Source organism: Melanostigma gelatinosum (genome assembly GCF_949748355.1).
Source record: "Melanostigma gelatinosum genome assembly, chromosome: 1".
Taxonomy (NCBI): domain Eukaryota; kingdom Metazoa; phylum Chordata; class Actinopteri; order Perciformes; family Zoarcidae; genus Melanostigma; species Melanostigma gelatinosum.
Genome location: NC_136634.1, coordinates 30,842,942 through 30,903,889, shown reverse-complemented (window position 1 = coordinate 30,903,889; position 60,948 = coordinate 30,842,942). Strand labels below are relative to the sequence as shown.

The window sequence follows — 60,948 nt, the reverse complement described above, 5'->3', positions numbered from 1 at the left end:
ATATATATATATATATATATATATATATATATATATATATATATATGTATTTATTTTTTTTCACTCACAAGGCCCACGACAATACCAGTATGAGTTTCGAGAGGTTTATTGCATAGTGGAATGATTGTTAGATTCAAGAAGCGGAAGGGGCCGAGGGATGAATAGATATAGGGTAGGGGTAGAGGGATGAAGGGATGTGGGGTAGGGATGAAGAGATGAAGGGATGTAAGGAAGAAGAAACGAGGAGGGTTTGTAGAAAGCAGGTTAGGCGATCGATGGGGGACCGTTGATGTCCGGCGGCTGGCGGGAACGGGGGAATGGAGACTGTAGGGTGGGGGCCGTCTCTTCGGAAGCTCGGCGGTGCAGAGTCCCCTGTTGTTCCTGTAATCCTGCGAGAGAGAGAGAGAGAGAGAGAGAGAGAGAGAGAGAGAGAGGAGAGAGAGAGAGAGAGAGAGAGAGAGAGAGAGAGAGAGAGAGAGAGAAGGACAAAAACGGGGTTGGGGGGGAGGGATGTGAAGACAGAGTCGAAGAGGAAGTGAACGGGTTCGTTGTGCTTAAATACTTTATGGCCCTGTTCCTGAACTAAGTTTATAAAACTACATATAAGTATATATGCTCATACTCATCTTTTAGTCCAGCGTGAAAGGTAGCAGCTCAGGAGGTGGAGTGAGAGAGAGAAAAATAAAAATAACGGTAAGACAAACTAGAACAAGCATTTCCTGCTGAAAATGCATTGGAATGCTGAAAACTGAAATTAATCGCAAAAACATTGCTGAAAATAGATATCCAATTCAAAAACAAATTGCAAAAAGCTTAATAATTCAAAAAGTTTAAAGATTACAAATATGAAAAGTCATATCACACCTCTCCTGAAAGAGCTGAACATTTATATTGTATATGTAGTATAAGTATTATTAGTAGAAGTATTGGTAGCATTGGAATAAGTACTAGTAGTAGTGATATTTGTAGTAGGAGTAGAAGTTGTAGTAGAAGTATTATTAGTAGTAGAAGTATTAGTAATTTGAAGAAGTAGTAGAAGACGTAGTATCAGTAGTCATAGTAATAGCTGTAGTATTGGTCGTAGTATTTAATATCACAGTGGTAGTAGTAGTAGTAATAGTAATGGCAGTAGAAGATGTAGCAGTAGTTCAAGTAGCAGTTGTACTAATAGCTGTAGTAGTATTACCACTTTTAGTAGCATGAATAGCAGTAGTAGTAGTAGCAGTTGTCGTATAAGTAATAGTAGTAGTGGTAGTAATAGCAGTCGTGGTAGTAATAATATTGATGGTAGAAGTAGTAGCAGTAATAGTAGCAACAGCAAAAGTTATAGTAGAAGTAGCAGTAGTAGTAATACTATATTAGCAGCAGCAGTAGTAGTTGTCGCCGTATTAGTAAGAGCATTCATTTTTTTGAACAAAAAAGCCAAATTTTGAGGTTGTTTAAAAACAGTTAATCCATGGGGCTTTTATTTTGAAAGGGTGGTGCTGGGTGGGGGAGAGGAGACATAATCATAATGTCTGACACACATAAACAGAGGTTATTAAATGCCTGGCTTCATCACAAGCATTTCAATTAGAATTCACTCTTTGGGGCTTTTATTTTGAAATGGGGTGTGTGTGTGTGTGTGTGTGGGGGGGGGGGGGGTGGGGGTCCTCTAAAAGTCTCTAAGACCTGAATGATTGTATGAGAGAGAGACACAGACAGAGAGAGAGAGAGAAGAAAGAATTGGTGAGTGAGAGAGAGAGCGAGAGAGAGAAGAAAGAATTCGTGAGTGAGAGAGAGAGAGAGAGAGAGAGAGAAGAAAGAATTCATGAGTGAGTGAGAGAAAGAAAGAATTAGTGAGTGAGAGAGAGAGAGAGAGAGAGAGAAGAAAGAATTAGTGAGTGAGAGAGAGAGAGAGAGAGAGAGAGAGAGAGAGAGAAGAAAGAATTGGTGAGTGAGAGAGAGAGAGAAGAAAGAATTAGTGAGTGAGAGAGAGAGAGAAGAAAGAATTAGTGAGTGAGAGAGAGAGAGAAGAAAGAATTAGAGTGAGAGAGAGAGAGAGAAGAAAGAATTTGTGAGTGAGAGAGAGAGAGAGAGAGAGAGAGAAGAAAGAATTCGTGAGTGAGAGAGAGAGAGAAGAAAGAATTAGTGAGTGAGTGAGAGAAAGAAAGAATTAGTGAGTGAGAGAGAGAGAGAGAGAGAAGAAAGAATTTGTGAGTGAGAGAGAGAGAGAGAAGAAAGAATTAGTGAGTGAGAGAGAGAGAGAGAGAAGAAAGAATTGGTGAGTGAGAGAGAGAGAGAGAGAGAGAGAGAGAGAGAGAGAGAGAGAGAGAGAGAGAGAGAGAGAGAGAGAGAAGAAAGAATTAGTGAGTGAGAGAGAGAGAGAGAGAGAATAAAGAATTGGTGAGTGAGAGAGAGAGAGAGAGAGAGAGAGAGAGAGAGAGAGAGAGAGAGAAGAAAGAATTAGAATTAGTGAGTGAGAGAGAGAGAGAGAGAGAAGAAAGAATTAGTGAGTGAGAGAGAGAGAGAAGAAAGAATTGGTGAGTGAGAGAGAGAAGAAAGAATTAGTGAGTGAGAGAAGAAAGAATAAGTGAGTGAGAGCGAGAAAAGAAAGAATTAGAGTGAGAGAGAGAGAAGAAAGAATTAGTGAGTGAGAGAGCGAGAGAGAGAAGAAAGAATTAGTGAGTGAGAGAGAGAGAGACAGAGAGAGAAGAAAGAATTAGTGAGTGAGAGAGAGAGAGAGAAGAAAGAATTAGTGAGTGAGAGAGAGAGAGAGAGAGAAGAAAGAATTAGTGAGTGAGAGAGAGAGAGAGAGAGAGAAGAAATAATTAGTGAGTGAGAGAGAGAGAGAGGAAAGAATTTGTGAGAGAGAGAGAGAAGAAAGAATTAGTGAGTGAGAGAGAGCGAGAGAGAGAGAGAGAAGAAAGAATTAGTGAGTGAGAGAGAGGCAGAGAGAGAGAGGCAGAGAGAGAGGAAAGAATTAGTGAGAGCAAGAGAGAGCGAGAGAGAGAGAGAGCGGCTCTGATATCTCTGGCAAACTTTCTCATTTGGAGATTGTACTATGTTTTATCTTTTACAGCTTACATGACTGTTGTCCTGCTCTGCCATGTCTTTCCTCGCCTCTCCCGCGGTGTGTGTAAATGTCACTCGAATCAGGAAACTTATCAGAATCCTCATATGTGATTGGCCGAGCTGCAACACGTAACAGCTGCAACAAATCATGTGTGTGCGGCTTTTATTTTAAAATGGGGTGGGTGTGTGTGTGTGTGTGGGGGGGGGGGGGGGGGTGGAGGAGGGGGGAAAGACCTCTAAAGATCCCTAAGACCTGAATGACTGTATGAGAGACACAGAGAGAGAGAGGGAGAGGAGTGTATGTGCGCGTGTGTCTGTGAGTCTGTGTGTTTATAAACATCACTAATTGGCTCAATCGCGAACACCTGTGTGCCTGAAGCCATTTGAAAATATTCTCCATAGAGATCCCATTGAAAATAAAAAGCTTAATAATTCAAAAAGTTTAAAGGTTAGAAATATGAAAAGTCATAGCAGACCTCTGGTGAAAGAGCTGAAGATTTTAATTGTTGAACGGTTTCTGTAGCTTAAAAATGAAGGCGAAGAAGAGGTGCGACGGAAGAAATAGAAGTTGAATAAAGAAACAGGATAACAATAGTTGGAATGCTTAACAGCATTCCAACAATGAGTGAGTGAGTGAGTGAGTGAGAGAGAGAGAGAGACCTCTAAAGATCCCTAAGACCTGAATGACTGTATGAGAGAGAGACACAGAGAGAGAGAGGGAGAGGAGTGTATGTGCACGTGTGTCTGTGAGTCTGTGTGTTTATCAACATCACTAATTGGCTCAATCGCGAACACCTGTGTGCCTGAAGCCATTTGAAAATATTCTCCACAGAGATCCTATTGAAAATAAAAAGCTTAATAATTCAAAAAGTTTAAAGGTTAGAAATATAAAAAGTCATAGCAGACCTCTGGTGAAAGAGCTGAACATTTTAATTGTTGAACGGTTTCTGTAGCTTAAAAAATGAAGGAGGAGAAGAGGTGCGACGGAAGAAATAGAAGTTGAATAAAGAAACAGGATAACAATAGTTGGAATGCTTAACAGCATTCCAACAATAACCGGTGGATTGTGAGAGGGGACAGAGGGCGTATGAGTGCAATTAAAGTGTGGGATTTTGGTGAAACGTGTGTGCGTATCCTTTATTAGAAGCTCCGTTTTTGTCGTTAGCATAGCCGTTAGCATAACATCCGGTACAGAAAGCATAACTTCCTGTCAACAGGAAGCTAGAAAAACATGGAAGAGTGTCAAAGATTGCATTGTGGATTGTAATTGTAGTTCAACAGTTTGACTTGCATTGGTATTTCTGATTGAATATTTGTGAATACAGTTCTTAATTTTTGAATTTTTTCAAAAATTGAAAGAAATAAGATTTGCAACAGCAGATAGAGGACAGACAAACAGAAAGTAAAGAAGACGAGGATATGAAGAGAATGAAGCGGCGCCTGCTGAAACTTCAAGTAGCAGAGGCCGACAGAGAATTAAATAGAAAACGTCAGGCCAAGAAGCAGATGACAGTAGCAGAAGCTCAGTCTCCTCCAGCAGCACCTCCCGCACCATGTCAACAAACTCCAGCAGTACCAGCCCCCACGGTGGTGTACTACCAACTTCCACCACAATACAGAGGCAGAGGTGGTGCATCCAACAGAGGCAGAGGTAACTATAAAGGGGGGCATGAAGGTCCTGTAAGTAGAGGAGAGTGCTACGTATGTGGGAGAGAAGGTCATTGGGTGAGAGATTGCCCACATAAAAGAGCAGGAGGACCGTTCAGTGCAGCACCACAACATGCTCCATTCCCACCACAACATCAGCAGCACCTAAGACCAGGACCATCTGGACCTCCTCCCATAAGACATGAACAGATGCACATGCTGCCATGTGTGTGCCATGTGTGTGACCATGGGGAGGCTCAGTGTATAGCCAAGATACATAGATGATTGCCACGTGATCTCTTACAGCAGAGATATCGTGGCAAAGGGGGGATATTGGTAATGTGTAAAATTTTTGTAGATCCACATTTAGAACAGTTTTCAGTATAGGTGCTACTCACATTTTTTGAGATTTAATAACGTCATGATAAACCACAACTTTTGAATTTAAATACAGCAAAATCCAAGTCTTCTAACTCAGTGATAGGTCTTAGCCTAGACTTGCTAACTCTAGAAATTGAGAAATATACAAGAGCTCTAACTAACATGAGTCGAGTTTTGTTTTCTCAGGTGACAAACGCAGAAGCAGCAGCTGACAAAAGGAAGCAGGCTGACGTGTCACCAGGCAGTCTGGTGTGGATAAAAGTCCACAAGCGCAAGTGGAGTGAACCAAGGTGGACCGGTCCATGGGAGGTAGTATTGGCAACATCACATGCAGTAAAGGTAAAAGATAAAACGGGAGCTACTTGGCACCACCTCACTCACTGTGCAGCAGCGAAGGTAACGAGTAAGACACTCGCAGAGATAGGATTGAACATCAAACAGGCAAAATTTGAAGCTGAAGATACCCCAAAAGAGGGGTTAGACAGTACTGAAAATGATGTTTCCCCCCACAGTTTAAGCGAGGGCTTCCATTAGGAGACTCTAGGTTCAGTGGGTTATGGAAGTCTGTAATTATTTTCTTCCTGATTTCAGCAGTTTCCCTCTTAGTATGGGGAATTAAACACAGACAGGAACCAGAACATATGCATGACTACATCGAGATTCGAAATTTTGCCTCTGTAACTAATCAAACCGATCCCCGACCATGTAGAGATGCTTCCCTGACGACACTCACCTATGAAAATGTAACTCTCACTCTTACGTTCAAAGAAGGTACAACATAAGTATGAAGACCCAAAAGAGGTGCCGATAGCCCGAAGGGAGCTTTTGATGACCAAGTGTACATAGATGTCATAGGGGTGCCAAGGGGGGTGCCGAAGGAATTCAAAGCAAGAAATCAAGTGGCTGCCGGTTTTGAATCCGCATTTTGTTGGTGGGTAACGATTAATAAAAATGTCGATTGGATCAACTACATTTACTATAACCAACAACGTTTTGTAAACTTCACCAGGGACGCCATATCAGGACTGCATGCGCAGCTGGCGAAGACTAGTTTAATGAACTTGCAGAACAGAATGGCATTAGATATGATTTTAGCAGAGAACGGTGGCGTTTGCCAGATGTTTGGGACTGCGTGCTGTACTTTAATTCCAAATAACACAGCTCCTGATGGATCGGTGACCAGGGCGCTGGCGGGCTTGACAGCACTCAGCCAAGAGCTAGCGGACAACTCTGGTGTCACTAATCCATTCACCGACTGGTTGGAAAGTATGTTTGGCAAATGGAAAAATACATTTTTGTCAATCGTGATTACTCTGTGTGCTGTCGTCGTAGGCCTCCTAGTCGTTTGTGGATGCGGTTTCCCTTGCATCCGTGGACTTCTACAGGGGTTTATTGCTTCAACGATTAGCAAGACGCAAATACAGGGCAACCAGTTATGTGTCAAGGAGGAGGAAGAATTGGAGCTTCTGATGGCCACAGTCTAGATGAGGCCACCAGCGGTGCCATAGCAGGACTTCACAAGCAGTTCCTGACCATCCTCTCGGAGATCATGAAGGACCTGATAAGGCCCAGATGGACTTCTAAAACACACCCGGTGAGATATTGGAAATTTGGGAAATAGACGGATTGTTTTGGATGGGTATTTTGAGAATTTTTTGTTTTATTGGGTTATAATGGGATTCTAGGATTAAGAAATGTAATTTTGTCAAGTGTAAAAGAACAGTCAAGGCTTCTCAGTATTTTTTCTCGAGCCCACAGACTGTATCCTGACCCCACCAGCCCCATCACCTGGAAGATGGTGGACTTCAACGGACTCGACTGTTTTTGGGTTAGAGAGGCAAGCATAGGGTGAATCAGATCGGATAGGGGTACTTGAAACGATATCTACAGATATCATGGACAGTCAACACAAAAGTGGAGAAAGACTACATCCAGGACGTGCTGCACGGCAACTATATCACAGACAGCCTGGTGGAAGACTGTGACCATTCTTGCAAACCACCATGAACCCAGAGCTTGATGTGACATCAAGTACATATTGGACTGACGGGGACGCTGGTGAGTCTAACGCCGCTCCGTCTGGCAGTTTTTGTTTTGTTTGATTTTATTTAACAGTGGTGTTAAGTTTAATCATCGTAAATAGCCATTCTCGTCTGTTTTTAACTACTGCAACGCTTCGTCTTGGAACCGCTTCTTGGAACCCTGAATCCTTCTCTCTGCTATCCCCTGATCTTCTCCTCTCCACCCTTTCCTCTTCTTTGGACAACCTCTGTCCTGCATGAATTGTTGTTTGCTACTGTTTAGTTAGATAGGGAACCTCTCCCTGGATTGAGTTGGGGAGGGGTTTCCGGGGCATTGGGGTTAGCTAACCCGCAGTGAACTGCGGGTTAGGGGGGAATTGTAGGAAATTTGAGTGTAGAACTGTGTTTAGAAGCTATAATAAAAGTGTTTAATGATTCATATTTAATAATTCATAATTAGTCATAATCATAAGTGTTTTGGAAATGCATAATTAAGATAAGCATGAAGTGTTTTAGGATTAGTAGCTAGAAGTAGAACTAGAGACATGAAGCTTTTGCCAAAAATTGCAAAGGCTTATCTTTTATATAGAATGTTTATCATAGAAGGGTTAAGCAATAACTGACAGTCATTGAATGTGTTAAAAGACCAGGGACACAGAGTCATTGAGACAGGCGATTACAGCGTGCACCTGGGAGTTAGCCAATAGGAATTGGGATAGACGGAAGGGGAGGTTTCGAACGGATATGAGGGCGGGAGTTAGAAAGCCTTTTTCTCTTGTTAGTTACGTTCCCAGGCGACTGATGTGTCTCCTGAGGAGCTGGAAGAGTTTTTTGCACCGGGGTGATATAAGATGATATTTCATAGAAGTAGTGTACTTCACTGTATAATTGTATTTGCATCAGTAGGATTAAATTCCTTTTAATTGTAAACCACTTTTGGTAGAGTTATTATCGCAGCGTGTCTTCTGTAAACAGCAGCTGGACATGCGCTCTGGCCTCCTCTCTCTGGGGTGAAATCCAGCCCCGGCGAATTTGGTGAAGAGAAAGTTTCGAAGAGTTTTTTAGGATTGGAAGCAGAGGTTAGGATTTTGGAGCGAAAGAAGGTGTGAAAGGAGGAGAAAGGACAGAGGTTGTCCAAAGAAGAGGAAAGGGTGGAGAGGAGAAGATCAGGGGATAGCAGAGAGAAGGATTCAGGGTTCCAAGAAGCGGTTCCAAGACGAAGCGTTGCAGTAGTTAAAAACAGACGAGAATGGCTATTTACGATGATTAAACTTAACACCACTGTTAAATAAAATCAAACAAAACAAAAACTGCCAGACGGAGCGGCGTTAGACTCACCAGCGTCCCCGTCAGTCCAATATGTACTTGATGTCACATCAAGCTCTGGGTTCATGGTGGTTTGCAAGAATGGTCACAGTCTTCCACCAGGCTGTCTGTGATATAGTTGCCGTGTAGCACGTCCTGGATGTAGTCTTTCTCCACTTTTGTGTTGACTGTCCAGGCTACCACCTCCACCCCCCTCTGGGCCCAGTACAGAGCATAGTCCCTGCAGACAGGACACAGACGCACAGACACACACAGTTACTCTCATTCTAGTAAGTCTCAGTCTTCTAGTTACGATGACAGAATGTGACGTTAATGTGACGGTTGGTCTCGGCTGCGGAAACTTACGGCGAGACAAAGTTTTTCTCTATCAGGAAGGCTGAGATGCCACAGAGCTTCCACAGCACGTGATGGTGCGCCCAGTCCAACGCCACGTCCAGGAGCGTCATCCAAAGGTGCTTCCATGGGGACGAGAAACGAGCGGCACCGAACTGACTCAGGCTCCACGGCCGGTGGGTCAATGCCGTGACCACTTCTGGGTCGGTCTGCCTCATCTGGGCCGGAAGCGGAACAGAGCAAGAGATAAGAAGATGGCGAATGTTAGCAATATGATAAACACAACAGGAGTGCAATACATGACAGGAATATGCAAACAGTTGACTATTTCATCAGTACCAGTGTGTTAACCGTGTAAATAAATGATTATTGTTCCATTCATTTAGCATGCCTGTCTGTTATATTTCTATGGGCCAGGTAATCCCAGCTCGTATAGCTAGCGTTGGTGATGTGCCGGAAATTAATTTAGCTTTAATATAGTGCTTATGTAGGCAACATGGGAGAGGTGTAACCAGAACAAACCATTTTATTTGGCGATGTTTGCAGCAGTGTGTGCAGGCTGCTCACCCAATCTTATCACAATGTTCACAGTCTCATTTATTAACTGTCAAACAGGGCAAATGTGACTTTGTTCAGCTACAGTTTACTGCTGAGCAGACACTCGCTCTCTTACCCTGTAGATGACTTTTGGCTCAAAGGAGCAGACGATGCTGGTGTTGTAGAGGACTGGATACTTTTTATACAGTTCTTTTAGGGCTGCAGTGGCCTGGGAGGTGAAGAGAAACACACGGTTATTGTAGGACAGTCGACTGTTTAGAGTTGTGTGTGAGGCTTTGTAGCCTACTACTACGATGATGCTATTACTGTGCTCAAATAGTTATATTTTGCAATCATGTGACTATTATGATGCGCAAAATTCAGATGGAGGGCAGGAAGTGAAGAACCTAAGAAGTTGTAATGTAAGAGTTTCAGTTCTCCATAAATTAAGGACTTTTATTGTGAAGGTAGAGCACTGCTTGCCTCGGCCCGGAAGTAGTGATGGGAATTACGGCTCTTTTTAGAGAACCGGCTCTTTTGGCTCGGCTCACTAAAAAGAGCTGGCTCTTTCGGCTCCCAAATGGCTCTTCAGATTTTTTGGTGCTTAAATTAATTTATTACCAACAATAATGTAAAATGATGCGCAATATGAATTACTAATGTAAAAAAAACATGCACTATATCAAATGTTTATTTTATAAATACACTTATTTATACAAAAATTAGAAAGTGCAAAAACAAACTTAACTATTTACAAATTAACTTAACTAACTTTTAACTATTTTAAACTTTTAGCTTTTTAATACTTAACAAATTTAAAATGAAATAACATACAGAAGCTTACAGAATCACACAACAAAATATAAATTAAAATGTGTAAAACAAAAAGAAAAAAATCAGCATCCAGAGTTTTGTCCTTCAGTGACGATTTACATTGAGAAAGACCAAGTGCCTCAGCTTTGAGGGGCTGATCCTGTTTCTTCTCTCCGTAATTATCTGCCCTGTTTTGGAGAAGATTATCTCTGAGGGGACTGAAGTTACTGTGTGCTGTGCTGTGTGTGTAACTCCCGCAGGCACAGAGACGACACCACACATATTGACCAATCAAATGCGGTTAGAGAGAGAGAGAGAGAGAGAGAGAGAGAGAGAGAGAGAGAGAGAGAGAGAGAGAGAGAGAGAGAGAGAGAAAAAAAACAAAGCGACCGACACATCACAACCCGGAAGTAACCTTTTCGTTTTCTCGAGAAGCCTCCAAGTAGACTTGCTGGCCCAACTTAATCACAAACAATATTCATATAGTGTTAATGTGATACCGTGGCTGTTGAAAATAGCTGTAACGTTTATTTTGTAATGCCCGTCTGCCTCCACTAACACGTGCCTGTCCGGTTTAACATGGTGCACGCGGATGAAATTGCCAAGTTGTGCTACGAGCGTTTCAACCAGCTTCCCCGGAGAGGGAAGCCTGAGCCGGGCAGAGAGTGGACCCTGCTGGCTGCTGTGGTCCAAATCACCCGGTGTGCTGACACTGACACAGGTTGGACAACGGAATGAAGCTATGTCATTACAACATATTTCATGTTCTTTGTTTGTCAACAATGTTTTAGGACTGGACAGGAATTATCTTTTCATTTTCGTCCCCCATATCTAATAAACATTGCAACTTTGCGTTTCGCTAAAGTGAATGTATAACGTCACATTCAAAACGGAAACGTAAGTTACAATGAGCTAAACTCAGTAAATGTACCTCAACGAACAGACTTCAGGTGTGAACAGAAGACGGGAACCAAATCACGCTCCACTCATGAGAAGAAAACGTGGAAAATAAGTGTCTGCCAATATTTAGTGATGCTGTACAAAGTAGCAGCAAAACACATTAGGACACAAAAACAATTGAATAGGATATGAACATGTGTAGAAGAAGGAGACAAATGTCGCTGTATGAAGGCGAAATATGTGATAAATTATATTCTAATCAAATCATTTGTTCTTTCACAGTTAAGAAGGAGGTTGTGTCCCTGGGAACTGGGACCAAATGTATTGGACAGACGGCTATGAGTCCCAAAGGTGTGTGGTGTGGATCATTGTGTTTGGCCTTCTTTATGTGTCGAGTACTCGATGTCTCCCATACAGAGTTTTTTTTTTTTCGACAATCCAACCAAAAACAGTTGCCACCACAAAAAGTATTTTCTTTGACTCTTTTTGTTGCTGTTTGGTGTCTCCTGTAGTTGTTGCGCATCTCTCTGTGGTCATTTTGTGTCTCTGTAGTTTTATTTCCCTCTCTTGGTAGTTGTTAAATGTCTCTTTGTATTCATTTTGTCTCTCTTTGTAGTTGGTTTGTGTCTCTTTGTATTTGATTTGCGTCTTATAGTTGTTTTGGTCTCCTTGTAGTGTTTTTGTTTGCCCCCTGTTTTGAGACTCTTTGGGGTCTTTTGCAGCTGTTCGGCATCTCTTTGTGGTTGTTACTCGAGTCCTTTCCTGGTAGGAACGTGTCTCTTTGAGTGACGTTTTGTAGGTTAAGGACATTTTGGGCCCCTGGGCCTGCTCTCGGTAGGCCCTGTCAATAATCCATCAATACCTAGATGGAAGTTTATTTTTGTTGTCTTCATTTCTGGAAAACAGCCTTAATGTCAAAATGTTGTTTTTGTTCGTCTTGATTCTCTCATCCATTTAGGTGAGATACTTAATGACAGCCATGCCGAAGTCATTGCTAGGAGGGGATGCATCAGGTGTGTATTTTAATTTTGTGTTTATCCCTTGTAGTTTGTTGGCTCTGGTGCCACATGCTGACACATATACAATTTTAAGTATAGGCCGCTACCATAGTGTGCGTGTGCGTGTGCGTGTGTGTAGGTACCTGATCCAGGAGCTGAACAGAGCCGTGAGTGGTGGGGACAGCTCTGTGTTTTGTCAGGCAGATCAGCGGGGGAAGTGGAGGCTTCAACCTGGAGTTGTCTTCCTCTTCTTCACCAGTCACACTCCCTGTGAGTCCAGTGTGCTAACTGGCTGTCTGGTTGACCACCGGCTACTTATGCGAGAGGATCCACAGGATTTAAATCAAGCTTTATATTTTGTCATGTATTTTACATGTGTATTAGGCTGTTGTTTTATTCATCTTAAATGGTTTTATTTTGATAGTTTGTTTATTTTAGTTCCTACAAAAAAGACAGTTTGAGTCTCCCTTGCTGATCTAAATGTAGTCGGCTACATTTATTCTCCTCAGATGGCTATAATCCCCCAAAAACAAGCCAAAATCCATCTGAATCTTCTTGTGTATTACCAGGTGGTGACGCCGCCATCATCCCCATGATTGACAGTTTGTCTCAGCCCTGCCCTCCTGTCTCGTCTGTAAAGAGCCACAAAGAAAATGATGGAAGAGGAGACCTAAAAAGGGGAGCTGAGGAACCAAGTGAAGGAAAACACATTAAACTGCCCCGTCTGGATCTAGAGGATGGAGGAGACACAAAACAATCCCTCCTTCCTAATTCCCTGAAAAGTGAAGATCCATCGCAGAGTCCCTCTGCAAAAACACCTGGCCCCTCAGACAGCGCAGGATGTCTGGCCCCCGTCCCAGATGTTCACAGGACGGGGGCCAAGTGCGTCTCGGGCGGCCCAGCCGACCCCCTGCACCCCGGGTTGGGGTACCACAGCACAGGGGTGCTCCGGGTAAAGCCCGGGCGAGGAGAGCCGACCCGGTCCCTCTCCTGCAGCGACAAGCTGGCCCGCTGGGGGGTGCTGGGTTTCCAGGGCGCGCTGCTGTCCCACTACCTGCAGGAGGCGCTCTACTTCAGCACTGTGGTGGTGGGGAAGTGTCCATACAGCCAAGAGGTCATGCAGAGAGCTTTGGTGACAAGGTAAGGATTGATGCTCGAACAATTAACAAACATGTGGTGTGTCACGACCCGGCTCAAAAGGCCGCAACATGAGGGAGACAAGACGAGTATAAAAGTAACAAATAGACATTTATTGACAGTACCACTAAATAAACAATCAAAACAAAGCAGCATCCAGGTCCTCCAAACAGGAGGCAGAGAGGAGAGGCGCAGAGAGGGACCACAGCCTTTATAGCTGGGACCAACCCAAAGCTCAGGTGTTGCCCATCAGTGGCCGATTAACATCCTGGAAGACAACTGAGGAGAAAACAGGACACAGACCCCTGGTGGAAGGGAGGGGTCGTCCCACCCCCCTCCATAAAAACAGTGGTCCCACCAGGAATACTGACACTTAAACACAAACATTTCCAAATTTCATACTCACCGGTTGCGGTGCATCCCCCCCAACCAATCTCCACTCTGCAACCCAGCAACTCCAACATGTGGAGAAGCATTTAAGAGTGAGAGTGGAGACTGAAGAAAGGCCAGAGAGATTACACAGTGATGCCGCACGTGATTGGGAAGCAGGGTTACTTTGGATGGGCCAGTTCATGCAATGGACGAGTGGTGAACTCCCAGAACTGGAACTTTCATAATTGCCAGCCAACAATGCACCGAACTGAACTATCATAAGCGCTAAGCTGTAGTAGCCTAAAGGTTCCTCTGACAGACGTGCAAACACCACATCCCTCCTTTATTACCAACTTGCTTACCCTAATGAACCATTAAAAACCTACTGCCACTGTGCAGCAGCAGTCTTCAGGTTCCACCTGCAAGGTAACTGGGTCCAATACCCAGACATCCAACAGGCTGTACAATACTCTTATTACAGAGTCTTGAACTACCCAGAACATGACCATGATCACACAAACCAGAATACAAAACATGTAGTGAGCAGGAAACACCAGAAACTAGTTTCCCTCAGTAAAACCAGGAACAGCAACCGCTGCAAGCTTAGGACCAACAGAATCCAACTCAAACCTGACACCAACGAACAGCGTTCCAATAAATCCTCCACAGAAGCCAAACAGAGGAAACAACTTTTGACTGCCTGAACACAAAACAAACTGATCCGTACAGAATTTAACACCGAACCTGCCAGGTAACCCTTACACAGCTGACATCGCTGCCGCCCTGTCCCTCTCACTGCCTAACCAGAGACTAAGTAAGCTCCCCCTAGTCTTCAGGTGCTACTTGTGGTGGGTACTTGCGCACTAAAACCTGCAGGCCCGGTAAAGCAACCAGGAACTGGCCGCCCACCTGCAGCCTCGGACGTGCCCCCGAGACAACTGCTCCAACCACTTTCACACCACACTACAGAACCCCCCCCCCCCCCCCCAACGACCTCTCTTCAGCCTACAGGGACAGAACAACAGCAATGTCCTCACCGTGTATACAGGACCACCCAAACTCTGTTCCGCAAAAATCACCAGCATGACACATGCTCAGTGACACAAACACACTCCTCAGGAACACGGATCACTACAATTTATTTATAAAGCGCTTTTCACAGACATTAGTCACAAAGTGCTTGACATGAGTAGAATTACAAACATAAAAAGCTCAATGTGATCATATAAGGGCCAATCATTTACATTAAAATGCACAAAAACAGAAAGTACAAACGTAAAAGATGGTTTAAAAGCAGACGTAGAACATGAGTTGTTACCCAAACGCCAGTCTAAACAGGTGTCTTGAGCAGATTTTTGAACGAGTTCACAGACAGCAAAACGTCGGGGTGTAGGCAGACCATTCCACAGCTTTGTGCTAGTACCGCAAAGGCTCGGTCACCACGGGTCTTAAGGCGAGTGCGTGGGACAGATCATTTAACATGTTTGACCTGAGAGTGCGGGAGGGTGAATATGGGGGAAGTAGTTGAGTCCCATATGTAGGAGTCTGGCCGTGTAGTGCTCTGTAAGTGAGAGGATCCTAAATGCTACAGGGAGCCAGTAGCAGTGTGTGTCAGCAGGACCAGGGTCCAGATAGAACCACGGTCCAGGGAAACCTGTCAGGCGAAAAGACGTTATTGTTCCTATGATGATATGAAGACAGTGGAAGAAATACTTTTGAAGAAGACCTAATATTTCGACATCATGAAATGCTGAGTGACCTTTAGACCTACTTTCTCAGTCGCTCGCAGCAGCAGGTGTTCAAGTGCTGTACTTGAGTCCAATTTTGATGCTACTTTCTACTCCACTACATTTGAGGGGGAAATATTGTACTTTTTAACTTCAGTACATTTATTTATGAGTACATGAAATACAATGCATTGTTGTTGTACATTAAATCAAACCACCCAACAGTGTAACGAAAGTGAAAGCTGTATTGCAGCCTCTATTGACTTTTGAGACTTTGGATTGCAATAGACAGTGGCTGATGTCTCCGCTCTAGAATGAATGATCATCATGCACTCGCATGAATGTGACCACATACAATTCTAACTTATCACATGTGCAACTATTTTGGTCGCAGTCTGGAGCCCAGCTTTAGACTAATATCTTGGTTTCCTGGTGTTGCTATATAGCAGGGGTGTCCAAACTACGGCCCGCGGGCCAAGTACGGCCCGCGGTCCATTTTTAATTGGCCCGCAGCAACTTCTAAAAATATAATGTCATATGGCCCACACTTGAAACTTGCGCTTGACTGTATTGTACTTCTTAGTTTCACCACTAGGTGGAGATACTGTGTTGAACAAGGCAGCTTCTCCACAAAATAAGAGCAATCAAAGAAACGTTTAGCCCTGGATGATGACACGTCCTACACTGGTGCCGAGCGAGAACAGAAAGTTAAATGGCAGTTAGCTCAATAAGAGTATTTTTTTCCGTGCAAACAAAACACAAGAAAAAGTCACAATAGCAGCCACGAGGTAGCTCAACTCATTGCCCGCCACGGGAAACCTTTCTCAGATGGTGACTTCATAAAACAGTGCCTCACTAAAGTCGCAAGTGCCCGGAATAAATGCAGGAATTCAACAACGTTAGCGTGTCCAGAAACACAGTTGTGCGGCGAATCGAAGACTTGTCAGCTAACCTAAACCATCAAGTGTCAGATAAAGCTCGTGCTTTTGCTTTTTACTTCATTGCATATGATGAGAGCACAGATGCCACAGACACCGCACAGCTGTTCATTTGTTTGCGGGGAGTTGACGATCATTTCTGCATTCGGAGCTGCTTGATTTTAGGAGTCTAAAGAGCACAACAACAGGTAAGGACATGTTTGAAGCTGTGTCAGATGCAATTGACAAGATGGGACAAGCTGTGTGGAGTTATAACAGATAGGGCTCCAGCTATGAAAGGCGAGCGCAAGAGAGCGGAGGTGAGGCTATTAAAATGCAGCGTATCACCCACCAAGAAGCCCTCTGTGCTCAGACAGTCCAGCTCGGCGATGTGATGAACACTGTTGTGAAAACTGTCAACATAATTCGAGCACGAGGGCACTCTACGCAACTTCAATGTTGCGCACTTCCCCACGCAGTCCGAAGTCAAATGTGCTTTTCCAAAGGCCAACCTTTCTGCTAAAAGGGGGAAATACGTGTCCGTGATAACGTCTCTCGTGACAGAACTCAGTCAGTGCTTACGTGGCGGCGGGTCAATAGAGGCCCCACCTTGAGCCACAACAAATAAAATAAAATGAATAATAATCATAATAAACTATACAAATTGTCAATATTCGTGTTTTTGAAATATGGAATCACCCAGTAATATGTGTAAAATATGATATCTGCGGTAAATGTATGCTTTTCCTGCATGTCCTCTCTGAGTGTGCACGTCTCAGCAGCTCTGGGGCGCTGGAGAAACTGCCCAAAAGAGCAGTGAAGCAGTTTAGCCAATTGCTGATTAAAGATATAAATGTGTGACATACAATTTAGCCAATCAGCGCCCTCAAATAGATTCAGCTTGGAGCAGAATCGATTCTGCCCCAAGCTGTGCGTTCCCGTCCGGACGAGTCTCTACAGGCGGGCGCGAGCTCCAGCGCGAGCACTACTCCTCCAAGACCCGTTTGAGAGGAGAACTTTGAGGAGAAACTGCAGCGCTGATATCAGATCAACCTGACCTCACAATCAGACAGCAGACTAGCAGGAAAGGGAAGCAGCACATGAAGCTACCAGCTGTAAATAAGATGTCCTGACGTGTTTGTCAAAGTGTTATTTTCTGCTTTTTTTCATGTTGGAATAAATGTTAAATATTTAACTGCAAAGTAGCAATACGTGTTTGATACCTTAATTTATTTAGCATTAAATCATACTGGGCTGTTTGCTGAAATTGATTGGATGTGGCACAGCCCTACCTAGAACATGTTCCACCAGTTGCCATGGCTTTCAATATGTTTCTCTCATTGAGAGAGACATCGAGCTGTTCTCAACTGCCTTCTATTTGAATAATGAGTCTGTTCGGCTCAACATACGTGAGCAAACATCTCTGTTAAATCTGAACAAAAGCACATTGAGAACCAAATTTGATTGATTTTGCTCACTTTAACACACTAGGGGTGAGGCGATCGGACCTGAGTGGCCCAGCCCTTGGTATATTTTTCTGTATGTGGCCCTCAGTGAAAAAAGTTTGGACACCCCTGCTATATAGTGACATTAAGAGTTGTTCATCCCCAGCTAGCAGGAGGCTAAAACTACAACTGTTGTAATTCAGGCTTTATTTATTTATATCAAAATAGACAGATATTCGGATGCTGAATATCCACACTGTTACCAGCTTCAAAAAAACCTCCATATTGTTTGCTATGCGAGGATTCCATTATACATCATCAGTTGCTGTAACTTCTAACAGTGTTGGAGTATTGTGGTTATATTTCTTTCAGTGTAAGGGCATCAGCAGACTGTCTTCCATGTAGTCCTCCTGTCTTCCCCAGGTGCTCCCATGTGTGGGACCTCCCTGCTGGTTTCTCTGTGTGTCCACCTGAGTTGCTCCGTTCCAGCCTGGAGTTCCCCTTCAGCCAGGCCCAGACCGAGCTCCGACACCAGGCGGGACAGGGACGCATCTCGCCCTGTGGAGCAGGTAGGGTCATCACTCACGTGCATGTCATGTGGGAGTGAGGCTTATTACCAGTTTCTGACTTGTAAACGGCACATTTTCAACAACGAAGTCGTAATTTTGATCGGAAAACTCTTGAAAGCTTTCGACTTGTGCTTAATATTGTGGAATTGCCTGGAAAGCAAACAAAACCAACAGCCATACCTGAATTTACATGATATATGTTAATATGATATATTACTTTAAAATAAATAAAAAAAACAAGAAGCCATCTTAAAACACACAGTAAAAGACATTGACAACACGGCAGATGAAAGTGCTTGTGTTTGCACATTGTTTTTTATTGGATTCATGGGAGTTCAGTAGCTTGATTGATGGACCAAACGTCAGCTTCAAGTGGTTTGTTTTGCATTTTGGCACACAAAGTCGTCTTTCCGATATCGGGGATTCAAATTCAGAAAGGTTTCTGGAAGTCTGCATTGAGTTGTGTCTCTTGTGTCGGGGGCTGTGAGAAAAGCCGACCTGTGTTTCAGCCATCAGCTGGTGTAACGTGACCGAGCGGCCACTAGATGTCACCGCCAACGGCTACAAACACGGAGTCACCAAGAAGGCCTTGGGCACAGCTAAAGCCAGGTAGAGCAACACTCTCCCACTCTATCACACATTATATATAATATTATAAAATAAAGCAGAAGTCACTGTTTGCTGGCTTTGACCATTGTATAGACTATTCCTTTACACCCAAACTCTGTGAAATTCATGCATGTTTGTGTCTTCAGGTCTCTCCTGTGTAAACTGGAGCTTTTCCATTCCTTCCTGTCTGTGGTGGCGGCCACTGATCCCGGAGCACTTCCCGACTCCCTCAGGTAACAAACAATAGACTCTTTGATAATGTCACTGTGGTTTTTAAACAACCCAAAACGCTGAAGAAGATCTCCAAACGAGTGGATCTGACTTTCATCAGTTCGTCCTTGTGGGCAACTCTTGTCTCATCTGTTGCTTAAAGCGCTTGAGATTACACAACAAATATTGTCAGTGTGTGTTTGCGTATGAGTGTGTGCTGTGGTCTTTGTGCGTGACATTTAGTGCTCACATTTCATCTGTTCGTGTGGCTGAGGATCCTCTCCACAGGGAGAACAGTGGGCTCTCTGTTCATCAGTATTTGAGCAGATAACCTGATCCCAGTGCAGCCCGGCGTGCACACGGACATGACAGTAGTATGTCTGGTGAGGACAGGGGTGTGTGTTTGTCTTGCATTGTGTAGTTGGTGTGACGGGACATTGCGTAAAGCAGACGGACACTTTATCGGCACAAGATTTTGTTCCACAATCAGTAACCTGATTGTGGGTTGGCACGTTAACGGTTAGCCTTTTTGCTGCAGACCTTTTTGCATCGCAGGAAAGACACTAACAACATGAATGGTGGCTCTGGTTGAGGGGATTTAGATTCATATCACTACACGTATCCTTTGCTTACAATACCTGCACAAATTACAATCAAATAGCAATAATGGAAACGAGATTAGATAAATACAGCAAATTAAAAAACTGCAAACTAAAAGCAACAAACTGAAAGTTTTTTGTTCTTTGTAGTCGTTTTGAGTCTCTCCATGGTTGGCACGTGTCTCTTTGGGTGACATTTGGTAGGTGAGGGGTGGGGGTGAAGGCTGGGGGGCCCTGACACTTTGGGCCCCTGTGCCCAATAGGCCCGTTCAGTAATCCCTCTACGCATGTGAGAAGTAGGGGACCTTTTAACACACACGACTTTTGTTGTCATTAATTACAACATTTGTTGAACTGATCAATGTAAGAACAAGAACCAAAGAGTGAGCAATAACCTCGTGTTTTCTGATGTGTATCTGTTCAGGAGAACAGAGCTGAAGACGTACTGGGACTTCAAGGAGGCTTCCCGCTTGTATCAGCAGGCCTGGCAGCAGCTGAACAGCCAGGCGTTCCCTCTGTGGCCACGCAGTGACAGAGATCTGCTGCTCTTCCGCTGAAACGCCGCTCTGCAACTGAACATGTCCTCGTCGGTGGTCCAACTTGCCCAGTTGGGTTCAGCTGGTCAGCGAGGTTTGAGGTCTGGATAAATATTGTCTGGCTATTTCTGACTCTCCACTGCCCAGGGGGCCACTGCTTGAGGACACCCTGCTCCCTCATTCCGTTCACAAGAGGTTGACGACCGCCGCTCAGTGTCCTCAGATGAAGGTTTTATTTTCACAATGTGTGTGACGTGTAGCGACTGCAGCCGGCTGGTGTTCCGGGTTGTGAAAACACAGCTGGACGTCTTTGTACCTGTCCTCCCACAGTCATTCTGGTGAGGTAAACCGACCACAATAATGATTACACACGTGTGTGTATTCAGCTTGTGATGACCTGTAAACCTGACCAGGGTGCTTCCCGTCCTCTTGTTCTTTGTCGTAAAGGATTAGTGACACGGGACAGCCCTGGTGGAGGCAGGTACAAACTGGAAACGTGTTTGACTTTGTGCTGAGTCCCCGGACACAGCTCTCACTCTGGTCATACAAGAACCACATGGCCCATAGTAACAACCCAGGTACCCTGTATTGAAATGAACATAAAGACTGAGAATAACATTGAATATGAACAAACCTGATCTGTGTCGATGAACTTGAGCGTTGAAAACCTCTGAGTGAAAAACAGTTTGATCTCTTTCAAACAGTAACTTTTGCTACGATACGAGCCTATGATTCCATTTATTGATGCTTTCAATGCAGGAAGTAAAGTAACTGAGTTTTTTTATGCTATATTGATCCCGGAAGGGGAAATTTGTCACTGCATTTGACCCATCCCTGTATATAGGGAGCAGTGGGCTGCCAATGACAGGCGCCCGGGGAGCCGTTAGGGCTTCAGTGTCTTGCTCAGGGACATTCGACACATGACACGTCCCAGCCAAGGATTGAACCGTCGACCTTGCGGTTGCCACACAACCCTCTTAACCCAGTGAGCCACAGTCGCCCTAACCACAACTTCAGATCCGCCGATGCCAAACTCCTTACCCCCCCCAACTCTGCCCACGCACCGGACCTGGGGGGAGAGGGCCTTCTCCATTGCTGCCCCCTCCCTGTGGAACTCTCCCCCCCAACACCTCAGACATTCTCTGTCACTCGCCATGTTTAAAACTCAAACTAAATCTGCTTTTAACCTATGAAGTTAGTTATGTATGTTTTTGTGCTGTTCCTTACTGTTATGTCATCTATTTTGTTTGTATTGTAGTTGCTTTTATTGTTTCTCTTTTTACCATGTAAAGTGTCTTTGAGTACCTTTTTAAAGCCCTATACAAATAAAATGTATTATTATTATTAAAGTCATCAGCACCAGTAATAAATGTAGACATTATTCCACATGAGTTCCCACTGAGAGGTTTTAAGCTTTGAGAACCAACATCTGAAACTACAGTAGGTATTTATCTTAATCTATGCAACCACCTGCTGTGTGCATTCGTTGAACCGAGGCAGTCACATGACATGAGTCTGAAACAGGAAATGATAAACAGAATAATCTTCAGGTTCTGTGTATTTGGGTCAGATCCAGCATTAAAGAGCCTCAACCCTTTGATTTCCTTTACAGAATAAACTTGAGTGTTGATGAGCGTGAGGGTGTTAACTTTACACACACACACACAGATTACATAGTACTGCATCATATCATAGGCGCATATTATATTTTCATGTTAAAAGGAACAAGTGTCAAATCAATACTAAAAAGTACAATACCTCTGTCTGAAATGTTATGGAATACAAGTATAAAGTGGCATAAAATGGAAATACTCAAGAAAAGTATGTCAGAATTGTACTTAAAGGAATACCTCATCCACAAAATGATCATTTGTTTATCAGTCACTACATTCTCTGTTACCTTTAATTCTTGAATCAAACTTTGTTTGTTTCCATCATGATTTCTAACGAGACTTTGCTGTTGAGTTTTTAAATCTATTGTTTGAGTGTCATTTGTCTCGTTATATTGGAGAGACAGACATCTGTTTGGCTGATATCTCCAACACTCTGCAACTCACAACTAAACCATCTACAACTTGTAACCGTAATAAAGTCTTCTCAACGGTGGGTTCTTCGTGTCCGCTGGGCTGAAATAAAAGACGCACGCCTTCGTGTATTTAAGGATAGAAGTTGTTTGTCTTTATTTACCTGTAGGTATGATGTGCCACACAGGTCCCAAGGTTGGAATCAAACCCGCGACTCTGCAGTCATATGTAAACACTTGGCTCTCTGGGTAGCTTCAATTTTGAAGAAATATGAAGTGAAAGTGTAGAGACGTATTAATCATATCCCTCATTAATAAGACAGAAACACCGTACAATTCGTTTCACATTCGTTTTTATTGGTCGGGTCTTCCAGCTCCCTTACCTTTTTCAGATATCTAAAACTCCTTTATGCCTTTAAGATATATTAAACATACAACACTGACGAAATAAAACAATACTGAATATCATAGCATTCCATCAATATATTATACATCTACATACCATGTTTAAAAGCCTGAATCGGCTTTGTGGTGCACAAATATGAAAACACCATGGGGTCAAGTAAAGGGTGGAAATGCAGCCAGAATGCCAGCGTCATCTTAGTGCTTCTGATTTTGTTAGTGATCTGTTTTAACAGCAGACACTGTATGTATGTTTCCAAGACAAATTCCCTTCGGGACAATAAAGTCTATCTTATCTGATCTTATCTGAGCAACACTTTACTTGAAGTATCTGAAACGTGAATGCCACTGCTGTATATTTTAACGATGGCTTCTGAACATAGGGTTCGTTAAACATATTTAATCATGAACAAGCACTCTGCACGCTAACGATACACATTCAGCAGTTTTATTAACCAATATTTCCGCTTAGAGCATTGTGTGGTTTAATCATTTCAACTAAATTTCCATTCTATAATGTTTTAGTAAATGAACATTGAATTGAACAGATTGGCCCCATTGTCAGCGATGTCAATGCATCCCTAAGTATGCACTGCAATAGTTTCTCTTTTCTTGGTAGAATTTAAACAATATCACATCAGCAGATATACAAATGAGTCTGACTTTGAATTGAATTAGCATTTAGGTGTCTGAATCCGTGCCACTGATTGACGTGAACTAAGCACCTCAGTGGAATGCAGCCATTACTATTATTATTAGTTACACCTGCGTTTGACAGGTCAAAATGTGTGAGGTTGTCGAAAGGCATCCTGGGTAGTGTAGTAAACCTGCTAAAAACAAATGTTACAGATTTATAATATAAGGGGAAGAAATTCGAAACTTAAAAACGTTTTTTTTAGATAATTCCTGTGCGATGACAACGAAATATCACAATTTAACTTCAAGTAAAGTGTTAACTTTCTTTTAGCAGGTTCATGGCTCGCTGTTGGCATCACGAGTACGAACCCCGGTGGCGACGCTGACATCTATCCAGCCAACACCATGTGCAAATTGATAACGGCCGGGGAGGGAAGCACTCAGAGAACATCCTACTGGTGCCGGACACACTTTACACTGGCTGCCTCCTCACCAGCAGCAACAGCGTGAGCCGCCTTCTTCCTTTGGCTCACATGCGTAGAGTCGTTCTCTCAGCGTATCGTACCGCTGAGTGTTCCTGCGGCATTAACGTTAAATACTGACGTTTTAATACATGATACGGCGCGCCATACAAATACATCCATAATGCGGTTAATGAATCTGGTCGCACGATTATTCTTTGTCACTTCGGCTGCACACAAATATCCGTGACGACAAAGCTGGACTGACGGGCATGATCGGGTGATGATCGGCGTGTGTGTGTGTGTGTCAGAGCCTAAATAAGTTTTCTTTAAAAGTTTAATACTGATGTCAAGATGAAAATGAATGATGTGCCTATAATGTGTGTTGTTACTCTTACTTTAATGGCAGTGTTGACGACATTTCTCCCCACAACTGACCTTTTGAACAGTGATCGTGACAAAAGACCAGCCATTAAAGTCTTCATTTCAAGCAGGTTTGTTACCAGTTTGTGGTGGTGTATCGGTGGAGTTCATTTCCACCATGAATGTGTTTTTTAGTATCAAAAATTGACCATAAATAACTGCCAAGTGTGTGGGTGCCTTACTTGTGTAACACCTGAAAAGGCCAAGGTTTGAAAGATGGTGCTCAAGTGTATGTTGGGCCCTACGGTGTGTGTGTGTGTGTGTGTGTGTGTGTGTGTGTGTGTGTGGCGTTAACCCCATGTTGTATAAAAGGCCTTGTAACCAAAGGTGTTCTCTCCGCTGTAGGCCACATACAGGAAGCCGTCCTCGTCCTTCTCCTTGTCATAGAGTTGGCCCATAGTCAGACTGCAACACACAGCACAAACAGCAGTTAAGCAGAATAAACAATATATGTGAATATAAATGCCTCCAATAGTGGTTGTTTTGTGCTGATCGACAGAAATTTGAAGTCAGTTTTCCAAAAAACCTAGAGCAGCCCCAAAAGGACAAAACGCAGAAATTATTTCCAATTGTTTTGAAAACTATAGGCTGAAAACAATGCAGTCGTCCATTTAAAATGACTCTTTTGAATTTCAGACGTTAATAATATCCTTGAAAAAATACAAATACTTACACACAAGTGTAAACAGGCAACTTTTTCCTAACACATTTGCTATTGGGCGGCAACCACTGCAAACAGGAACTGCTAATAGCTCATTCAGCGTCGTGGCAATTTGCAGAAATGTAAACAAATATTATATAATGTATAAAATTAAATTACAGCATTACAGTTTTTCTCAATTGCTAAAACACTAAAACCCATTGGCTGAACAAAGTTCTCAGTTGCCTGAACTCATTTAGCTAATTGTGCAGTCTGTTGTCAATACCTTAAACTGTGTCACATGGTAAAACACAATTTGCAGATCTCACTTAGATTTTTCAGCAAAACTCTAAACACATTCTCAGTCTCAAAACACATTCTGCACTCTAATGCACATGTCATCCATACTGGTAAACACAAGTGGCAACAATCAAATACAAATAGAGAACACATGTCATTGATTAAACACAATCACTCAAAATTGATTTCACTTGTATCAAATGATGTGACACAACCAATATAAGCCAGTTTAGAGAGCAAACAGGTGGTTGAAGGTGGGAAGGAGAAAGTCTGAGAATGGATAGAAGAAACAATGTGAGAGGACGAGGACGAGGACGAGGACGAGGACGAGGACAAGTGCGTATGCGAGGTGGGCGACGAGGAGGAAGAGGAGGAGGGCAAGAAAGAGGAAGAGGAAGACAAAGAGTGGAAATATCTGATGAAATTCGAACAACAGTCATAGACCATGTTATAGTCCACAGACTGACAATGAGGGAAGCAGGACTTAGAGTGCACCCCAATTTGAGCCGATTTTCTGTGTCCACCATAGTAAGGACATTCAGAGAAGAGAACAGGTACAGTATGCTACTGTATTTTTGTAATTGAAAATGTACTGTACTACACTACAAATGTCTATTGAAACAGCTGCATATAAAGTTCATCACTGTATGTATTGTACTGCATGAATATTGTTTGTAACTGCACATCTACTTTTTGTAGAACTGCAAGGCTGCCACATGCAGGTGGAAGGAGAGCTATATTCACTCAGGAGCAAGAGACCGTTATAGTGGGCATGCTCCTTCAAGATCATTTAATACGACTCAGAGAAATCCAGGAACGAGTGATACAAGACAACACACACTTCCAGGGAATCGACAGTGTGAGCATTTCCACAATTGACCGTGTCCTCCATCGTAACAGGATACGAATGAAACAAGTATACAGAGTACCTTTTGAGCGCAACTCACCAAGGGTGAAAGAAGTGCGAGCTCAGTATGTGCAAGTAAGTGTACATTCAGACACATTTACTGTAATCCAGATTGTCTACAGTACTGCCACATACTATGTGAATGACATTACTCTTCAGTACATACAATGTATGTGAATCAGAAGTGCATACAGTAGGCCTAATTGAACTCTGCAATATAGCACTGTCTCTGTACAACTTACTAAATTCTACATACATTATATTGTATTCCTACACAGACAATATTTGACTTGGAATCCTTGGACAGACCCCATGAGTTCATCTTTGTCGATGAAGCAGGCTTCAATCTGACAAAGAGGAGAAGGAGAGGCCGAAACGTGATTGGACAGCGGGCCATTGTTGAAGTCCCTGGTCAACGAGGTGGCAATGTCACAATATGTGCTGCTATCAGCAACCATGGTGTTCTACATCACCATGTTACACTCGGGCCATATAATACCCAGCATCTTCTAAGATTTCTGGACAATCTAAGAGATATTTTATTTGAGCAGCAGGGTCAGGAGCTAAATGAGAATCCCATTCCCACCTATGTGATAGTGCTGGACAATGTCAGTTTCCACCGATCTGCTCTGGTAAGGGAATGGTTTAACATCAATGGTCAGTTTATCACCTTGTACCTCCCTCCATACTCTCCTTTCCTGAATGCGATTGAGGAGTTTTTCTCCTCATGGAGATGGAAAGTGTATGATAGACAACCCTACACCAGAGTAAATCTGCTGCAAGCCATGGAATTAGCCTGTGGTGATATAGGTGAGGAATCATGTCAGGGCTGGATACGGCACACAAGAGGCTTCTTCCCCCGTTGCCTCAGGAGAGAAAATATTGCTTGTGATGTCGACGAAGTGCTCTGGCCTGACCCAGCCCAAAGACAAGAAGAAGCACATTGATGACATGTTGACTCCTTAGATTTTTGTCCTGTATTGAGTATTGTGTACTGTAGTAGGCCTACAGTGCATTGTAGGCTGTATAATGTACAATAAACTAATTGTATGGCCTTGAACATCGTGCTTTCTATTTATTGGTGTATTGTTTACTGACTGCTTGATGGTGTATATTATTTTGATCACTTTGTTTATGATTTGAGAGCAGTGTTTGATTTTGAGCACAGGTAAAACTGTTTTGAGGCGAAAGTTTCATTTTGCAAGAGGATTCAGAGGTTTTGTAAATAGTGCTTGAAGATGAGGTTTTGTGTTTACAGTTTTGAGAGAATCGGTGACCGTTTCAAGAAATGTGTCTTAGCAATTGTGAAAAACTGTAAAAGGACTGGTCATCAATCTTGCTTTGCCCATTTATTCTTAAATACACGACACTTTTACATTACACTGTACATCTCACTTGTTTATAGTCCTGTTATCTGTTCGTTTGTGCACTTTATTTTATATTTCACTTTATTTTACTGTAAATTTAAATTAAAAAATTTTTTTGCACTGTGTTGATTGTTGGTGATTGTTTAATGTTACCTGTCATGTCAAATTCCTTGTATGTGCAACATACTGTACCGTGGCAATAAATGATTCTGATTCTCAACCCAGCATGCACCTGCACTCTTTAACATATTCTAGCCATCAAAAATGATCACAGTACAAATATTTCATTGCAATATACTACCACCATGTAGTGATACCACATGCTGAGTGAGATGTGACAGGAACCGCAGATCTTCACTTGTTAAAGATGTTAAGAGTTGCAAGAGTTGGCTAGAATTTGAAAGACTTCAATCGAAAAAATGACATGCCTCCCTCCAAAACCACTTCCCCAAATACTGCTGGAGTACCAGACAAAAACCTCCAGCCCTGAAAAGTGAAGCAAACGCTAAAGTGCCTTCAACCTGCATTCTCTCTAGTGTCCACCAGGGGGTGACTCCTCTGGTTGTATATGTCTATGAGAAAATGACTCTACTTCTCTCTTGATTTATTCCCTCAGTAAACATTGTAAACATGAGTTTATGTCTCAATCTCTAGTTTCAAGTCTTCTTCAATACAGCATGATGTTCATTTTGTACATTATGGTCCATTTAGAGTCAAACAGACCATGAAGCAGGGGATGCTTTAGGGCGGGTTTGACTGATTGACAGGTCTCTACCACGGCCTCACTCCTCCGCAGTTAGAATATGGTCATTTCCGTCGATTGGTTGTGAAAAAAAAACATTGCGATGGCCGAAATCCAAGATGGCGACAGCAAAATCACAAAACTCAAGGCTTCAAAACATCAGTCCACAAACCAATGACTGATGCCACGATGATTACGTCCAGTTCTTATATACAGACTATGGCGTAGGCAGGCAATCTGGATCCAGTGCGGTAACAGTGGACTCTGCTATATACTCTGCCAATAAAAACTATTATTCAGAGAGGCAATGAATTAATGCAAACACAATGGCCATCGCAGCAAAAATGCTGACCATAAATGAAAACAAAAAACGTGTTTTAAAGATTAAAACTCAATACTACTCAATACAAACCTCTTTTGCTGCGCTGTCTTGAAACATAACGGTTTATTGTCAATAAATCATTCCAACATCGATTCTGAGAACCGACCATAATTACCACAAGCAAATGAGATCAGCATCAAAAAAGCTGCACAGCCACTCGAGGCCTCTGCAATGCATTTTACATAGTGCAACACCTGGGTACTTTGGGCGGGGGGGCATTTGCTACGGTGCTTCATGCCACAAATGATGAAGATTGAAAACAGGAAACAATTCTGCATTAAAGATTTCACGAGCCGTGTTTCCATTCAGTTGTCAAGCCAAGTTTTGGAATGTCACAAAAAAGAAATGTGAATTACGCGTGTCTCTGTCGATTGGTTTGGACTCGGCTACAGCGTAGCTTGGTCAGAAGTTGGCTCTGTAGGGTACACATGGCGGTAATCCACCAGTAAACAGAGAAGAAGAAGAAGAAGTAGAGGTTGAGAATCGGAAGCAAAACAAGTCGGCTTGCCTTCAGGAATTTGTTTTAATTGGGCAAGTTTTCAGTGTTCTTTCATGTCAGCTAGTATTGCCCACGTTTCATGTTGTCCGGAGACGGACAAGCATCCACGCGTTATGGGAATATTTTGAAGGACGCCAACAATGGAAACAGCCAGTCAGTCCTGTGAGTTAAATGTTTACTACATCAACACTTTTTCGACAAAGTCAAAAACCATCTCAAGCGAGTGTAAAAACATTTTTTGCCGAAGTTTTATGGAATTTCACTGTTTCCATTTCCCTTTTCCATTGCAATACTTCAAAATGTTCATAAAGACACGGGACTGGAAACACGGCCGAATGAAGGGTTGTTCTCACCTGGATTGGGGGACAGTTTTGTCGACAAAGAGGAAGATGGCTTTCTCCGAAGGCAGCTGGATGCGTTTCCTGATGATCCACATGAACTGGGCCACTGTGATGTCAGAGGGCACCAGGTACTTCCTCTTATCAATGTCCACTATCTGAGAGCCGGAGACCTTCTCCACTATCACCTGGAGCACATGCATTAACAGAAAAACCAGGTGTGATTTGGCACGCTCTAATATGCAGTGTCACAGTTTTGTGAGTGTTAGTTGCTATCTAAAAATGTCAGTAACAGATGTCACTAGTAATCGATGGTGATAAGCCTGACGAGCAACGCCTTACTTGCACTCCACTATTGTTTTTCTCTCGTAAATTTATGACTTTATAATCTTTCAAATTTGTGAGGGTTTTCTCGTAAATTTGCCACTTTAATTTAAGGGAATAACCAAGTTTTTTACTCATAAAATTTATGACTTGATTATCAGTTTTTCTCAGAATGTAACCCCCTCCCCCTGCTCCGTAAAGATATATATATTTGACCTACAATGGCCCCAATACGCGGCCGTTGGTGAGAGTGCCGGGGCTGGCTGAAAGCATTCAGGCTGTGGGCCTTAAAACCAGCTAAAAAACGTTAATTATTAATTGAGAGAAACAGCGATAATTCCCTGTGGGTTTATCATGACAAGCGACCCCCTTTACATTACACATGGTCATATGATCCATTGCTTATATAATAATATTGACTTTGCAGCTTTAAAGCATTGAAAGCAGATCTTGATGATTCGTCTAGAACAGTGGTTCCCCCTTTTTTCCTTGGAGCCCGCACTACTTGTTTCTAAGAAAAGCACAATACAATACAATCCTACCAGCCGCCACTGGAATCCAACTCTACAAATAGTATAATACTAATAATATTAGTGTAGCCTGATCTTTATCTGACACTGTGCAGTAGTACCTTTATGTGTAAGTGTTCATTTTATGATTTGTCACACACCCATCACATTTATGGGTCCATAAATGTGATGAACACACGTCTCTCTCTCGGTTTCGTTGTTGCCTGTTCTCACTCGTAGATCTGCTGGTGTCTTATCTGTCCTACTGGAGAGCAATTACTGCTTTTGTTCTTTTACATTTTATCTGCGGACTTCACAATAGTTGTGCAGAACAAAATAAGCATTATTAAGAAAAGGAAAGTCCTCCGTTTTGGGTCCACCCTCCCTAAAGCCGCTAACCGTGACTTCAGACGGCCGCTCTGTAGGTCTGATAACGCCGCTGGTCGCGCCGCTCGCTAATCGCGCCGCTCGCTAATCGCGCCGCTCGCTAATCGCGCCGCTCGCTAATCGCGCCGCTCGCTAATCGCGCCGCTCGCTAATCGCGCCGCTCGCTAATTGCTCCAATAACAGCTGCTTCCTCCGTAATAATGCAGACTTTAACTGAACAACAGCTGCTAGTAAAGACAACAAGTCAGCATCGCCTGTAATCAGGTGTCCATGTTAAATTAACCTGGTAGATTTCCGGGAAACGGTCATGTGATAGGTGTGTGACGAATCAGGGAAGGACACGTCATGACTGCTAAGAACCAATCAAGCAGCGAACGCGGGTGTGGGCGTCATCGTTTCCAAACATATCCGTTTTCGATCGTCCACACGAATATGCAACCCCGGCGTTTTCAAACTCCTCCGTTTTCGGTGCTCGAAAACGCCGGCGTAGTGTGGACGCTCAGTGTAAACTTAGCAAAACATATGCGTTTTCAAATGCCCTACTGCCCTCTATTGACCAGCCGCCACTGCTTATGTCGCTCATTATTAGCGCTGTGTGTAACAGTTGCCTGTTGATGCGAAATCATGGTTGCGAAATGTCGCGATGGTTACTGTTGCCGTCGGAGAGAAGGCAAGTTCGTTCCCAAAGCTCGCCGCTGTGTTTACACCCTCCATCTTTTAAGAAGGGTGCGTCATTCAGCTGAGAGTGTGGACAACAAACAGAGTGGGGAGGGTCCGGTTTGAGAAAGACCCTATCTTTACCGTTAACCTCCATCCTCCTCCCCCCCACCTCTTACTCACCGGTACTCTGTCAGGATATTTGTTGCGTATTTTGGCTGACTCCACATATCGGTGCTCTGAGGGAGAGAGGGGAAACAAACAGGAAGTCAGGATTAAAAGGGATGAGTGAGGCCTCCTGGGAGCCTTCCTACTCTAGTGCCTTTAATGCCAACCACAGCCAAGCCCAGTCTGTCAGTACTCCATATGCGGGACCAAACCCAGCATAAAGACAGACACCTGGACAGACGGACTATAAAGTCAAAGAGTGATTATCTTCTCTAATTTTTGTGATCTTAATCACAACAGTCTTTATTAAGTGATACTAAACATGTTGGTAATTATCACCATCAAAGAGTGATGGTGCTTCTATTTCTATGCTTTGTGGGCAGGACCAGATGCAGCAGGCAGACACTGAACAGAGGCCCGAGAGGTGATGGGCGATAAGATGTGGTGGATCCATTTAGGCTCTCATTAGCCCAGATAAGAGGCCTACTTTTGGAATCGTCTCGAGCAGCGTTGCTTCAAAAAAAAAGAAGACAGTGGAGGTTAACTGAAGAGGATGTGAACACAGGAAGCTTAAGGGAGCTGAGGAGCTCTTGGTGCTGCAAATCAAACCTGGCCCAGTGTGGGGGAACTTTACAGCAAACTCCATTCAGAATTCTGGTAAATTAATATTATTCACCCTGACACATATGTTCATGTTAGTGGAACACGTTACAAGCTCTGGAACAAATATTAAGATCACACCCTTAAATGTGGCACCCACTTAGTACACAGTCACTGCTCATTTCAATTAAATATATTGCTGTTATTGAAAAGTAAAAATTTACTTTTGCTGTATTTTGTCAGCATAATGTCAGCATACTGTCCCGGAGGCAGTGTGGAGCAATGCAAAAAGTTACTATGGAGAGAAAGGACTTGTGTTGTATCATTGTTAATCATCTAACGTCACTACTATAAGCCATTGCCTATATATGTATGCAATTACCCGGCATTACATTGTCAGATACTTGAATGGAGTATGGCAGTGACACTTTCCCATGCAAACATAAGATAGGTTTATGGGGGGGGGGGGGGGCTGACTGTGGATCAGCAACGTTAAACGTGAACCCGATTTAACAGCGGTCATCTGACTTGCAGGCAGAACATGTTAGCATTTGTTGTTGCTAGTCATGCAACGTTAGCCGCTATGGATCGGTCGTTTGCGGGTCGCATGCGTTTCTGCACCTATGGGGATATGGCAAAATCGCAGAGGGAGCAAAACAGAAAGGGAGGGCGCATGACATGACAAGAGCATCTCTCGTTTCATAACAATCCAAACCCCGTTACCGAGGGAATGGTCCTCTTTAAACATCCATTTCATCTTTGCTGGGTCCCCGCACTGAGGCCTGATGGTGGCGAGGAAAAGGCTGGCTTCTAAATCAGCGGATAATGTCGGCGTGACGTCCAAAAAAATCCCGACAAAAGCAATCAAAACAAAACGTCAACAATGTCTCTCTGCCCGAAGCTTCTAACTGTCCGTGTAGCTGTGAGGTGACGTCACTGTCTGACAGAGGGGGTGGTGATAACGATGCTACCTTCAAGTTCTCCCGGAAACAATATATCCATCAATTGCCAGGCACTGGTGGAAGAAGTACTCAGACCTTTTACTTATGCTATCGTGCAGAATACTTAGTTACTTTGTTAAGTAAAAGTCCTGCATTCAAAAAAAGCATTGTATTGGCATCAGAACCAAAAAGTACCAAAAGTAAAAGTACTCGTTTTGCAGAATGGCCCATTTCAGAATAATGTTTATTATATGGTACTGGATTATAGTTATTGACACATTAATGTGTACCTTAGTTCAAAGGACAGCTGAGCCGACGGTGAGCAGCTAACTGTGCTAACAACAACAGTGCTGTCAGTGCTAACAAACTGAGTTGGAACCTACGACTCCATAGGTCTGGACGGTGTTATCAGCTGTTGTATTAATATAAAAATACCATATCATAATGTATTAAATAATTATATATAGTTTTTGCATTAATATAAATCTGAAATGTAACTAGTAACTTAAGTTATTAAGTAAATTTAGTGGAGGAAAAAGCCCAATATTTTATTAAAGTAGAAGTACAAAGTAGCATAAAATGGAAATTGTCTACTCAAGTAAAGCTAATGGTGCTAACAGCACTGTTGCCGTTGTTTGCACTGATAGTTTACCTGAGGGGGAACCGGAGGGTGAGTCCTATGTGTCCGTTACCATGCCTTTGTTATCAGCAGTTTCTGCTGTAAGCAGTGCAGAGTGTCGGACATGACAAGCTAGCCACCATGTCAACATAGCAAGGTAAAGCTCTGATTACAACATACACAGAGGGAGAGGGACATTTTATATTGATACTCTGAATGTGCCTGATATCAGACAGAATTGTAAATAAATTGACCTTTATGACAAAATATAGTAATTGTATATATGTACAGGAGTTACATGGGATGTATTAAAAGGGGAAGGGAGCCTATTGAGGCTCCATATGTACAGGGCCCAGATGTGTTGTGCTATGCCACTGCTCCCACTCAGTGAGAATAACTACAGAAGTGTCAATCAGTTAGCAAAATGGCTTAAAATACCTAATTTTGTCAAATAAAGTCCAAAAAGGATTAAATGAGCGATACAAATTTAGTTTGTATCTCTAAATAGGTAACACTACAAGAGTAGCACATTTAGGCTATTTAAACTATGTGTGAGAGGGCCACTAGATAGGGATAACTGCGCGTGAACACTCCCACAGCGGAATAACAGCGGGATTCCTGTTCGTCCCATTGTACCGATATTGATTGAATGCAGCACGAATGTATATCCATGGTAACCGTGCGACGCTAGGCTAAGCTGAAACATGGCGCGGTGTATGCAAGACTAGCCAGGTGGCTAACGTAAATAGCATGTTTATACGCTGCGTTTAGCCAAAAATACGCTCTATTTTACTTACCGAGGGTTAATCTGTGTCTACTCGTGCTAATCCTCCGTTGCATCCACTTAGTTTTACTCACGTACCATATATGCTAGCTTAAACGTTAGCTTGACTCAGCTAAATTAGCTAACTAGCCGGTTGACTTAATGATACGTAACACTCGCGGCCACGAACGCTATTTATATAGTTACCTATGGCTTTCTATGACGTATATTCTCACCCGGCTTTGATTCGGTACAAAACGAGTGTTTGCACGAAAGCCACCCTGTTTCTGGTTGTTGTTTTGTGCCTCACCTACATCTCACCTCTGCTCGTTGCCTACAGGAGCCAAGGTACAGTAACTTACTGTGATGTCCAACTCGAGCTAAACTATTATGACCGTTGCGTATGTGGCTATTGCTTATTTAGTAACTTTACACGCGTCTTGTGATGTGTACATGCGCGTTTGTTAGTAGACGTGCTTGCCCGCTGTTTAAGCATGATTGCCATGCTATTTTAGGTTTCTGGATAAAAAGAAGGACCTATGAGGAACAACCGGTTGTGCGGTTCCAGTACCAGACTCTGCTGGTGGCAGCAACCAGTACTCGGGGAGACTATGTGGCCTGGAGCTCCTTCCCCCATCTTAACAACATGCTTGGGGCCAATCTCCGGATCCCTTCTGTCTCTGTGAGAACACACTCAGTTCCCTCACACGTGTCCCCTGCATGGGATGTGCTTGCATAATAATCACGTCAAACACTGCTGTTTTTTATAACGCAGAGGTTTGTCTTATCAAACTACTGAACAGTATGTTTTTTATTTTCTGTGTGGGTGAACACACTCTACAGGTGAGAGAAGACGACCAGAACCAGGATGGGAAGTCGGATCTCCTGATTTTTCAACTGCAGCTACCTCTAAAACCGGAGGAACAGGTGTACAGTGTCCAACTGCTGCTCACCTTCAGCTACAAGCTCTTTGTATGTATTCCACACCCGGGCTATCCAGACCAGTCTCAGTTCCCACTAAAGTAAAGCGCATTATGTCTTTGCGTTCTCCCCAGCGCATGTCCACAGTGGTGATGCAGAGCCTGGCTTATGTGCAACACTCCTCTTCCGTTCCCGGAGCTAAGCTGTCGGTCAGCGGAGACCTGAGGCTGCTGCAGAGGACTCCGCTGCCTCACCGGGGACTGTACGACATGTACAATGTGAGAGTTCACCCACCCACCTGTTCTTCTTCTCTTGTTTTCTCCTTTCCCTTTTAAGCAATCAACAAAAATGTATGAAAAAGGCAAATGTATGAATTAGGAGAAGGCGCAGTTGTGAGCGAGCAAGGCTGTGATTGGATGGATGAGCTGAAATGGGAGGCCCATGTTTATGAAGAGAGGAGAGACTAGACCACAGTGAAGCGTGCAAATATAGTCTTGCACAAATGTGCTTATGAAACTTTTTTTTAAAAGGTGGTTACTGCCAAAAATCAAGATGGCTACAGACAATTGTTTTTACTTAAACCTTTAAAATGGCACGAACCAATGAGTTATCCAACTTCATGTTGACTACGTCACTTTCTTAGATACAGTCTCAGTGGAGTACGAGTCCAAGAGAGAGCGTGGAGGCGGAGCAGCACTTCGCTGTCGTCCCTAATGTTATCCATCTACCTCGAGTCTCATTTACATCAAATACAAAACATCATCATAATGAACGTAAACAATACACTCGCTAGCTTGAGCAATATGTCTGCCTGGCTTTGTTGAAGATTCCGGTCATTGCACTGCCAGGTACGCGGGTGCAGGTAGACAGGCCGGTTCAATTCGGCCCGCATTGATTGATTGGATAGGCTTATTACAGTGTTGTGACAGCCGCAGATACCAGATTATTTTTTTGTCGTCAAAGAATTCATTGATTGCTGTCAGGATGTAAGGAGAATTTCAATAAATATAACAAAGTGTTTTCAAAATGGATTGCCTACCCAACTTTAATGGGTCTTTTCTCAAGGTGTCAGTGATCGATGGCTCCAGCCCCTTTGCAAGTGCGTACAACCTTGACAACATAATTCGGAGCTACCAGGAAAGAAACTGTAAGTTGACAAAGCAACCTATTTTGCTTGCTTGCTTTTATTACTGCTGTGTATATACTGTGTGACTAAACCAGGAACTTAAGCTAAACCACCACCTTTGAACAGACTTAAACCTTACTTATTACATCCACTGCATAACATGTGGATATTTTAATGATGATGACTCACTTTTCTCTCTCTGTCTCTTCGTCCCTTTCTTTTTTTCCTACCATAGTGACCACAGTGCTGTCCTGTCCCATGCCAGTCTGGACTGTGGGGCGCGCTGCTGGCTCTCCCTTTCAGCTCAACGCTGAGATCCGGTACCCTATGGAGGTCATTAGATATCCTTTAATAAATGCAGGAAGGTGTTGTTCTTTTACATCGCTTCTGAACACTTCAGCAGCCATTTTTTAATTGAATGTTGAAAATACAATACTGTGGTCTGCATCTGCACAAAATATTTCCCACAGTATTTGTATATTGCAGTGAAGAGGCTGACCTCACAAGAAGATCTACATCACTCTACCGTGGTTCATAGTTTAAGTGCATATTATATCGTCCGGGTAACATCCGTCTGTCTGTTTGTGTACACAATGTAAAACAGCACATGAACGTCGTCCTTACAGGAGTTATGACTGGAGAGAGGGTAATCTGAATATTTTACAGCACCTAGCGTCAGACATTTGTTTATTACTGGAAAACAACATGTCCAGATCGCAATTTCTTTCTCTCTACTATTTATCCCTTCAAGATAATGTATCCATCTTTTGGTAGAATGAAAACTGCATGAGCAGGATCCAGCCATCCCGCTCATTCAGTGCAAGCCTGACCGGCGTACCTATGTTAACAAACCAAGGAGTAGCTCTGATGCATTTGTTCGCAAATATTTGTTTGAAGCTACATACATGTTCAGGATGTTGCTGTGACGTTATCCTCTTTATTTACGCCTTGACCTATTTCCTGCCACCTATCGGCCTGGCTTCTGGGAAACTATCAAATTTGCCTGGATTCAATACGTCAGCGTCCTCCTCGTCTTCCTCTGGGTCTTTGAACGTGTGCAGAGATTTGTTTTCCAGAACCAGGTTCTAACCACCGTACCTGTACCAGTGGGAAAACCTCATCTGTCGTGATGCAGCGGTGCGGTGCTTTGACCTCCGGGTATACAAGAACAGACTGCATGTCTCACAGGGGCTCACCAACACTGATGCTATGCTAATAGCCATTAGGTCAGTTTTGCAAATACAAAACACATAAACACTAAATTCTTCGTTTTTTCCCTTTCTAGTTTGTCCTCTTCACTTAACCAGTAATGAGCAATGAACCTCCAAGCAAGAACTTGCTGTATTCCCTTCATGCTTTGGCTGTGTTTTATACAAACATGTACAAATTCATTTATATGAAAATGCATTTCTTCTTTTACCTCTATTTGAAGCTATGGATATTTCTAGAAATTACTCACAGATTTTCTATATTTTTACTATTTGTATGTTTATGACAACCTGTTACAGTAATTAAAGAAGTTCTTTTTGGATGCTCATTTCATTCTTTCAGTTGAAGAAAGCTTTAGGTGATGGATAATAAAAAAACGATTTGTACATTTTAACGTTTGGTATTGTCTTCAATTGCAATGCTTTTATTTAATTTCATCTTTATCTCCACCAGGAGAATCAGACAGTCATTCGTGTGTGTGTGTGTGTGTGTGTGTGTGTGTGTGTGTGTGTGTGTGTGTGTGTGTGTGCTTGCGTGAGAGAATGAGTGTGCACTTCTGTGTCTGTCCACGGCCAATCTTGCATTCTGCTGCAGGAAACTGCATAATATTTTGGGTGGAGATTTATGGCTTTTCATACCACCTCTGCTCGTTGAAGTGACTCACACTTTCCCGAAACACCCTTTATTGCCTGTCTCATACTACCTTCTGTAAAGGTCATTTTTTACGTAGTATACAGTATATTTCTACTCAGTATATTGTATTCATGCATAAGTAATTTTGCTCTGAACTTTGTTGAAGTTCACCGTGTCCCTTTCCTGTTCACAAAGATAACTAACCGTGTTGTATGAGAATGTTCCAGCGCCAAGGCCTTTGGGACGCTTGTTTTGGTTGCTGGCCGTTTGTCTTTCATTGTTGTTCCTATCAGTCTGAGACCAAAGGTCTGAGCCATCGGCCCCCACCTTTGCTCATTCTGTATAAAGAAAGCTTGTTCACTTTGTTCTTGGTTCTTCCTCACTGAGACTGTACGCATTCTGTTGTGATGATTGAACCTTCTCTGCGCAGAGAATAAATACTTAAAAGACAACCTGGTTTTTGGTATTATGAAATAATGTGATGTGCTTTGTGGGAGGATAATCTGCAGCACAAGGCAAGAGTCATGGTTTTCATTTTCCCTTTTGACTCACTGTCCCAGGACATGTTTGTTGGTATATGTGTGCATGGATTGTGTGTGTGTGTGTGTGTGTGTGGGTGTACGGTAGTTCTGGACCAGTACCACTGTATTAGCTCATTTAAGCCACTCCATCCGCCAGTTTGGGTTGGACCAGACTGGCTAGTAAGAGGCACACCCTGTTTGCTCAATTTCAACACCCAAAGTTCTCATCTGCTCTTAAATACTTTTTTGCTATTGTGCAGCCGCCTTCATGTCGATTAGTACAGTGCAGCTAGACTCTAGGGAACCTCTACCTCTATCTCTCTAGCAGCTAGAGAGATAGAGGTTGTACAATTGGGTATTTAAAACAAGACAACAAGGATAAATGGGAGAATTAAATAATTGTTTGTGTGTTTATGGTAATATCTGGCATTAAAGGGAGAGTTCACCCAAAATCTAAACAAAACTATTTTTCAAGAAAATTAAACTGTTCACAAGGTCTGTGGAATATCTCAAGTAACTGGGTCATGATTTCTGGAAAGTGACATTGCTGTTGAGTTTTCAAATTTTTTGGCGTTTTGAGCACCACAACACCGAGGGACATATAGTCCCATTATATTGGAGAGAAGGCACCATAGAAAATTTGAATTGCCTTGTTTACTACTTAACCAGCTAATATACTGTATTGTGGTATCGTTTTAACATCTTGAGGGAAGTGTAAGTAAAGGAGACGACAGCCAGGCTAACTAACAATGCACAATGGTAAATGGTAAATGGTCTTGTATAACACTTTTCTAGTTTTCCAACCAAACAAGAAGATAGCCACATTATCCAAAATATACGTCATGTCGCTGTATTTGGCATATAGTGGTAAATGAGGCAGGCGAGGTCAAAGAGTGCAATCATTGTTTTGTTAAATTGTACACAATGGCCACACAGTTGAGACTCAGAACAATTATTGGATCACTGTGAATGTGTGGCAATTCAGCACGGACCAAAATCCCGAGTGGCTTTTTTTATCCTGTGCTTTCAAAAGAAGGGACGTTACGATTTAGAGCTTGTGAAATGTTCAGAAAGGATTTCAAGGCCTGTGGTTATTAATCAGTATTTGTAAACCCGAGCTTTTAAGATTTTTATCTTATTCAAAACCTTCGAAAAACAGCTTTTGTGAGTCCTTGTGACAAAGATGCATACAAAGAGGGACGTTTAACAGTCGGAAAAGTGTGAGACCTTTCACAATGTTCATGTTTATGTGGTGTCCCACACTGTTTATGAAACGTTTTAGTTTGAATTTTGTCCCTGCTTTCAGCGGTTGAAAACAAAGTATGTCGCACAGTTTTCTGCTTTGAATTTCATGTTTACGAAAACAGTTCATTTTTGCATTCTACCTCTTTGCATGAATTCCTCATGCCGTTTTTGATGATGTGTTGCCCCTGCCCTCCTGCAGGTTTACAGTCAGGTAGCAGCCTGAAGCCTCAGGTGAACAGTTAACATTGACAGAGATGACTAGGTTGGTAAAGTCACCGTGTCTGTGCATGCAGGAAACATCTGGGTGTATCAGTGCAGCTGTGTAACATTTCCCTCTTCCCTCCTTCAGGTTGGCAGGGACAGTCGGGTAGCAGACAGGCATTTGATTCATCAAAGCTCAGCAGCAAAGCAAAAGGGAGAGCAGCTGTATCACAACCCTGCACGCTGCAGCCCGGCCTGCAGAAATCATGAAAACAGTTAATTTATCGTTGCTATTCAAGGTAACACTAGTGTTAAGTGGCAACATATTTACAACAATGGGCTGTTTGAAATATGTCACACCTTTTTTCAGCAGTAGATTCAAGGCAGTTGAACATAGAGCAGAACTAAGCTCTGTTAGCCAACCCACTGTGGGTCCATTCAGTTAAATTCAACAGAGCTTGGATTTTGCATTTACTGTAACTTCTGACTGTCACACCTGACAATAAACCACACTCAGCAGCATTACTTGCTGGTAATGTATCACTCACTCTTTGCCCCCCAGAATTTGGGATTTGATTCATGAACAGAATGATTATAGTCACATAATGGTGTGTGTACAAAACATACTGCAATTCTTTCATATCTATGAGATGAAAATACACTAGCCAATGATTCAGACTGTTTTGATGCCCTCTTTTTCATAATATACTATTAACAATTCTGTCCTTATATAAGAGTATTAGAGCTGAAACAATTAGTTTATTTACATTTTAATAATTGATTATTTAAGCATAAAGCATTTCCAGTTCCAGCTTCTCAAATGTGACGATATGCAAACTTCAAAACTAAATGGTAAATGGAAGTGTCTTTGTATGACTTTTCTAGTCTTCCAACCACTCAAAGCACTTTAACATTACATGTCATCATTCACCCATTCACACCCATTCATACACTGATGACAGGGCTACCATGCAAGGTGCCACCTGGCCATCAGGACTATCTAACATTCATACACCGATGGCACAGCCTACGGGAGCATCGAACCGCCGATCTGATTGAGGGACGACCCACTGTATTTTCTGAGCCACAGTTCCTCCAATAAAAATGCTAACATGCTGATGCTAAGCAGGTGTAATGTTTGTCATGTTCGCCATCTTAGTTTAGCATGTTAGCATGCTAACAATTTCTTACATAGCATCCGTTTTGCAGGTATTTGTTCATGAACTAATTATGAACTATGAACTAATTAAGTAATATGTTTACATGATGATGACGCTAGATGAAAAGTCAGGGGATCCCAGACGTTTTTAGGCTTCATCCTCTGGAATCATGAATGTCTGTGCAAAACTGTACGCCAATCCATCGGGTAGTTGTTGAGATCTTTCACAGGATGAGTGAAAATTGAGCACCATGAACGTCTGCACAGAATTCCACGGCAATGCATCCAATAGTTGAGAGATATTTAAGAAAAAATAAGAAAGTCTTTCAGCCGGTTTGTTACCGTTTTTTCAACAATAGTGCCGTTGTAGGGGACGACCGAATTCACGGGGGCCCTTTAAGGAAAGGGGCGTAACCCTGGTGACAGAGGGGGTTAAAGGGTGACAGGAAGTGAATGTGTTTGATGTTTTGTATGGATGGAAATAAACGGCCACAAGGTGCAGCCAAAGGGAATACTTGACTCCTTGTTTGTTTCCACACACCTACATTGGTGACCCTGACCAATGTAGGTGTGTGGAAACAAACAAGGAGTCGAGTCACCAGGGTTACGCCCCTTTCCTTAAAGGGGCACCGTGAATTCGGTCGTCCCCTACACCGTCACACAAACGGTTACAGAGCCTGTGAGTGACTATTGTTTAAATGACAGAGTACTGTATTCTTATTTTTTTTACTGCCCTACTGTGGCTGTTTCAAACTGATTCCACATCAGTGTGTCCCAGAGCAGGGACACCCACCCCTGCCCCCTCCACTCCTCTCTCCTCATCCAGCAAGCATTTACTGGTGACCAAAGAGCTTTAGCTTTGGCCTCAGAGAACAGCAGAACAGGATATGAGTGTGGTTCTTTACAGGAACCAGGTGCATCCTTGTTTCAGTGTTGTGTTATTTTGCTCTGGATGAATGCTGTGATCAATATCATTCCCTTCCAGTTAATTTACCAAGGCCCAGTAGAGGTCCATTCTATTTACATCTTACACCTGCATATATATATGAATATCATCTGTTTCACCTACAGCCTTAAGCCGCACACGCATGATCAGCGGTAAAACCGTGTTGCGCTGGTTGTGTCATTTGTTTTCCAAAGGGAAGAGCAGAAGCGCCCAACTCAAGTGCAACCCTTGGCGTGGCGTCAAACGTCTTTCAACTTTGACCCATCAGTCTACGGTAAATATGGAGGAGATCATTTTTGTGCCGGTCTACCTAGAGTTTTACGATCCGTCCCACTGTCAATATTTTGATATTATTAATATTATAGCTTTTTCTGGGGATTTCAACCATAGGCTATATATGTATATGAAGTGGACGTAGTCACCTGATGTCAACCATTGTTTGTGGACTGCCGCTTTGAAGCCTTGAGTTCGGCATTTGTGCTGTCGCTATCTGGGTTTTTGGCCGTGGCATTTTGCAGCAAGAGTGACACGAAATGGTGGAGCTAAGTACAACCGCATGCTGAATAAGTCACTGTGAAAGAGTTAAAGTTGTCAGACAACTCCCAGACTGGACAACACTGTGGTAGAGACCTGTCAATCACAAAGTTGGCCCTCCCTAAAGCATATCCCGCTTTATGGCTTATTTGACTCTAAATGGACCATAAGTTACTGAATGAACATCATGCTGTATTGAAGAAGACTTGACACTAGAGATTGAGACCATAAACTCATGTTTACAATGTTTACTGAGGTAATAAATCAAGAGAGAAGTAGAGTCATTTTCTATAGACTTCTATACAACCAGAGGAGTCGCCCCCTGGTGGACAATTAGAAGAAATGCAAGTTTAAGGCACTGAACCCCAACATGCTTGTGAAAGTGTTGCTGTCAGCATATAGATGTGAAGAAACATGTGTGGAAAGGCTATATAAGTGCAAGTCCATTTACTTTATTTAGGTCTTGTTCACCATTGAGTGCGATTAAAATAGTACGTGAGATCGACATTGTTCCAGATCTTTGTGGTGAAGAGTTAGACAGGGCTTACCGGTCGGTCTACATTCCAACCCTCACCAATGGTCATGAGCTTTGGGTAGTGACCAAATGAATGATTGTGAATTCAAGCAGATGAAATGAGCCTCCTCCGTATGTGTGTTCGGGCTCAGCTTTAGGTTCTGTGCATCTTCCTTTGGAGGTTTTCCAGAGACCTCCACGAGAACATGCTGAAGAGATTATATACCTCATCTGGCTTGGGGAACACCCTTGGATCCTGGAAAACGGTCCTGGGTATGGACGTCTGAATTACCTTGCTTAGCCTGGCCTCAGATAAGCAGCAAATGGATGGATGGAGTCACAAACAGAAGCACCCACAGGATACTACTACAAGCGCGGTATAGTTATACATTGAATGTGTTGTAATTCTGTTATGCTGTTCATTCTGTACACATGACATCTATTGCACTTCTGTCAGTCATGGGAGAGGGATCCCTCCTCTGTTGCTCTCTGTTTTTCCTGTTCCGATGTGAGGGTTCTGGGACAGAGGATGTCACATGTGCACAGATTGTAAAGCCCTCTGAGGCTAATTTGTAATTTGTGATTTTGGGCTATACAAAAATTAATTTAATTGAATTGAATTGAATAATTAGCAGTGTCAAATAGTGCTGACCCATCCTGATCTCTCTTGGATCTCTCTCTACTCATACATTTTACAAGGGAGATTGTGGTTTACAAGATAAGATTTTAACAAAGAGGACTTCAAATGAGTTGACATTGGGTTTAAATTGATTTTCATAAAATGTTTCTTCAGAGCAGTGGTGTAAGTTTATATAATTTATATAATCTACTCCAGTCGAAGTAGCAATACCACACTATAAAAATAATCCATTGCATGTAAAAGCGTTGAAATGGTTACTGTTAAGGAAAGAAATGGAAGTATCAGCAAAATGTACTTTTATAAGATCATCATATGTTTTGTATTTAATATCGTACAGTACAATACCTAGTTGTCAAATAATTTTGGTGGAATATTTCCCTCTGAAATGTAGTCGAGTAAAGTGGCATTGAATTAAAAACTCAAGCAAATACAGGTACTACACACGAGACATAGTATATATCTTGGGTAAAGTAAAGAGTTGGCCCTCCCTAAAGCATTTCCTGCGACCACCACGGCAGTATAGGTACTTTGTGGGGATCATTACATGCTGTTAGTTAAAAACACAGTAATGGTTTGTCAGTTAAATGTTTTAATTCCTTTATTACTTGACACAAACTTCATAATTACAACCTCACACTATCCTGGATCTGTTATTTTTTTATTTTAATATTTTGACAGAAAAGCCAGAACATTTTAGTACAAGCACAGTAAAGTAAGTAAAGTTATGTTCAGTATTTGGAGTTTTTAAGTCAGGTGAATAGTGGTATCATTACACTACATGTTCACATAATTCAGCATAAACGTTTCCTTTGTTCAAGTAACCATTAAAATCCACAAACTGAATTTGCATAATAGGTCATTTCAGCTGAATAACCTCTGCACAGAGACATTCAGCCTACGTCACGCAGCGTCACTGTAACCACTTTTGTATTGATGAATGTTGCCTAACTTTATTGAGTTTGACACAGCAGCCTACTGTGTGATTTTGGAGAGCAGCAACGGTGCTCCCACCCACCGACCCACCACCCTGCCCTTATCTCGGAGCCCCCTCCCCGTCCAGCCCACTCGCCAGCCAGCAAGAGCCTCTGGCCACGTCTCAAAACACCGCTTCGTCTCAAAACACCGCTTCGTACACAACCGGACGGTGCAAGTAGCCGAGCAGCAGCTGCCGGCCAGAGGACAGAGGGGAGCAGAGGACAGTGCTGCGGGGTCTCAGGACGGGACAGCACGGCGCACCGGCTCCGTCGCGAGGCACCACAACCGAAAACAAAGCTAAAGGTAAAATATACTCTGCTAAATGAGAGGTAAAAAAGAAATATATAAACTATCTTCTCCTCTCTTTCCTCTTCGGCCAGGACCGTTTTTTGTCTTGTTTTTTTTGATTCGTGTAAATTAGCTAGTTCCGTCCATGGGACCCCTGGGAAGAAGCTAGCAGAACGCACTTTTCTTTAATAACAAATCATTAATAAATTCGACCTTTTCGTCCTGACAAATTAAGTCACGCGCGGCAAACAACCGTTCGTTGGTGACTAAACGTATGCAGAAACGTCTACTTGAACCAAACTCAGGATTTATTAAAAACGCACGGAGGGGGCTCCATAACACCCCATTAATCCCACTCGGTCCGGGTCTGTACAGCTAGCTCCCAGCGGATCTATCATTCCACCCGGGGGCCACACGGCAAGAGACGTGAAAATGACTGGTTGATTCAGTAAATGTAAATGGTACTCCTTTGCCGCAGACCTCCCTGAATCACCTTCAAGTACTGTTCGTAGGGCGTGGTGGGAGTTTGACGCTCAGAGATTTGTCATGGAGGTTGAAGTGAGTTAATAGCCTATATGGTGGATTTAAGTATCACAGTAATTACAACCAACAATGCGTTAAAAAACACCCAGCCCTACTTTTTGAATGAACAGCCACACCAATGTGAGGTGTTTGCATATTGTTTAACACATCTAATTGAAGGCAGCCCTGCAATAAAAAAAGGAGTTGACAAAGCAGACAGCTGTTTGAGGTTGTTGTTGAAGAAGACTGCTCAGCTCTGAAGTTTATTTATCCTCTGAACACAAAGCTCTTCCCACCAATACTCGTGGCTGTTCCGTGCAGCTGCGTGACACCGTAGAACAACCCCGAGGAGCTTTTGGGTCATTCAGACAGCTGGGCCCAACAAGCAGCTTTATGCAGAATGTTTTTGTGTTCTCAGATGTAAGCAGGACAACAAAAGGCTTGCAGCAGTGTGTGTGTGTGTGTGTGTGTGGGGGGGGGGGGGGGGGGCCTTTTAGAAATGCAACACTGTATGCTTTTTTGCAGGGCAATTTTTATGAGCCTGCCATTTGTACCGTTACATAATATTTCACCCGCAGAATGAATGTGTTTGCCCAATTTCTATTTGAAATCCTGTGGAAGATGGAGACAGCCATTGTCTTACCTATGACAGGCATGGAATCCTCACATCTAACCGCACCCAGTGGGGGCACCCCAACCAACCAGCGAGTGTTGCTGCATCAAAAGGCTTGATACAGATGTGGTCAGGGTTCTGTTGATACCATCTCGGGTTCAGCACGTCTGAGGCGGAGCACTCGTCCCCCTCAACTTGTCAAAAAAGGCCACAAGCTCATACTTTATCATAATGGACAGTAGATAAATGGTTATCAGACTTGCCGTTCCCCCCGGGCGACAACCTCCGGTTCTGAAAAGTGATGCTAATGCGGAAGTGCCTTAAACTTGCATTCTCTTTAATGGCCAGCAGGGGGAACTCCTGGTTGCAAAAAGAAGTCTGGTTGTATAGAAGTCTATGAGAAAATGACTCTATTCTCACTTGATTTATTACCTCAGTAAACATTGTAAACATGAGTTTATGGTCTCAATCTCTAGTTTCAAGTCTTCTTCACGACAGCATGATGTTCATTTCGTAAACGATGGTCCATTTAGAGTCAAATAGACCAGAAAGCGGACTTGGAACCAGATCCAGTATTGTTTTTCCTTAGGAATCTGTCCCGAATGCAATCTGTCACAAACATGGGCAGGTGCCCAAATGTATGTTTTGCAGAAATTGAAAATGACAGCAACTGTTGGGCTGGGTGGCACTAACGAGGATGTATTTAATCTAAGATCAATTCTAATCAGAGTTTAGAAATTAAATAGAAATTATGCAAAGCGCTGTTGCACAATTAAAAAGTAATCACTGTTTAGTAAATCCAAGTTCAACCCAAAATCAAATAGAGTTTTATCAATATGGAGAAGCTTGCCACCTGTTGGGAACTAGTTATTAGGCTATAAAAGATGGGGACTGAAACTGCCATCAGCTCAGTATTCCTTAACAAAATGTTTTATTGTTAACCAGCTAGCTGGCTAAAAAGTTAGTGAGTAGAGAAGTTTTAATTTCTCCTCCTTTGAGAAAGAGTTGTTGGCAGAATGAGAGGGTAGGATAGAAATTGTGGGTTTTTTTCATATCAGTAGTTCTCCTCCACGCTTGCCACACGGGAGACGTTGGTTGCAATCTGCAACCTCTTGGCTAGGTGCCGTTATATAATACGCACTAGACATTAGACAGCTCCCTTGCTAAACTGGTATCTTGAGAGAAAATGTAGCCGCGGCGTCTTCAAACACATTGTTCGAGTCTGTCACTGAACTCGGATCTGTTTCCGTGCCATGACAGGAAAGGGCTTATTTCCCAACAGCACCCATTCCCTCTGCTACCCTCACTGACTTTAGTTACTGATTAATTGGGGATAGAAATTATCGCAGGCATGACGATTTCAGTTGATAGACACCAGAAACACTGGTACGAATGCTCAAACCCTTACGGTTTGAAAAGACTCAACTAGGACACCGTCTCTGTTCGCGATGATGGGAAGTTGTCCCTGTTGGACAGACTGTTGAACAATCCAAGGTGGTCTAGATTTCAAGGACATAGGTCCTAGGTAGTTGAAACTCCTTATTACCTGCATCCAGTCCTTGTGGATCGCTGCCGCACCCACTGAGCGGAATTAGTATGTGGTAACTCATGAGCAACCGGAGCACAGGAGCTTTAGAGGCCTGTTTTTGTGAGTTCTTTTGATGTGGAAATGTTGCAACATCAGTCAATCTAAAGTAAAGGAATTAGAAAATCATTAGTAAATCAAGATGTATTGATGACATAACATGCTGTAAAGTTAAATGACACATATTATATGCTTGAATAGCCAATAAATGTAGGGAATGTACAAGGGTGAATCAGAAATTGCGTGAAGTTGCCAATGTATGATGTGTTTGGAGATGAGATAAGATAAAACCTTTATGATTAGCTTACTATTACAACAATGTGTTTTTTTTAAGGAAATACCTGAATGGAAACTGGACATGTACATGTGCTGTGACTAGTACCAGCAACTGAGGAGACTGAATGAGAGAGAGAGAGAGAGAGAGAGAGAGAGAGAGAGAGATGGATCTGTCTGGTGTTTACCTTCGTATCCGGAGGGTCTGGAGGGGAGGAGCTCATGTCAGGGCTTGTTCAATGAGCACAACAGATTATGGTACGCTTACATGGATCATCTCAGACAGCAGGGATATTGATCTCCCTCTGGGAACACCGAAGGACAGCCCCACACTCTGTTTCTTCTGTTTGCTCTCGTTTCTTTTCACTGAGGCTCGGGGAGAGACCACTGAGGAGACGTGGTGGGTGTCCCTGCCTTTAATCGAACCCTAAAAAGATGTATCCTCCCGTGATGGACTTGATGCTTTTTCAGAGGATTTTCCTTTCTGAAATTCTTTGGAGAAACACTTCCGTATGGACATCTGTCTTTTTTGTATTATCACCTGGCACCAGAGTTTTATGTTTCCATAAAACTAAATTGGTGAATAAAAATTCACCAGAATTCAGGAAAAGAGGTGTTTGAGGCACTACATTTCCTGCGCGCCGGACCCACAGACCCCCCCGCTTTATATATTTCCCCCCCACCCGGGTCCCCAGCTGGCTACTAACTTCCCCCAGCTGGACATTGTGTGCACAAGTGGAAACCCCTGACTCAGTTGCGTCTACACAGGCTCTTCTGCTCCCCACATGTGACTCTGTGCTTTATGTTCCCTTAAGTTCTCTGTCTCTTTCTTTTCAGCTCACCTACGTGTTCGTTACCGGGAGATACATTTGAAAGATAAATTTCATCACATCATAAACTGCAGAGGTAATAACCCCATCTCACGCCAGTACTTTGAGTTATGCTTTAGAGCATGTAGACTCTACAATTGTAGTGCAATAAAATTAATTTAACGTCCAGTTTTATAGGATGGGTGTGAACCAATACACAGAGGTAAACAAAGATATTTGTTTTCCGACAATCAGACATCTAGAATATGAAGTATTTTATCCAAAACCCAAAAAGAAATGATTGCTTATAACTTAGTCCTCACAATCTAAAGGTTTTTACTTTATATTTCCACGAAGAACAGAGCTTCAAAAAAAACCATTTCTGCTAAGTTATTTTTGAAAGTAGCACAAAAAAAAGAAAAACAAACCTGAAACTAATCGTGAAAATATTCTTATATGTCTACCAAAATCATTTAAAAGCAGTTAAGATTTCCAATAAAGCTCTTTTACAAAATCGTTTTAGCGCCACCAAGTCATTAGTGTGGTCCTGCGTGGGTAAGATTATTGTTTTTATTGGTGTTTGAATATCGTTTAGTGGCTGAAAATAAAATCAATTTAGTTTTGTCAGAAAACATGAACCAGACATTTGTCTGGTTCAGTAAAAATGTATTTACTTTTGAAGGGGTTTCATAAACCAAAACGTTTTATAATTGATCAGCTCACAAAGGAGGATGAGCTCCCTTGAATGATAGTAAAACATCAAAATTAGTTAAAAATAATAATATTGGTTTTCTAACATTTAACAACAGACAGACTTTATAGAGAAGGTACATAAAAATGAACTATAGATCGCTGGATGTGTTCCTCACATATCTCCAGAACCGCTCATCTGGTCTACTTCACAATTGGGGTCTCGGATTTTTTTCATAATCCTTTTTTTCGGATGAAAGTGGCATAATTATTCATTATATACGATATTATACCAACGGTAAGTGTTGCTTAGTGGTGACTTTCAAGGAAAATTATGCTTTGTGGAAAAACATGTTTCCTATTCAACATATCAATTTAGCTCTCTCTCTCTCTCTCTCTCTCTCTCCCTCTCTCTCTCTCTCTCTCTCTCTCTCTCTCTCTCTCTCTCTCTCTCTCTCTCTCTGTCTCTCTCTCTCTCTCTCTCTCTCTCTGTCTCTCTCTCTCTCTCTCTCTCTCTCTATCCTCAGCTCCACCAAGCACGGAAAAGAAAAAAATCCACATCGAGCACCAGAGACCGGCAGTGATCCTCAGACATCATGCTCCGCTGCAGAGTGAACCTCAGCACAATGATTTTCCTGGTGATCCTGCAGGGAGCAGCAGTGGTTCTGTTCTGCGGCTGGTACGTCCAGCTTAGTCCCTGCGGTTCCGCCCCCTCCAACGGCAAAGTTCACGTTCTGCTACTGTCATCGTGGCGATCAGGCTCGTCCTTCATAGGTCAAGTGTTCAGCCAGCACCCATCTGTCTTCTATCTTATGGAGCCAGCGTGGCATGTGTGGACCAAACTTCCGAAACCCGGTGCGCGGGTTCTTCGAATGGCTGTGAGGGATCTGTTACGAAGTGTATTCCAGTGTGACTTTTCTGTGATGGAGGCCTACCTGCCAGAGAACCACAATGTGTCCTCCTTGTTTATGTGGAGTCATAGTAGAGCACTGTGCTCGCCGCCGGCCTGTCCTCTCACGCCACGTGGCCAGTTCAGCAACCAGACTCGGTGCTCCAAGACATGTGGTGCTAGTGGCCTGCAGGGGGTGGAGGAGGCTTGTGGCACCTACAGTCACGTGGTACTGAAAGAAGTGAGATTCTTTGAGCTGGAATCCCTCTACCCGCTCTTGCAGGACCCAAGCCTAGATCTCCGCATTATCCACCTGGTCCGAGACCCCCGGGCTGTGGTGCGGTCTAGAGAGGAGTCAGCCAAAGCCTTCATGAGTGATAGCGCCATCGTCTTGGAGCAGAGAAGCATCCCAGCAGCCGAGGTGCAGTATCAAGTCATGCAGGAGATCTGCCGTAGCCACGTCCGCATTAATGAGAGGGCCATCCTGAAGCCCCCTCCATTTCTAAAAGGGCGCTACAAAATGGTCCGCTATGAGGACGTGGCACGCAACCCACTTGAGGAGATAACTGGCCTGTATGAGTTTGTAGGTCTGGAGGCGACCAGCCAGTTGGAGGAATGGATCTACAGGGTGACTCACGGAAAAGGCAAAGGCTCCAGGAAAGAGGCCTTCGATATCACCTCGCGGAACGCCGCCGATGTCTCCCAGGCTTGGCGTACCACGCTGCCACACAACAAGGTCAAACGTATCCAGGAGGTGTGTAAAGGGGCCATGTCATTGCTCGGATACAGGACAGTTAACAGTGAGAAAGAACAGAAGAGACTTGACATAGATCTACTGGTGCCACAGGAACCGTACCAGTTCAGCTGGTTGCCAGATAAAACAGAGCATCCTAGTAATGGTTAAAATTGCATTTGAATGACAAAGACACCAAGAGACTACATTGGACTGACTTCATAGGGTTTATTGGCTGTATACGTTTGTAATGAGTGATACCGCAGAATGAGTCATCACCTTGCATGCTGTCTGAGGTTAAAGCATTGATTTGTGACGAATACACACTTCACACACTGGAGTGAGAGGATTAAACACCAGAATTGTTGACAATAGATTTCGTACAGAGGGCTGGAGAATACTGTATCACATATATTTGGAACTAAAATGGAAAACACATAACCTGATCCACTACGATTTACCCTTATTGCCTGAAGACTGGCTCATGTGTAAAAGAACAATTTTGCAGCAATTATACAACTTGGATTGGCTGCACAACCTAAAACTTCAAAAGATTTTACAATTTGGGTGAGTTTGCTTGACAATGTATTCGTGAAACTGCCGCAATCTTAATTCAGTTGGAAAATTCGGATGGGGGAGGACTCTCCTGTTTGGGGACCTCAGATTTGTGTCTCTGCTCTTTGCAGATGATGTGGCTCTGTTGGCTCCGTCAGACCGTGACCTTGAGCATGCACCGGGCGGCGTGCAGTCGAGATGAAAGTCAGTACCTCCAAGTCTGAAGTAGGGCTGGGCGATATGGCCTAAAAAAAAAATCTCCGATTTTTTTACAAAAAATCCGATTCACGATTTAAATCGATTTTTTCACCCCAAAATTTTTGCAGATGACAGAAGCTGTTGAAAACAATTTTTTATTTTATTTTGTGATGATTTTCCCAAGTAGGTTGATAAAAATAAAGTGCAAACAAAACCTGAACATTGTAGAAAGGTGCCTGTAGTATACAAAAAGTATTTGGTCACTCTTTTGTTTCCCTGAATCATTTAAATATAAAATTAAATTAAACATAACATTAAATGGCATTAAATAGTAGCCTTCCATTGTAAACAACTGTGCAAATGTAACTTTTTACAGTAAGCTTTTCTAACTGAATACACTGATACAAACACAGCATGAAATAAAATGTATGCGACCCTTTAACATTCACATTTTCAAAAGTGCAACATCTGATCTAACATCAACATAACATATTTTGCACAGTAAATAAGTGCATGTAAACAAAATCAAGTGCATTCACAACATAACCAACAGTATTAAACAGTAGTGCATGTTTTTTCTAAATATTTTGTGCCAGGAAGACAAGCCTTATCTACTACCTCTGGCTTCAGGCATGCACGGTGGCATGTAACAATGCCCCCCCACACACTGAAAAGCCTCTCAGAGGGGGCACTTGTAGCTGGCACAGAGAGGTATTTCTTTGCTAAAGTACTTAGCCTTGGAAAGTTAAGTTGGTGACGCTTCCACCAGTCAAGTGGATCGGTGTCTGGGTCAACCTGCTGGACCACAGGTCAGTTGTTGCGGAGTAGAATGACATCCCCTCCAGCTCCGCAGAGATCCTTTGGCGTGTACTATTGTACAGCCGAGGCAAGGCAACGTCAGAAAAATGTTTACGGCTTGGTAGCACGTATCTGGGGTCCAAAGCTTTGAGAAGGTGAATAAACCCCGGCTTTTCCACGGTGTATATGGGCACCATATCTTTTGCGATATACATCGCGACTGCATCCGTGATGGCTTTCCACCGGGCACTCTTCTTCTCATGCGGAGTACAGTTGGTGAATGTCTCCAAAATGCTGGGTTGTTGTTGTGAGGTGGCGGCGGCGTCGCTTGTGCTCCCGCGGTCCTGCTCCCTCCTCAGGGCAACAACACTTCTCCCACTCGGCAGCATGCCTCTGTTTGAGGTGCTGCATTAAATTTGTTGTGCTGCTTGATTTTGTAGCAATAGCTTTTAGACAGACCTTACATCGTGGTGCTGTTTGTTCTGTGTCAGATGACACGAACCCGAACCATTTCCAGACCACCGAAGACACATTCTTCCCTCTCTTAAGAACGAGAGCTTCACTGCTGGCCGCCATTGTTTTCGTTTGTAAACAATGCGCGCGCACTCTACTACGGGAACCCAACGGGGGGAGGGGTGGGGGCGATTTTCTCGATTTTCAATAAAACACATCGCCTTAAAGCACACATTCGAATTAATCGATTAAATCGATTTATCGCCCAGCCCTAGTCTGAAGCCATGGTCTCTGCCGGAAAAGGGTAGATTGGCCCTCCAGGTTGGCATTGGGTCACTGCCCCAAGCCTGGGAGTTCAAGTATCTCGGGGTCTTGTTCACGAGTGAGGGTAAAATGCAGCGGGCGATGGAAAGGCTGTTCGGTGCGGCGTCAGCAGTGATGTGGGCGCTGTACCGTTGTGGTGAAGAGTAAGCTGAGCCGGAAGGCAAAGCTCTCGATTTACCAGTCCATCTACGTTTCGACCCTCACCTATGGTCATGAGCTTTGGGTAGTGACCAAAAGAATGAGATCACGGATAGCAGAGCCTAAATGAGCTTCCTTTGAGGGTGGCTGTACTCAGACATCCGGAGGGAGCTCTGAGTAGAGCCGCTGCTCCTTTGCATTGAAAGGGGTCAGCGGAAGTGGGTCGGGCTTATGATCAGGATGCCTACTGGACCCTTTCGAGGTTTTCTGGGCACGTCCAACTGATAAGACGCGGGGGTAGATCCAGAACACGCTGGAGGGACCATACATCAGGGTTCACCAGGAAGAGCTGAAAATGTTGCTGGGGAGAGGGACTGCTGCCCCCACATCCTGGCCCCAGATAAGCAGAAAAGATAATGGATGGCGAGATGGACATAAGGAAGTTGACAGATAATAAATAACATGATCAGGACAAACACAAAGAGGCTGTATTTTTTTTATTCTAAACCAGCACTCTTTAGTAGCTTTCCACTTTGTGTGCAGTTTGTGAACCGTGTGGGCTCATTGGAGTGCGGTGTTCCCTGCTCAAAGTGAATCTGGGCCTGGGTTTTTTGCACAGTCAGAGCATATTCAGCAGTGATGTGACACAAAGGAGAGTGCTGAACAAGTCCTGATACTCTGTGGAGCTGCTGCCATCAGTCAGTGTGTGCACGTTTGAATCCACATTGTTTGAAGCTGGGCGTCATGCCAGCGTCCCCTGAAGGCCCGGTCTGTACCACCAGGACACTGTTGATCACCAGGAGACTGTTGATCACCAGGAGACTGTTGATCACCAGGAGGCTGTTGATCACCAGGAGGCTGTTGATCACCAGGAGACTGTTGATCACCAGGAGACTGTTGATCACCGATGACGCTCCCACGGAGGAGAAGAGGCCACTGACTGTTTGCTAAGGTTATGGATCGACATCTGTCAGGAAGCACACTTTAAGTTAGCTGTTAGCCCGTTGCTTATTTTGATGTCCTGAATTTGAATCAGCAAAGCCACACTTGCACCAAGCAAGTACACTCTATTTTCAAAGTGGGTCCACAACTGTGGAGGTACTTCATTTTCTACCCAGATTTATTCTCAGGTGTCTGTTTGGTCACCGTTTAAGCAATCCCACTGGAACTTATGGTCAACACCAATGGTTGAACTTCCTTCCCAATACACACAAGGGACGTCTAGTTCCTGTTATTTGAATGTTTGGACAAACTCAAATATTTACTTGATACTGCCACTTGAAACTCCTCAAGGGTAACGCTGCCCGGTCCAGCTGACAGTGGTGTAGCTTACTCATACATGACTGTGGACAACATTGTTCTTTTTTTATTGTTTGATTGACGATTACACTGATGCAATACATACCAGTGTTTTGAGGAGAGTACCTTTGACAATTTCTTTAGTTTTCAGACCCGCAGCTTACCAACCTTGTTTTGTGCAGGCAGCTGTAAAAAAAAGAAAAGCTTTCACAGCTGGACCCACAGAGCAGTGAGCATTAAGAAAAGAAAACATGACTTCACCAAAGGCAACATGTAGAAAGTGACTCGAGTGATTTTTCAAGGGATGAGTCACATCACGAGGGCTCCAAAGTAGCAGCTCATCACAAAATACTAGAATCATGAACCTTTTCTTTTCATGCAAATAATTTGCATCATGTATTTTTCGATTGTTTTTGTCATGACTTCTTTCACACAGTTTGTAAATATTATGTGGCGAAAGAGGGACGCATTTTTTTGTGGAAAAAGGTTGATTTCCCTGAGCTTTAGCAATGTGAATAAAGTCATCGACCAATCACGTTTTGCGGAACAGGTTGATCTGCGCTTATTTATAAAAAACACAACACAGATGACCTGTAGTTGGAACCAAGAAGGCAAGCTTTATTGCTCCTTTCAACCTTGACAAAGGCAGTGCGGACAAGATCGCCCCTTTCCAATTCTTACCTTTCACAATAACAGCTCTAAACATATGATATCCGCAGGTAATTACACACTATATTCAATAAGAAATGCTTACAGGTACCTGTTAAAGTTAAGGGAAACAAAATACAGTACGTTGCTGTGTTGCCAGGGTCAGTAAGAGTTTGTATCGCCGAAGACGAGAGTCTGTTTCTTCACTCTGATTGTCTGCCTGAGACGTATGGAACATATAGAACACATGGAACAAAGTGCTGGCTTAGTACACTGTTCTCTCAGTGTGTGTGTGTGTGTGTGTGTGTGTGCGTGTGTGTGTGTGTGTGTGTGTGCAGAAATGTTTATGTATTTCCCAGCGGACAGAGTGTTATATAGCGTTCTGGCCTGCCGAGTATCCCACCCTTTGCATTAACAAATACATGCTGAGTGTTAAAAGGAGAGTGCTGAACAGAACACACTCTACTAACAGTGTTTAACGGCAGTGTTTTGGGGTATTGTTGGATGTGAATCATTATCGGGAGATTTTCCTTTTTACAGCCATTTTACTCACTGAAAGAGTGACGAAAGAGCTCGGATGAATGTAACTTCTGCACAGTGATGCTTCAACCTTCAAACAAACGGGATCAGCAGTTAAAATGTGCAGATAAACTGACCAACATGATGTTTTTCCTCTGTGGATTGAATCAAATGTTTTGGAAAAAAAGTTGCCACTGATTTCACGAAGTGCCTGAACAGTTAACATGTTGTCCCTGTGTAATGTGAAACGTATGAAACTGTTTACAGTGTGTGTGTGTGTGTGTGTTCGACCCTTTATCTTGTGTTTTGGTTTTGTGTGAAGAGTCAGTTGACAGTGTCGGTGCCTTTCTGAGGGGTTTGGTGTTCGTATTTATAATTATGAAACTTTATGGTACGAATGACCGCAATAAATATTTACAATGGCTGTTTCCATTCTGTGGCCTTTCACTGGAACCTGGCTTCACAATGTTCGTGAGAAGATGACAGCAGCACATACCTTACGTTTGGGCGCCATCTGTTGGCTGAGTCTAGTTGAATCATGTGAAATAGGATTAAAACATCTCTGTACTGATAAGAAAGATCGAACAAAAAATAGTTTTGAGTCAATCACTTTTACTCACTACACTCATCACAATGTTCACTGTGATGGTTCCTGAGGTTTCTTTCACAGAAAGCCACGACACACCAAAACATAATTCAAGTAGAATTATACATTTATGACCATCCTACAACAGCGTTGGCATAGCCTGTAATTAGTCGATGTATGTTCTTACGTATACTTATATATAACACGTTTTGTAGATGCATACATCAATGTTTACAAAGGCACTATGCTCTATACGCCTTATATAAATATTTAACTGAGCTTCAAAACTTTTGGTTTCACAACTTTTGGCTTCAAAACTTTTAGTTTCAAAACTTTTAGTTTCAAAACCTTTAGTTTCAAAACGTTTGGATTCAAAACCAAAGCTTTTATTTTTTTAACAAATAAATTATTCTCAGTTTATATATTTGCTTTTAAAACTTTTTTTTTTGCTTTTGAAACTTTTTTTTTTGCTTTTAAAACTTTTATTTTTGCTTTTGAAACTTTCTTTTGCTTTTGAAACTTTTTTTTGCTTTTGAAAAATAAAGACACAAATCTACCTTCATAAGCAGTGGGCTGACTATGACAGGCGCCCGGGGAGCAGTTAGGGGTTCAGTGTATTGCTCAGGGACACTTCGACACATGACACGTCCCAGCCAAGGATCGAACTGTCGAGTTATAAAGTAAAGTCCCACAGGACACTGTAAAGGGCGTGACTTCATCTCTCTATTAAACTGACAATAAATCACTAAGCTAATTAACAGGTTATTTCTAATATAAAACTAGTCTTTTTCATCAAACTATCCTGACAACAATATGTTTGCTGTGGTAACATTACAGTCAGAGTGTTTTATAACTGTTTGTTAGTTTTACCAGCAGCTAAAGCTGTTCAATTATTATTCTGGCCACTTCATGTGTCAATGTGTAAATCTGTAACAGAAAGTGACCAATAGACATGATTATACACAAGCTTTGTGATCTTGAATTAGACCTTAATGTACAAATAACCTTTGTTCATATAATGCTGATAGTATCGTTCTGTAGTAATCCACTAATATAATGCAGGCCCTATAGGAACATGACTTTATATATTCAGTATACAGAGACATTAGATAATCCATTATTAGTCCACAGTGAGCCCTCACATAGAGCTGAGATGGAGCTGTCATTAGTTGTGGGTGTTCTGTAGTTCTGCTAGTTTTAACCCTTTATTGCTCATACACACAGAAGATAATAATGTGTTTCCTCTCTTAGGCAAAGAGAACATTGCTCAACATCTGTGCTTTGGCTGGTAAGTACGGACATGCTGTAACTGAAATTGACAATAGACCACATAACTTGATGTGTTTAACTGTTAAGTATCTTAAACTAGGGCTGCAACTAACGATTATTTTAATAATCGATTAATTGGGTGATTCTTTTTTAGATTAATCGGATAAAAAAACAAAAGCATTAATTTCCAACCCTTTATTCAAAAACAGAACTGATCTTCAGAAAGTGCACAAACAGGTTGCTTCTTGAACATCCCTGAGCTGTTAAAGTAATAATTAAAAAACAAATGGACTAACACAAAAAACATACATGTGAACAAAAATATGTATATTTTTGTTTAAAGGGACCTGAGCTGTCGGAACAATAAATCATTTATAAAAAATAAAGAAAAATACAAATCAGAAAACTTAACAGGATTTGTTTGAACGTCAGAACTTGTTCTCTACACTACACGCACAAACTGAATCATCACCGTGGTGCTCCCGGGCCATATCATGTCGCTTTTGCATATCTTGCAATGAACACACTTTTTCAATTTATTAAGTGTGAAATGCTCCCACACCTTGGCCGACTTAGGTCGTACTGATTCCTCTGCCTCCGCCATGTTTCAGAACAACGTTACGGGTCCGATGGTCTTTCCTCTGTTGTAAATTGTTTGATCGCATGTTTACTTTTATTGTGAAGAGCATGAAAACGGAAGTGATTTTACTGTGAAGAGACAGGAAGTAGCATGATGCATGCAATGTGCTATGATACGACAACAATGATAACGATAAGTGAAAACCTAACGTATATGTCGGGTGCAAGAGCGCGGTCTGTTCACTGTAACGGTTGTTAAACTGCAGTTTTCAGGAAGTAAAGTGTTCCGTTCAAAACCAGACGTGTCTTGGTCGTCATTAGAAGCTCCACTTCACACAACAACTGCTGTGCTCCGCTCTTTTTTCCCCTTTTGTTTTTGTCAAACATCTCCGCGACTTATTGAGTTGCGTAATAATCGCGCGACACAACGAATCGATAATGAAATTTGATAATCGATAATGAAAACTATTTAAAAAATCGATTATTATCGATTCGTTGTTGCAGCCCTATCTTAGACCTTTTCCTTTTGTTTAGATTGACACCAGATTCATTTATTTTGTGTGATTTATTCTCTCTAAAGCAACTTAAATATATATATTGAAGACTAACATAAGTTCCTGGGAAATTCTAGATCTTGAATGAGACTTTGATAATTAACAAGGAAATAAAATGAGCTGTAATGATGGTTTTCTGAAATTAAACTAAACATTTCACCCTCCCGCTCCTCCTTCTATCCCCCTCCTTTCTGTCTCTGATTGCAGACCATCACTGTGACTCCTTGTAAGTTCACACACATGAATTATGATTTTGCTGTTACTAAACTAATATTACATTGGTTTACATTAAGAATGACTTCCCATCCTAATGTAGTCTCGACAGGAATTACATCCATCCATTACGTACTCAACACTAAATGACCCACCCTGAATAACAGTTTGATCTAGATTCAGTGGCGGCTGGTGGAAAATTCTCTACGTAGGGCCATCCTATCAACTTCAACAAACATCCCAGTATGATTTAATGCAAACAAATTAAAGTATCTAACACGCATTACTACTTTGCAGTTAAAGATTTAACATTTATTCCAACACGAAAAACAGCAGTAAATAACACTTATATAATATAACATGTTCATTTATTGAGATGTCCTATGGACCTTGTTATAGGAGGTAAAGATCAGGAGAAGTAAACATGACGTGTAATTATGAATACTGATGTTAAATTAAGCTATGATGAGTTTTCACTGTTAATTTAACATCTCTATTACATGTTGATGCCTCCATGACCAAGTTAAGCAGATGAGACTGAGGACAGCTATGTAGAAGAAAAGATGTTCACTTTGTCTAATATGTAGCTTGACAGAGTTCTCATGTGTGTCCTGGTGTTCTCATGTTTCCTTACCTCCTCATCCCTCACTCCCTACCCTGGTGTTCTCATGTTTTCTTACCTCCTCATCCCTCACTCCCTACCCTGGTGTTCTCATGTTTCCTTACCTCCTCATCCCTCACTCCCTACCCTGGTGTTCTCATGTTTCCTTACCTCCTCATCCCTCACTCCCTACCCTGGTGTTCTCATGTTTCCTTACCTCCTCATCCCTCACTCCCTACCCTGGTGTTCTCATGTTTCCTTACCTCCTGATCCCTCACTCCCGTAACTGTCCGTGCTGGATCTGTCCCCGTTGTTTTAAAAAGCTAAAAAGCTAAATAATTTATTAGCATGACGTCATCCAGCTAGCCAAAACTGTCTGGTGTACAGCTAGTACAGAAGCTCCGCATGTACTGCTTCCCTTTCCCGCGAGTCTGCTGTCTGATTGTGAGGTCAGGCTGATCTGATATCAGCTCTTTGGCTGCAGAATCTCCTCAAAGTTCTCCTCTCAAACGGGTCTTGGAGGAGGAGTGCTCGCCTGTAGAGACTTCTCCTGACGAGAACGCGCAGCGAGGGGGTCTGATCGTTCTGGCCCACAGCTGAATCTATTTGAGGGCGCTGATTGGCTAAATTGTATGTCACTCATTTATATCTTGAATCAGCAATTGGCTAAACTGCTTCATAGACCCGTCTCTTTTGGGTCAAAACGATCAGGCCCCCCAAGCTGCGCGTTCTCAGAGTGTCGTGCACACAGACAGAGAGCACGAGCAGAGAGCACACAGGCGGAGAGGGCGAGCAGGAAAAGCATATATTTTGCGCAGATATCATATTTTACACACATTACTGGGTACATTCCATCGTTCAAAAACACAAATATTGACAATTTGTATAGTTTATTATTATTATTATTATTTTTTGTGGCTCATGGTGGGGCCAGGCCCCATGGCCATCTATTGACCAGCCGCCACTGTC

At 42.7% G+C, this 60,948-nt stretch overlaps 5 protein-coding genes across 7 annotated transcripts; 3 read left to right on the top strand and 2 right to left on the bottom strand.

The window, feature by feature from the left end:
• Positions 1 to 8,492: 8,492 nt before the first annotated feature.
• Positions 8,493 to 9,656, bottom strand: LOC306776756 (glycerophosphodiester phosphodiesterase 1-like; the record flags this gene model as incomplete). The annotated part of the gene is made up of 4 exons (XM_079267568.1): positions 8,493 to 8,649; positions 8,775 to 8,980; positions 9,436 to 9,528; positions 9,627 to 9,656. 4 exons carry the CDS (start codon positions 9,654 to 9,656, stop codon positions 8,493 to 8,495), a joined length of 486 nt encoding a protein of 161 aa, XP_079123694.1.
• A 911-nt stretch (positions 9,657 to 10,567) lies between these two features.
• Positions 10,568 to 22,195, top strand: adat1 (adenosine deaminase tRNA specific 1). The gene is made up of 9 exons (XM_079265371.1): positions 10,568 to 10,833; positions 11,295 to 11,363; positions 11,971 to 12,025; positions 12,150 to 12,280; positions 12,580 to 13,150; positions 18,032 to 18,177; positions 18,687 to 18,786; positions 18,933 to 19,019; positions 20,020 to 22,195. Exons 1-9 carry the CDS (start codon positions 10,692 to 10,694, stop codon positions 20,150 to 20,152), a joined length of 1,434 nt encoding a protein of 477 aa, XP_079121497.1. The 5' UTR covers positions 10,568 to 10,691; the 3' UTR covers positions 20,153 to 22,195.
• A 315-nt stretch (positions 22,196 to 22,510) lies between these two features.
• On the bottom strand, positions 22,511 to 34,431 carry gabarapl2 (GABA(A) receptor-associated protein like 2). Of its 2 annotated transcripts, none has more exons than XM_079267270.1 (4): positions 34,254 to 34,431; positions 31,312 to 31,367; positions 29,267 to 29,439; positions 22,511 to 24,481 (listed from the first exon to the last, which is right to left on the bottom strand). In XM_079267270.1, the coding sequence occupies exons 1-4, from the start codon at positions 34,294 to 34,296 to the stop codon at positions 24,367 to 24,369; spliced, it is 387 nt and encodes a 128-aa protein (XP_079123396.1). In that variant the 5' UTR covers positions 34,297 to 34,431; the 3' UTR covers positions 22,511 to 24,366. The 2 variants fall into 2 exon arrangements, with proteins under 2 accessions (XP_079123396.1, XP_079123397.1); XM_079267271.1 differs by lacking the exon at positions 34,254 to 34,431 and adding an exon at positions 32,620 to 32,791.
• Positions 34,429 to 37,920, top strand: tmem231 (transmembrane protein 231; the record flags this gene model as incomplete). 2 transcript variants are annotated; one of them, XM_079267254.1, is made up of 8 exons in its annotated part: positions 34,429 to 34,567; positions 34,735 to 34,901; positions 35,063 to 35,191; positions 35,275 to 35,418; positions 36,206 to 36,287; positions 36,502 to 36,607; positions 37,234 to 37,424; positions 37,552 to 37,920. In XM_079267254.1, 7 exons carry the CDS (start codon positions 34,429 to 34,431, stop codon positions 37,394 to 37,396), a joined length of 930 nt encoding a protein of 309 aa, XP_079123380.1. In that variant the 3' UTR covers positions 37,397 to 37,424; positions 37,552 to 37,920. The 2 variants fall into 2 exon arrangements, with proteins under 2 accessions (XP_079123380.1, XP_079123379.1); XM_079267253.1 differs by having other exon boundaries at positions 37,234 to 37,920.
• Positions 37,921 to 45,069: 7,149 nt separating this feature from the next.
• chst6 (carbohydrate sulfotransferase 6) lies at positions 45,070 to 52,007 on the top strand. Its single transcript, XM_079279447.1, has 2 exons — positions 45,070 to 45,146; positions 50,151 to 52,007. The coding sequence occupies exon 2, from the start codon at positions 50,220 to 50,222 to the stop codon at positions 51,414 to 51,416; it is 1,197 nt and encodes a 398-aa protein (XP_079135573.1). The 5' UTR covers positions 45,070 to 45,146; positions 50,151 to 50,219; the 3' UTR covers positions 51,417 to 52,007.
• Positions 52,008 to 60,948: the final 8,941 nt, after the last annotated feature.

Bases quoted from the DNA above. Each gene is read 5' to 3' on its own strand.
- adat1 (XM_079265371.1), top strand. From the start codon at position 10,692: ATGGTGCACGCGGATGAAATTGCCAAGTTGTGCTACGAGCGTTTCAAC. The intron at 12,281-12,579 runs GTGAGTCCAGTG...GTGTATTACCAG, and splicing joins CTTCACCAGTCACACTCCCT to GTGGTGACGCCGCCATCATC. The intron at 18,787-18,932 runs GTAGAGCAACAC...TTGTGTCTTCAG, and splicing joins TTGGGCACAGCTAAAGCCAG to GTCTCTCCTGTGTAAACTGG.
- gabarapl2 (XM_079267270.1), bottom strand. From the start codon at position 34,296: ATGCAACGGAGGATTAGCACGAGTAGACACAGATTAACCCTCG. The intron at 29,440-31,311 runs GTGAGTAAGAGG...CATGTGCTCCAG, and splicing joins AATATCCTGACAGAGTACCG to GTGATAGTGGAGAAGGTCTC. The intron at 24,482-29,266 runs GTGAGAACAACC...TGTGTGTTGCAG, and splicing joins AAAACTGTCCCCCAATCCAG to TCTGACTATGGGCCAACTCT.
- chst6 (XM_079279447.1), top strand. From the start codon at position 50,220: ATGCTCCGCTGCAGAGTGAACCTCAGCACAATGATTTTCCTGGTGATC.